The 51,489-nt window shown below is 35.6% G+C and overlaps 2 protein-coding genes across 5 annotated transcripts; one reads left to right on the plus strand and one right to left on the minus strand.

Annotated features, from left to right (window-relative positions):
• The first annotated feature begins 3,428 nt into the window (after positions 1 to 3,428).
• Positions 3,429 to 38,879, plus strand: LOC106051080 (RNA polymerase II elongation factor ELL2-like). Of its 3 annotated transcripts, none has more exons than XM_056036549.1 (13): positions 3,429 to 3,579; positions 12,851 to 13,023; positions 15,535 to 15,573; positions 15,747 to 15,859; positions 21,694 to 21,810; positions 22,215 to 22,589; positions 22,693 to 22,763; positions 23,092 to 23,251; positions 23,535 to 23,619; positions 24,002 to 24,164; positions 31,849 to 31,891; positions 32,053 to 32,224; positions 33,130 to 38,879. In XM_056036549.1, the coding sequence occupies exons 2-13, from the start codon at positions 12,892 to 12,894 to the stop codon at positions 33,301 to 33,303; spliced, it is 1,644 nt and encodes a 547-aa protein (XP_055892524.1). In that variant the 5' UTR covers positions 3,429 to 3,579; positions 12,851 to 12,891; the 3' UTR covers positions 33,304 to 38,879. The 3 variants fall into 3 exon arrangements, with proteins under 3 accessions (XP_055892524.1, XP_055892528.1, XP_055892517.1); XM_056036553.1 differs by having other exon boundaries at positions 3,467 to 3,591; XM_056036542.1 differs by lacking the exon at positions 3,429 to 3,579 and adding an exon at positions 5,567 to 5,809.
• Positions 38,880 to 39,106: 227 nt separating this feature from the next.
• Positions 39,107 to 45,843, minus strand: LOC106051081 (tripartite motif-containing protein 59-like). Of its 2 annotated transcripts, none has more exons than XM_013206215.2 (3): positions 45,636 to 45,843; positions 42,505 to 42,616; positions 39,107 to 41,345 (listed from the first exon to the last, which is right to left on the minus strand). In XM_013206215.2, exons 2-3 carry the CDS (start codon positions 42,578 to 42,580, stop codon positions 40,252 to 40,254), a joined length of 1,170 nt encoding a protein of 389 aa, XP_013061669.1. In that variant the 5' UTR covers positions 42,581 to 42,616; positions 45,636 to 45,843; the 3' UTR covers positions 39,107 to 40,251. The 2 variants fall into 2 exon arrangements, with proteins under 2 accessions (XP_013061669.1, XP_055892547.1); XM_056036572.1 differs by lacking the exon at positions 45,636 to 45,843 and adding an exon at positions 44,962 to 45,084.
• Positions 45,844 to 51,489: the final 5,646 nt, after the last annotated feature.

Consider the following 51,489-nt stretch of genomic DNA (forward strand, 5'->3'; position numbering starts at 1 on the left):
ACAAAATTAAAAAAAAAAAAAACAACTTGAACGGGCATTTCTTTCTTGCTGCTGTCACTGTGTTGTTTTTTTTTTCAAAAAATTGTCTTAATTGAAAAAAAATAAAAATTCTCTGGTCACGACCAAACCGGCCCATTTGGTACCGGGCATTTGCCCGAATTCCCATATAGCCAGTCCGCCCCTGGTGTCAAGATATTAAAACATGTGGCCTGTGGCCTACACATTTTGCCATACTAATGCAATGCAATTATCTGCCAGGTGTCGGTTTAAGTTTCGCCGTCTGCTGCTTGTCTTCTGCTGTAGCTATTTTTTAAGCCTCGCGTGTCCCGTGACCTCTCCTTCGCTGTTCTTCTTTTTGTTTTTTTTTCCAACAAGAGCAAGCTTACGCTTGAGTAAGTCTGGAAAACTTTTTGGTTTGAGGACGGGGCAATTTTTGTTGCATTGTCCTACTATCTAAACTGTTTATTTGTTAAGGTCTGCTATGAGAAAACACCGTGCAGTGTCTAACGGCAATATGGAATTAACTTCTGAAAATACTCGATTCCATTGTAAGTAACAAGAAATATTTGGAATTTACTCTCACTCACTCAAGGGTACACCATATAGAGATATCTTGGCGGTCCCATGCCCGGAAAGAAAGAGGAGAGGTGATCGTAAGGCTAGCAACCTCACTTCACTAAACTATTGCTATAGAAACCGCAAATACATCGAACCAACTAGAACTTGGCAACAAGAATCGTCTCTGGAAAAGTCTATGACGTGTACTGGTGAAAACCTTCAAGAAGTTAGCACGCGCCTTTTGACGACAAAGAAAACAACCAGGATAAAAATTACCTGAATTTGATTGGAATCCGCAAGTTACTTTAAGTTCCTAACAAATCATAATTTACTTACTAGGTCTCGGTCACAGCGATTTTCCTGGCACTGAATCGCATCGTACCGAATGTGAAATTTTCGTCCTTATGTCCGAAAAGCAGCTGATACATAAGCCTAATTAATTAACTTTTCGTGTGTGCATTTAAAAACATATGACACAATTTACTACTTAGGAAATGAAAGGCCTTTTTGAAAAGACAATACTTCCATTGGCCTCTTATATAACAATTGTCTTCGAGTCCGAAGGTTACGGAGAAGTGCAGCATCTCATGGATTCTCACGTTGCATTTCCTCCAGCCTGCGCTCAGTATTTTTAAAGTGGTGTTTGGCTTGCGCAGGTCAAAATCACTCTCCACGGTGAATGTCGTTCACAGTGACACAGAAGTCTGAGACGACCGAGAACAACAGACAGTCGCAGCTCCCACTTGGAAGCTTCCATCTCCTGGACTGGCTGATGATCATGTATATATTACATTGTCATATCACGTAACTAAACATTTGATCACGCAACTAAACATCATAATGAATTGATGTATCAATGTCTAAAATGATTCTCACTGCTACTAGTCAAACGATGATAATATATAAAGCTAATATACTATCTAGAATGCATTATTTGTGCATTGTTATACATGAACAGTCAACTTCTATACATGCTACTTAACATGTTACCTCTAGTTAATAAGCCATCACAATTTTCACCATTCATATCCTCTTGTTGAACATATCTCTCATTAATGATGACAGTGCTACACCTAGAATCTCTCATTAATGATGACAGTGCTACACCTAGAATCTCTCATTAATGATGACAGTGCTACACCTAGAATCTCTCAGACATTTTACGACTTCCCCATTGACGTAAGAAGGAAAAAAAAAAACTAGTTTGCATTCATTCACATACGGTGTGGCTAATACTTCACTTAGGTTGATATTATTACATTGTGGCCTATTTTGATGTACATGTCTACCCTGGTTGTTAAGATTAAGGATCACATACTATAGTATTGGCATAGATTATAGAGCTATAGTTAAATATATGTTACTGATATGAATACTAAGCAGTGTAGTCTATTAAAAGATATGGCTATGACTTTATGCACTATAGTAACAAATAATTGTTTTATAGGTATTGGTTGTTTACAATAATTTGACGAGTAAACGTCAATGTGATACTAGCCTTTATTCTCTATCCTTTGTGAAGTGTGTGTGTGTATGACTGCAAGATTGAGTCGCTGGTTTAATCCTCGAGCAATGAAAACTTCCGTCTGTACTCAATAGTGTTGTTGAGATTTGGCTTTCGTGGTAGGATACTAATATAACAAAAAGTATAATTTCTTGACAGTATAGTTTATAAAGTAAAATCGGCAAAACTGACAATATAGTTTAACCAGCTAAACAAGCAATATAGTCTAACTGGTGACACGGGCACTATAGTTTAAACAGCTTAACAAGCAATATAGTCTAACGGGCAAAATTAACGATATAGTTTAACAAACTCAAAGCAGGCTTTTAGATTATATTTCATTTTTCAAACAAATTTTTATTGTCCCAACATTTTTCAGCAATATAGTTATTGTCCAAGAGGAGGATAAGGAAACGAGAGATGGGTTATCTCCTTTGCATATTCTTAGATGACTATATGTTGTTGCATTGAAGTGTCAGTAATAATAGAGTCAGGATTTAATCTGTAGCCTGGATTTGGTATAAACAGTATGATATCAGACACCATAGTCCTCCTTTCCCGACACATAAAACAAAACTTATACCTACGCTTGGGTAAATTGTCTTCTTTTTCTATGATCAGGGACAGGATTAGTACAGCGATTGGACTCCACGATGAACTGCTAACCATGTCAAAAACGCAAACTAAAACTCTATGGTCACATTACAAGGTCCTAAGGGATCGCCAAGACCTTCCTTCAGGGAACAGTATCAGGAAATAGAGGCAAACAGAGAAAGCGATGGGAAGACAACATAAAAGAATGGACGGGCTAGCCATTGAAAGAGTTTCTATCCAAGGCAAAAGACAGAGAGAAATGGAGAAAGACGGTCAACAGATTTTGTGTGGTGCCTCAACGGTCCAACAGACTAAGGGATAGGTGAAGGAGAAGGTGATTCTTAATCTTCGGACTCGAAGACATTTCCTATATATTTTTTAAGACAAAAAAAAATTTCCAAATCTCAATTATGGTTAAGGTGAAGAGCCTCGCCTCCCCCCCCCCTCCCCCACCGCAAGAATTTCAATAAATACAAATGTCATTTTTCAGTTTCATTTTATTCCAAAAGTCCAAACAGAGAAATGCCTTTAGCTTAACACTCAAGACCCCATTTATTTATTTTTTTACCAGTCAGACATTCCTAGAAAGTCTTGATTTTTTTAAATATAAAAATAGAAAATTTCTAGAAAATTCTTACTGCTGGGTCTATCAACTTGATATGCTTGGATTCGATTCCGGTTCGTCTGTTTCTTTGTGGTGTGCTAACTTTTCAAAATGTTGAAATAGGTTCTACCCAACGAGACAATAAATCGACTGGGTTAACCTTCAGTTTTATGGCTTACTTCCAAAACTATTATTGACCCTGATATAGTTAAAAATAGTTTAGTAAAATAAAAAATCTCTTAATGTTGAAATCTTTGATAAACATAGTCATACTCTTCATTTCTGTCTGCATCTGGAATATAATAAAGGTTTTATTAGGGTAAGATTAATGGTGAGAGTTTGTTGTTGTTTTTTTTAGATAAAATTTTACAAGAACTCTATGAGATTATTTTAAAGTCAATCTGTATCCTAATATACAGCATATTGAAACTTGAAAAGATCTGTTCCTTCTTGTTGCTGTTCTAGAAGTTGAAAGTATCAGTTTTTTTTTAAGAAACTGTTTGTGTATCCTGTATCGTGTAAAGTAGCAATTAAGGTCTATACATAAAACACTGAACCATAATCTTCAAATACAAAAACAAAACTTAGTAAAATACTCAGAAAGACACAAAGATAAAGGCACAATTCTTGTTCCATATGTTAGGACACATTTATACAAATGCTCCTTCTTCCCTGGTTCTATTACAGCATGGAATGGGTTGCCTGAGCCAGCCAGGAAAACCAATGACTTGGCAGAATTTAAGTCATGGGTTAACATGCATGACTAGATTGACATAAGAACACGCGTAGGACGTAATCGTCTTCTTTTTTTGAAGTAACGTCTGTATTTTATAAGATAAGAATAAGTTCCTTGGGTAATAACTTCTTCGTTAGAATGTATTTGGATCTAGAATTAAGTTTGCTGGGCATCTTGGGAATGAAATCTAGAGGGTCAACTAACAATAATTTAATGCATATGAGCATACACTCAACAATACAAAAGAAATAACAAACACTTAACTTACTGTGCTAAGTAGTTACTACCACCCCCGTTCCCCTTTCCTAGAATGAACATAGCGATATAGTGTACACAAATGTTCAGTGCATCGCTGACAGGCTCGCTATTAAATAGCAATGTACGAGTTTAAGTGCTATTGAGCTGTCGAGGGAACACATTGGCAGACGACATTGTTTATTGACTTATCAAATAATAATAATAGGCCTAATAATGCCATGGAAACCAACGACTAAGCAGAATTTGAGGCTCTCATTAACGTGCACGACTTAACACATAGATACGCGTAAGGCGTAATTATCTTCTCTTTTGTAGCAGCGTTTGTAACTTAAAGAATAAAATAGAAATAATGATAATACTAGGAATGAACCATGTAGGCCTTAACTTATAAAAGGTTACTCTCTTGTGAAGCCTGTACGGTTGTTTATTCAGTTAAAGAAAAACCGCAGACCTCTGTTTAGTATTATATATATATATATATATATATATATATATATATATATATTGTTACTATAGAGAAACATTACTAAAAAGATAACACTATCTCATATTTTCACATCATGATATCAAACATGTGTTAATCAATAATCAATGTAGCTGTGGTCTATCTACTTAATCAAGTCAAGAACAGATACTGAGATAGAATACAAAAAGTACGGGAGGGGGGAGAGAAAATCTTCATCTGATTTTATCACCATCAGCCCCGACAAGTAACATGGGAAAATTAGGTTAGCCCCCACTAGATCTAGCCTCGTAAGCGTTTCAACAAATAAATAAAAAAAAAAAAAAGTTGTTTTTAAATTCTTGCTTCCTGTTTACTAGAGATACTAACTGGATCTAGAAGCTAAGTTGTGGAAATAGGAAGAGACGTTCGTCACACACTTGTTGTGCTTACTTCGTGCTGTTTATCACACAAGCCAGCGACTTTCCATATTTTATTTGTATCTAAGAACATCTACCCCGTGCGATTTCTTTTTAATCTACATTTCTTCCCTTCTTTATTTTTTTCATCATTATGTAGCCTACACTGACTTTTTTTTTTTAACTTTAGAAGTCTCGTTTACATTTACAAATGCATTTTTTTTCTTAATTTAACTATTCCCAGCCGGTCCACTGAGAAGCAATCCCAGAACGATCTAGTTCTAAATCCCAGGCTGAGAAACTCTGCAAGTTTATAAAACTATGTCACTATTAATACGCTTGAGTGTAAATTGTAAATAGTATATCGGATATACCCGTTTTATTGTTCACGAAACCTGTTGACGTTAGACTGTAGCATATTTAAGATGTTTCTGGAGTGTCTTGACTGTCGGGGCATTTTGTTGTGTATCGCGTATGCTATTAATAGCAAATGATTCGGTAGTTAATTTTAACGTAGCAGGTTTAAGGGACTATGATTTCCGAAAGAATGATATCAGTTGCTGTGGTTTAGTTGAGAAAGCAATTGTTAAATTCGTAGTGACCTCGTGATTGAATGTAAAGGATATTTTACTGTTGTAGTGTAGAGATCTAGAACTATTTTTTAAACATTAGTGGTGAGGTGCAGCACATGTTTGTGAGTTGTTTTTTTCCTTCTTTTGTTTTTTTAGGTCACACATTGTGTTATTCAAATTGGACATGTTTATATTTATTTATCAATGTAATTACAAATGTCATGTGTGGTAGGGTTAACCTTGTGACCCAATGGAAGGGATTTCAATGTGAAGACGTGTATACATGTATGTGAAGGGAGTAAGGTCAAGACATATAGGGTATATATAGGCCTAAATGTATCTGTTGCCCCCCCACACCCGCTTATTGTTTTTACGCGGGTATCTATCTGTACCTTAATAGAAACAAATTGTGTGTGTGAACATGATCCCTCTCTCAGTCTATTCTATTATTCCTCCCCAACCACCCATCTTTCTTGCTGCCTCACTCTGTCTCTTTCTCTCTCACCCATGATTCTCTCTCTCTCTCCTTCTTTCTTGTTCCATGAATCGCCCTCACCCTTCTCTCTCAGCCCACTCTCTCTCTCTCTCTGTTCTATGATTCTCCTTCCTCTCTCTTCACTGCTCCCTTAATATTCTCTCTCTCTCTCTCTCTCTCTTTCTCTCTCGTTTGGTTCTTCTATCTCGTTTTTGTAATCCCCTAACAGCATTAAATGTGACTTACTTGACTTAGTTAATTTAGCCTTGATATATCGAAATAGTTTGAGCTATTTCAAAGGTTAGATGCCACTATAAAAAAAAAGAAATAATAATTTTGACGCGGTCAGAGTTCGAGCTAAACAATATACCAACAGCACCCGGCAAACTATAATGAATATATTCAGGGAAGCCATTGCAATTGTAACATTCATAATAGCAAACACTCATTGCAGTTGTATTAAACTAAGGAGCGATAAAAATAAAACTTAAGAAAATAAATTGAAACAATATATATAATAATATAAAAATTGGTGCCGGTACTCAGTGATTGCATGTGATTGCCTAACTACTAATAAATTAATAATAAACGTTAAAATACAAGAAAAGTAATTTTTTTTTTTACCCACATTGAAAAAGGTACCGTCACAAAAAAAGCCCTGTATACGTATATATAATATATATATATATATATATAATATATATATATATGTATATATATATATATATATATATATATATATATATATATATATATATATATATATATGAACTTGGAAAAGGTCTATGGGCCCACAAAGTCAGAATTATCCCCTCTGCTAAATGCTGATGGGACATTTGAAAGATTAGGAAGAAACGCTTTGAACAATACTAATAAATTAATAATAAACGTTAAAATACAAGAAAAGTAATATTTTAATTTCTTTTTTTACCCACATTGAAAAAGGTGCCGGTACACCGTACCTGTGCGTACCGTCACAAAAAAGCCCTGTATACGTATATAATATATATATATATATATATATATATATATATATATATATATATATATATATATATATATATATACATGGGCGTAGCCAGGGGGGGGGGTTCAAACTCCCCCCCGAAATGAAATCCGGGGGGGGGGGGGGGGGGGGATCGGAATTCAGTAATTGATTTTTGCTTTCATTTTGTTTATTTTGGGTGACATTTTAATACTATACCATCACTTGCCCCAGCGCAGCCAAGGGGTTTTGAGTTTAAAACCCCCTACCGGGGGGTTTTGAGTTTAAAAAACCCTACTAGGGGGGTTTGAGTACAAAACCCCTATCAGAGGGTTTTGAGTTTAAAACCCCCTACCAGGGTTTTTTGCAGTTAAATCCCTCTCTTCTCGAAACAAAACACAAGAAAAAAGCAAACGACAAACCCCAAATTCCAAGAGCACAGTTAAGGAAGATTTGATTTTATAATCCCCTATTCAATATTTAAAAAAAAGCAAATTACACACTCAAAATTCTATAAGCGTAGCCAAAGGGTTTTGAGTTTAACCTCCACCCCTCTTCATTAGGATTTGAAGCTAAAAAAAAAAACATCTTCAATATAAAAAAAAGTACATTACGCACTTAAAATGTTATGAGCGTAGCTAAATGGGATTTGACTCAGTTTTGAGTTTAAACCCCTTTCAGAGGGTTTTGGAGTTAAAAAATACCTCTTTAATATTAAAAACAAAGCAAATTATACACTCAAAAATCTATGAGTGTAGTCAAAGGGGTTTTGAGTTTAAACCCCACCCCCCAGTGGAGTTTAAAGCTAAAAAAAATAACTCTTCAATATAAAAAAAAAGCAAATTACGCACTCAAAATGCTAGGAGAGTTGCCAAAAGGGGTTTTGAGTTTAAACCCCTTTCAGTGGGTTTGATGCTAAAAAAAATACCTCTTTAATATAAAAAAACAAACAAATTATACACTAAAATTATTTGAGCGTAGCCAAGCCAATTCGGGGTTTTGAGTTTAAACCCCTCTCCTACAGATGGCTTTTCTTAAAAGTTTAAAACCCCTCCAGATGGTTTTGAGTTTAAAATCCCCCTACATAGAGTTTTGATTTGGGAAAACCTCCATCTTCAATATTATTCTAAAGCAAACTACAGGTACCAAATTCTATGACCGTAGCTAAATGGGGTTTTGAATTTAAAAAAAAACAACTCCAGAGATTTTTTTTAGTTTAAAACCCCCAACAGATGATTTTGACGATAAAACTTCCCTTTTCGATATAAAATCTAAAGCAAACTACAGTCACCTAATTCCAAGAGCATATTCAAGAGAGGTTACACATTTCTACCTGTGGCGGGGCTCCAATAATAAAGTGCATTGAATTGTCATCGGCCGAAATTGAAAAACACTAAATGTGGCTCAACAAAGATGTCTAGGACAGATTTTAGAAGTCAGTTAAATCAAGGAATTCCTAGGCCGAATTGGGAGTCGACACCTTAGTAAGGCTGTGACAGAGCGTCGCATGAGGTTTGCGGAACATGTTTTCCGACAAAATGAATTACGCATACTAAGGGTTGCGATGATATCCTAGTACAACTTGGCGCCGGAAAGGCAGTAAGAATGCATTTTAGGTTTTTGAAATAAAACTTTTTATAGCAGGAAAATTTACTGTTGATACCGGTACCTCAGAATATGCATTTTGTTGCCTCTCAATACCAGAAATAATGCTTGGCGGCGGGGCTTTGCCCCGCGCTGGGGGAGCTTCAAGCGCTCCCCAAAACCCTTGCTTGCAATGGCGGGGAGTCTACAATTTTTCCACTAACTCCAGGAAGGTCCTCCGAAAGAATGAAGGGTCAGAATATAATAAAGATCATGTACACACAGACACATACATACTATTAATTTTTTTTCTCGGGGGGGGGCGGGGGGAATCCCTCAAAACCCCCCCCCCCGAAAAAAATCCTGGCTACGCCCATATATATATATATATATATATATACATATATACACATATATATATATATATATATATATATATATATATATATATATATATATATATATATATATATATATATATATATATATATGAACTTGGAAAAGGTCTATGGGCCCACAAAGTCAGGATTATCCCCTCTGCTAAATGCTGATGAGACATTTGAAAGATTAGGAAGAAACGCTTTGAACAATTTCTCAATATACCTTCCATCATAAATGAAGCGGCCATAGACAGGCTACAGCGAGTACCAATAAATGAGAAAATGGATGACCCCCCCCCCCCTACGCTTCGCATGTATCCTACTGAATCGGCTCATGCATCATCTATAACATGGTCTACTACCAGAAATCCAATGCTACTTCAGAAAGGAGCTTGAAACCATTGACATGATCTTTGCGACAAGGACGCTCAAGGAAAAATGCCAAGAACAAAATGCTGACCTCTTCGGAATAGATGTTGACGTAACGCAAACATTCGAAATTCGACACTGTTAGCAGAGAATGACTCTGGAAGATCTTGTCAAAGTATGGATGTCCACAATAATTCATATTCATGGTGAGACTATTTCATGATGGCATGAAGGCTCGTGTTCAGGAGAGTGGAGAAACATCAGAGCCCTTTGAAGTATCAAATGGGGTAAAACAAGGTTGTGTCCTAGCACGAACACTGTTCAGTGTCATATTCTCTGCTATGCTGACAGATGCATTCACAAATAGATAGAATAACGGAATAAATATAACGTATAGATTTGATGGTGGCCTATTCAACCCGAGGCGGCTTAAAGCAAAATAACAAAAATCATCAGTAATCAGGCACTTGCTATTTGCTAACGACTTTGCCCTAAATGCCTGCTTTGGAATGATCTGCAGAGCATGTTCAGACTTCGGCCTTACAATAAACACAAAAAAGGAATGAAGTCTTATATTTGTTGGCTCTAGTTGAAGCCTATTCGGATCCAAGCATTAAGATAAATGGACAGGAAATAAATGCAGTGAACAGATTGAACTCCCTTTGCAGCACACTTTCCGGTAACGGAAACATTGATAATGAAATCGACTTGTGCATCGCTAAGGCCAGTGCATCCTATGGGCATGGCAAACTAATTATGTTCGGAACGGACAAGGTATCACCACAAAAACAAAGCTATGGGTCATCCTCCCTACATTGCACTATGAGTTGGACTGGTTAAGGACCTTACAACCTTAAAGCATGAAAGAACTACCACAATAAAAGAAAAAAAAATAGATTTCTGACTGAGGAAAAAGATGTGATAGTGTGTTTGTATTTGTATTGATTGACTGTGTATGGAAAGACCAGTTGTCTTTATTGTACATGGATGAACGAACAGCTAAGACAGTGTGTAAGTCAGGACCGTGTGGAAATGGGTCAGAAAAACAACAAGATTCTGGAGTGAAGGATAAAAATGTAAAACTAATAGAGTGATGTGCTCATTGAGATTATAGTTGTTTTTTTAGAGTGTCTATTACAATGAGAACATGGACTGGGAACTGTTAAGAGCTATAGGCCTACAGCTTTAAAATCTCTGGAGAGCCTGAATTACTAAAAGTCCCTGTAGTAACCAACGTCGAGGAATTTCGAATTATTCGCACGGAAGTAGCATCAGCGGTGAAAGCTCTGAAAAAGTGAACATCATCTGGAGTGGACAACATTCCTGGTGAACTTCTAAAGACTGGATTAGAAACCATGATAAGCACAACAGAACAAATCCTAAACCTATGGATACTCTGCGAGAAATACCTCCAACATCAACAGAACTTTTTCCACGTCTTCATTGAATTCAAGAAAGCCTTCGACAGAGTATGGCTTAGGGCATTCTGGGCAACAATAGAAAAATACAATATAAATCATAACTTAATAAAAAAAATTACCAAAACCTCTATAAGCAGCCCACTTGTGCAGTGTACTTCAACTACAACATTGGAGACGGTTTAAACCCACAGTTGGAGTGAGACAAGGCTGCCTTCTCTCATCAGCTCTTTTCAATATCTACTTTGAAAGGATAATGGAAGATGCTCTCAAGGGCTTTGAAGGTATTGTAAGCATTGGAGGAAGAAAAATTACTGACTTGCGCTTTGTGGATGACATAGATGGTCTGGCAGGGACAGAAGTAGAATTAGCTGACGTGGTGATGCGCTTAGACAAGATGGTATGCAAATCAATGCTGAAAAAAACAACAAATTATTACCAATGGCTAACAGGGCTTTAAAAGAAACATCAACATTGGTGACGAAAAGCTGACAAGAGTCAGTGGCATTAAATATCTTGAAGCTATTGTCGCAGATGAAGGAACCAAACCTGAACTACTGGTCAGAATTGCACAGCGTACAGCAGCACTTGCAAAACTCAAAATTATCTGGACCAACAAAGGCATAGCCCTCGACACTAAAATTAGACTGATTCGCTCACTGGCTGAGGCCACATTCTTATATGCATGCGAATCTTGGACGCTGAATGCAGATCTCGAGAAGAGGATCCTAGCAATGGAACTAAGATGCTATAGAAAGATCATACGTGTCACTTTCAAAGACCGCATCACGAATGAAGATATTAGAAGCATAATTAATACATCAATTGGACCCCACTCACAAGGACATTCCTTCAGGGAACAATAGGCCTACCAAGAAAAAGAGGAAGACAGAGAAAGCGATGGGGAGGCAACATCAATGAATGAACAGACATGTCAATGAATGAAACTCTATCCACGGCAAAGGACAGAGAGGAATGGAGAAATGCGGTTGAAAGTTCTTGTATAGTGCCCCAACGGGGAAGGTGATCATGTATTGTACATAAAGTTATTGACGCTATATGAATTAACTTATTTGTTTAGATATAGATACAGGAAGGTTTTTAATTCATTGCTTATTTTACGGTCTTAATTTTTTGTTTTTCCAATTCATTTTGGGGCAATACTTTTATATTGTAGATAATTTGATTTAGGTAAAACATTATATTTTTTATCTGTATTATACTCTTATAATTGAATACGTTCTGTATATATATATATTAGCCTATATTACTAAGTGTTGTTTCATGATTGGGAAGGGAGAGGGGGCACCAAAGAGTACTTTTCACAAGGCATCATGTAGCCAAATTTGGATCAATTTGAATAACATTTGTGCACAGTCTGTTGTGCCTTTGCGTGGTAATATTTATCTATATTTAGAGTATATGTGTATTTATTATCCAAAAAGTATTTATAAAATACGTGTTGTATTGAATGGGTATCTTTTTGGTAGGTAAGATACAATTGATAAGTAGAATCTATGTGTGCCGGTTAAACGCAATCTGCATGGTTCAAAATTAAGCTTTTTTTTCTCGTGACGGATGTACGAGTCCCCTTCCATAATAAAGTAAAGAAATGGCTGTGTATAAATAATATATTTACATGATAAATTTTGTATTTAATAGTATAATTAAGATAGTCTAATTTATTTTCCTCTACGTTTCGAAATAACACTTGTTTTTCTCATAGTTAACTTCGGTTGCATTTTAACTTTTGTAAATTGCTAGCAATGTAACAATGTTAAAACTATTTACTTTAACATTAACCTTATTCATAATGTGTAGAGTTCTATTGAAATTAAAAATAATAAAATTTAGATAAATAACTAAAGCAGGGAAATTTACTTTTATTAAAAACCTTTCATTTACAACATTCACCAAATAAGGTCGTAACCGAGAGAAATATTTTTTTTTAGCCCTGGCAATCCCTGGCACCTGTCCCTTGAGCAGGACCAAAATGGCGACTCTGATGGAAGGACGGGAATATGGTCTAGCTTCAAATGCCTTATCAGAAGAAAATAAAACAGTAGTTCATTTTAAGTTAACAGATACAGCATTGAAAACATTGGAGCATTATTCTAGGAATAAGGTAAGCGCTTGAAATATGACACATTTTCCATAAACATTAAACATTTGGTGACTTTTTTTCTTCAATAACTTCAATACATTTTTTTCGTACATAACCGAGGATGATGATCCGATCGCAATGACCCCAAGATATAGAGGAATGATTATGATCCGTTAGATGATCTCCGAATAAAATGATTACTATGATCTAGATCTCTAGATATAAGTTAAATGAACTGTGAAACTTGTAATTCAGTTGAAATAATTTCTATTTCATTAATAATAGAATAGCATTTCTGATTTCATTGTGACTTGATTTAATTAAATTTAATGGAAAAATCAAAGATGTTTGTTTGTTTTAGATCTACATGTTTCGGATGTTCCTTCAGAGTTGAAGATAGTTTACTTCCTAGTCCAAACCTCCCGAAGGATGACGGGGGATGGGAGCGGGCAGGGTTTGAACCGTCGATAAATCCGAACAACAGTCCAGCGCGCAAACTGCATGACCAGGCAGCCATCCAGAGTAAAGTCACAAAGGTCGAACGCATTAAGCCCGCTGGCAGCAATTTTCACGTTCGGATTTTTATAGCACCTTAACGGTTCGACCTATGGAAAAACTGATGGTATCTCTGAATTCCTCGTCCTTTTTCTACTAAAATAAAAGTATAAAAATAAACCTGATTTTTAATGTATAACTAGGCTTAGTTAAAATTAAATATATATGATTTCAAAGAGGTGTAGGTTGCGGTTGGGTATCGCCAAGCGTACTTTTCCTCGATCAAATATTTTTCCCCAGTTAGTAAGCTCGATCGGGTTGATGGAAGGTTCAAACAGATCAAAGAAAATATATCTAAAAACATATTTTAATATTTAATTTTCACTATGAAGTCATTTTCTTTTTACTCCAGTGCAAGAACATCATCCATTGCCACCTTTCCCACGCTCCAAAACTTCAAATAGTCTCTTTGAGCTGATGAGCCATCAGACTTTAAAATAGCCCTAAGTCTGCCTAAGTGGCCTAAGCCCATGACCCATTTCCTTCAGTACCGGGTAGTAAAAAAATAAGAATTCCACACCTCTTGGCTTTGACCGCACCATAAACTTAGCCTTTACAAGTAAAAGGAAATAGTATGTGTCGGAAGTGAAGAAAAAAGGTGCTTGCGTAGTAGCCTGAGTAGCAATATAGTAGTAATTTGGTAAACATTCAAATAAAAAAGTTTAAGCAATAAAAAGTGAACCGTTTGAACCTCTAAACAAATCAGGGCTTTTCGAATTTTGCACTTTACTCTAAGTCTAATATATATAATCTAATTTAAAATGATTCTAGACATATAGATCTAGACTCTATCTAGATCTAGATAGTATTTAGTCTAAGTCTAGGAGTAGGATTTAGGATAGAATCTAGATCTAGCTAGAGTAAAGCGTGTGGTTTGAACAGTTTAATCCTACTGACAGCCATTTGCATTTCTATAGCTCCATAACGGTTTGACCTAGATCTATGAAAAAACTGATATATATATAATAGATCTATATTAACTATATTAATTCCTCATCTTTTTTGTCTATAAAAATTGATATGATTTTTAAATGTATCACTACACTTAGTTAAAATAAAATATGAGGTCCAAGAGGTTTAGGGTGGGTATTTTCATGCATTCTTTTATTTTACAGAATTTCCCCCCCCCCCCCCCCCCCCCCCCCCGGTTAGTAAGCCTTGAGCATTATAGATCTAGCTAAAACATTGAATCTTTAATTTTCATTATGAAGTAATTTTCTTTTTACACCAGGAACACCAGCCATTGTCATCTCTCCCACGCTCCACAACTTCATTCATGGCTTGTAACTGACATCACACCATGGTCGTTCGATACAACAGTGATACCAGTAGCTGGCCGCCCTAGAAATAAAAAACCGCCTCTGTTGCGAGAATAATTTAAAAGGGGAGGGGGTGGAGAAGTGATAGTTGATATCATGCTCTTTCCCACTCAGATTGTCTCCACTCTTCTAGCATGTTCTGTGGATAACGGGAGGCGGATTCATGTGCTCATGCTCATTAAAAAACCCATCAACTGTTAATGAAGCTGCCTACAGATACAGAATCTAGATCTAGACACTATTACAGATCTAGATTTCGATTACCAAATTCTGGAGAGAGTTCTTTTGAAATGAAAATGAAAGTGGGAAAGGCAGAGGTTTTAATAGAAGAAACATAAGTTCAGCTTAATCTCTGTCTGTTTGTCTGTCTGTCTCTCTCTCTCTCTTTCAGCATGATAAAGGCATTAAAGGTATTGTTTCCTGACTTGCATAATGTATCTTCTGTGGCAGATGGAATGCTACTGTTGTAGTGACTAGCTACTAGCTAGGTTCCATTACTTATGAAGGCCTAAATTCAAAGAATGAAATGTTGCATGCTTTAATGGTTTTTAATCTTTCCTCGGTATATTTCTTTATATTTAGGAAAAGACACATTTGCCCCTCAAAATACACATTTCCATTAAATCTCTGATTTAACCCATTTTTTGTTTCATTCTAGAATGGCAGGGCAACAATAAAATTCAATGGAGGCACTGGGGTGAGTATTGGAAAGATCATTTTTATATAATAGGTCAAAACTGAATCAATTTCAGCTGTATGTATTTAAAATGCTTTTCCTGTTAGTAATTTAAGTATTCATACTATTTATTCTAAGAGAACATTGTCTGAAGCTAGTTTTCTAAGGTGTTTGTTTTTACATCTACTCTGTAGATTATAAAAATCCCAAGTTTTGGTAACCAGCCAGAGAGAATATTTCAACTATCATTGTCAGCAATTTCAGGAGACCCCAATGGCAGTTTTGACTGTATTAATCAAAACTCAAAGTAAGTATAACATACACATTTTTCTAGACATGAAAAATAAAAATCTCTTATATTTTGTGTGACTGAAGTAAGTGAAAGCTTGATAATGTATCTCAAATACAGGGGTGGGCAAATGCGGCCCGCCGAAGTGTTTTATGCTGTCTGCCGACACCTACAGAAATCATGTGTTCCAACAGTATATACATATAAAAATGCAAATATTAAAAATAATATCTATATAAATTATTGAAACTGTCTCATTATAAAAAGTTTTAAGTAAACGAAGATTATGCTTATTGGCTATACATCAATACACTCAATTCAAGACACAATCTCTGAGTGTTGGGTACGCTTGGAACAAGATGGCAAGTGTAACAACTGATGGAGCTTGATCTTTGACTGAGAAATTTTTATTTTTTAAATATCCCAACCATAGACATAAACAGGAGAGTTAGCACAAAGTTGCATAAAATTTCAACAATAGTTTGGCCATAACCCATGGATGCAAGATCGCCGGCATGCAGGCAAAATCGAAGTAAAAAAAAAAAGCTTGCCGGCAAACGCCAGTCCGACTGATTGCCGGCTCGGTATCAGACTTTTTTTTTTTTTTCAAATTCACGTTTTCATCTTTCAAACTAAAACTTAATAAGTTGAATTCAAAGAAAGACAGGAAGTTACAATTCTTAAGTTACGGAGCATGCGCTATTTCCAAACTTTCGCTTTGTATTAAAAACGTAAACAAAAGTTAGAAACAAATCCGTATGGCCCCGGCCTGAGACGCCTAATTTATTAAGTAGATCTAATTCTAATAAGTTTGATCTGCCGGCATAAAAATTGAAACCAGACCTAGAGGCTAGATCTAGTCTAGAGTTCTAGATCTATTTCTACATTTTAAATATTAGAAGTTGAACATATTTACCCGAAAATGCGAAATTACCGTACCGTAAATCTAAGTCTAAAAGTAAATGGCGTAATCATCGCCGTATGAGTATGAATTATGAATATAGTCTTGCTTCTTAAAACTGTTTTTTATTACTAGATTTAGAATCTAGGTTTAATTAGATCTAGACTTTACTAGTAGAATATTATATCTGATATTATGATAATAGATTATAATACTAATAGATACGATCTACTTTTGATCTATGCTGCTTCTGCCCAGGGACTAGAAATCTAGACCTAGTCAGGCTAGTCACTAGTGGTATAGTCTAGATCATCTCAGTAGATGATATGATAGATCGATATCAATGAGTATTAACTATTTACTTTTAGATCTAGAATCTAGGTAATTAGAATAATTAGTAAGAATCTTACAGTTACAATCTACCACTAGTCTGACTAGGTCTAGTCAGGACTCTAGTCCCTATGCAGAAGCAGCGTAGATCAAAAGTAGATCGTATCTATTATAATCTTTTATCAGATATAATATTCTACTTGTAAAGTCTAGATCTAATTAAATCTAGATTCTAGATCTAATAATAAAAAACTTATTTTAAAAAAGGCAAGAATCTAGATCTAGTACTCAGTAGTAGCCTAGCTTATTCTAGCTAGGGCTAGACTTCTATCATTTTAGCATTACTAGATTAGTGTCTAGATCTAGATCTAACTTCAAGATCTAGAACTAAATCTAGAGTATATAATTTTGGATTTAGGTCTAGTCTAGACCTAAATCTAGAGAAAATCTAATATACAGTTAACTAGTAGCCCTAGTGACACTCTATTCCTAGACAAGTTAAAGTCTAGACTTAGACTCAGAGACTATTGTATGTCTAGATCTCTAATACTTATAGTTTCTTTATTAGACCTAGATATAGATAGATAGGTGTATATTGATGTATCTACTCTGTTAATATTCTCATAGAATTAAAATGACATCTTGACTAGATCTAAATATTTAGTATAAAAATCAGTCTAAGTACTCTAAGCTACTATTAGTTAGAAATTAAGAAGATCCAGTTAACTAGTGCTATATTTGGTAAGATCTACTTAACTTTAAACATAGGTGCTACAAAGTTTGATTTATACTAATATAGTAGTAATAGGTAGGCCTATCTATGTGCATATTATATATTTAAAAAAATGAAATGTTTAAGTAAACGCTTAGAATTTATAGTTTGTATTTAAAGATATATATAGATAGATAGATAGATAAATATAGCGGTAAATGTTTTATTTATGTCGTGAAGATATAAGAGGCATCATGCTTGCAGGTTTTTTGGGGTTGCCAACCCCCCCTTGCAGGCAAAACAGGGCTCTGTTGCTTGCATCCATGCCATAACCTCATAGTAATCAAAGTTACTAGAGCTAGGGGTGTTCATCACAGGTAGTTCCGATTTTATGAACAAAATAATCCAATGTATCCGCTATCTTAGCATGGGCAAGGCAAATGAGAAGAATATAAAATCTCAAGGAAGAAATTGTTATGTTACTTGAAGAACATTGACTGTGGCTTAGTTACCAATATTTCTAATGAAGAGTAGAAGACAGATTTCATGTTTTTTATAATATCCACTGCAATTGGTTGTTTGCATGTATGAAATGTAAATGCATGTTAAATCTTTTCAAATAAGGCTTTCCCATTTCTACGTGTAAGCAAAAGAAAATAGTTTTTGTCATTTTTCTTTGCTGAAAGGTGAAACTATTAAAAGTGAAACACTTAAGATTCCTTAATTGTGCAATTTATAAAAGCAAATTTTAATACGTCAAGAACCAGTTTTCAATACCATGAGCTCACCATTTAGCACAGAAGCTGATTCAGCTCCAGAGGACATAACTCCAAGCAAACAGAAGTTCTAGACAGTACTTCCACCGGAGTCCCATGGGTGCCAGAAGCTGTATTTCTACACTTTAAAAAATTGCTGCTGTTCACACTATTTGAGTACACATACATCTGTTCTTCTCTGTACATGTTGAAGGGTTCAGATCAGAATCTTATATCTGAGATGAACAGCGCAGTGGTTTCCAGATCAGGCAGTTCTCCGAATAGTCTTTGGAGGGTTTTGGGTCCAGAGTCTTGTTCGGGGTTCTTGATTTAGTATGCACCATTGAAGGACATGGTCAGCATTCTCTGGTGATGCTCCAGAAGGGGAGGTCTCGCTCGTCCTGACATTTAACTTGCGGAACATATATTATCTTATTCAGTGATCGAGCATTTTTTTATATTTTTTTGTGTGGAAACTAAACAAGTATAATCACTGGTAAATGTTGACTGACTGTAATTTGACAGCTGTCACAGGGGTAACAACTAGAAATATAGTTTCACAGTTCAGGAACATTATGCACGAGTGTAAAAAGTAAAATACTGCACATTAAGTACATCTGTATTCTTTTTCTTCTTCATCCTTCTCATTGTTATGTTGGAGTGTTCATATGACTAGACCAATACATGAGATGAACTGCGCAGTGGTTTCCAAATCAGGGAGCTCTCCATATAGTTTTCTTTCTATTGGGGTGATTTGGGGCCAATGTCTTATACAGGCCTCTTCGTAGAGAGAGCAGTTTTGGAGGACGTGGTCGGCATTTTCTGGTGATACTCCACATGGGCAGATTTCACTGGTTCCAATTTTGAGCTTCCGGAACATGTGTTGTCGCATTCTGTTGTGTCCGGTCCTGAGTCGAAAGATTAGACGTTGGTCTTGTCGGGATAGCTTATAGTAAGCATCATCTTTCTTGTGATTTGGATGGGAGCTCGTCCATTTCTCATTTATTTTATCTACATTTCTTCTGGATAGAGTGCAGAGTTTACTTGTGAGTTTGTTCTCCCACTCTTGGCGAGTGTGTCAGCCTTCTCATTTCCTGCTAGTTGTATGTGAGCTGGTATCCATTGAATAACAGTTTTTTTGCTGTTGTGGTGGAGCTTTGTAAGTGCTGTTCTGAGGTTTTTAATATATAGGGAATCAGAGTTTTGCAAGCTTTGGAGGGTTGTTTTTGCGTCTGTTAGAAAGACAATCTGACTGTGAGGGGAACTTGGATGATTTGCTAGCATGGTAGCAGCTAGTGCTAGTGCTTCCCTTTCTGCTCTGTGACTGTCAGAGAGCTCTCCAGTTGCAAAGGATTTTTCTAGTTTTCCTCCATCTGGCCATTCGATAAGTATTCCAGCTCCTCCATTTGTGGTGGCTTTATGGGATGAGCCATCCGTGTAAACTCTGATCCACTGATTGCTAGGGTAATTGGTATGTAGAAAACAGTTCACTATTTCCTTGAGCTCTGTTGGTCTGTAATCAGATTTCTTTTTCTGTTTTCAATATGGTCCCTTATAGTAGGAAGAGGGCTTTCGTCCCAGGGTGGAGATTCATTATAGTGTATCGAGGATTCCTGAGTAATTTTTTCAAGTTGGTGTTTCTTTTTTAGGTTTAGAGATTCCTGTATGAAATTGGTCCTTTTGAGACGGTTTTTTGTGCCAGTTTTGTGGATTTTTGTTCTGAGTGGGTGCCTCTCCAAGGTTTCCAATTTAGTGAATTGGGAAAGGATTTTTATTTCTCTTCTTTCATCCAGAGAGATCAGGGCAGCGGTTTCCTCCATAACTCTTATGGGTGTTGTTTTGATTGCTCCTGTCATTATCCATCTCTATATTTGTGGTGATATTGTGATATAAAAAGACAACAGCAATTTAAAAAAAAAAATCGTAAAATTGATAAAAACAATTGATAACTCTTGTTGTAATTTTTTCAACATGAAGTGTGGGAGAAAAAAAAAGAAAGAAACATGAATATAATACAGTGTAAATATGAACTAAAAGACATTCTACACAGTTAGCTAGAATATCTTTCTAAGTTATAAATATATATATATATATATGTGGCCCGCCATTCCCAATTAGTTTTTTAATGCGGCCCTCGAAACAAAAACGTTGCCCACCACTGTCCAGATATATAGACTAGCATTACCCACTGGCTTTGCCTGCTAATATATTCCAAGGCTATATATTATTTATTTATTTTCTTATTACATCCTGCAAATTCTCACACAATAATTTGGCTGTATCCCCCACTCTTTTTTTTTTCACTTTCAGTAAAAATGTCAGCATTTCAACCACCCTCCTTTGGTCAGTGTATTCCAGTATATGTTACATTAAAATTCTGATTCAACTTTTAAACTATTTAATGGTGCAAAAACACAAATTAAAAAACATACATCGCGATTAGAGATTTGAACTACTGACCTTCTGAGTGACACTCTTCTGACTGAGCTAACCAGTTGTTATTTAAGTCTGTGTAAATTACTCACGAAATCTAAACGAAAATATAACTTTGTAAAAAAAATTATGGCTGAGTAACTTAAAAAGGTTGGGTCAAAGTTGCAAATAACCGTAGTTGTCACGTTTGTGAAAGGTGTTTAGTTGTTATAAGCACACAGAAAGTAGAAACCGGTTAAAATTTCTTATTTTTTCGTCCACTGCAAGTGGGAGAATTAGTGATTTATCAATCAGTACATGAATCAGGGCCCATAGTGTTATACGAAGATAATGTATTTTATAAGCATTTCTTAATGCATGCTTTATATTTGTTATTACTCTAAACACATAAGAAAAACCTTTTTCTGTACAGGTAGGTCTACTGTTGCTTGCTTTTAGCATAATTCAGTATTTATCACTTAAAGATTATATTTAACAACATGCATCTTTCAAAATAGCTTTTTTACAATGGCACTCCTGGTTTGTTGGGATGGTGTGAGTTTATTTCTCATACTTGAGTCTTGAATCTGCTTGTATAGGGATCTAAAATACTACACATTTGACCATTTTACTTGATGTAGGGACCTCATAGCAGGGTTGAAAAGGACTTGTTATGCTGTGAATAATGACTGCATAATCAATATTCTTAGAGATAACTTTGTACTATTTATTTTGATTGTAGAAGCCTGACAAGTCTTGGTACAATGCAACACAGAGTGTCTGTGAATGCTACTGATGATGTCTTTGATCGTACACGTGCCAAAATGACAATGGCAGAGGAGGAAAGTAAAAAAGTTTGGTAGGTTTCTCATTTTATCAATTGAACTCTTTCTCTCTTTTTCCACGTTGTGACAAATTCTTCAAGTTGCTCATTACTATTACACCACTCTGTTAGGATTAAACTTCAAAAACTTTTTCATTTGTTATCAGAAAATGTTTGTTTTTTTGGTATAGAATTAAAGGGGAATGAAGGCTCTTTTTTATAAAAACACAAAGTAAAGTTTATAAAATCAAACATTGATTTAATTTATTGAGGTCGAATCAACAAGTATCGTCAATTAGGAGAGAAAGAGTTAAATTTCATTCCATTATTTGTGGTTAGATGGGTAAATTATGGAAACACATTTTGACACTGTTCTCAATAATAAGATTATAAAATTGTTAGTGAAAAATAAAATATTCTAACAATGTTTGTTTTTTCAGCACTAAAGAAATAAAGCCCAGTGGTCGTCATATTGGCAAAAAAGTGAAGAAAGTTCTGCCCCCAGGGAGTCTTAAAATTCCACCTCCACTTTCCAAATCCAGTTCCAATACAAAATCATCCACTACCAGCAGTGGGGCCAGTCGTCAATCTTTTGGAGGCTCTTCTTCATTGTCCTCATTGTCAACATCATCTCCTATGTCGTCATCTATGGTCAGTCCTTCTTCATCTGCTGTTGGACAAAGTAGACATTCTCCTACACCTAACTCCATTTTGTCAGTTTCCAAAGCTCCTAGTGTCAACAGCACTAACCAATCTAGAGTGTTGACTTCCACTACCACAAAACAGTCTTCGGGTGCTATTAATATGCCATACAGGTTAGATATTCTACTTGAACATTCAACTTTTGTAGATTTGTAAAAATATTTTTTTTCTATTAAAGTTAATAGATGCTTTAGAATATTGTGTTATCTCTTACAGGGACCGCATTATACACTTGCTTGCTCTCAAACCTTATAAAAAGCCAGAATTGATTTTAAGACTTCAAAAAGGTATGCAATGGAGTGCCTGATTGTAAAATGTCACTTACTTGTTCCATTTTTAAGAGGAGGGGAGGAAACTAAAATTTCTATATTAATGTCAAAAACAAAACTACTTGTCAGGTACTCAAGACTTAAAATTACTATCAAATGTTAAAAAAAACAAACTTTTTGCTTGCTTTGAAATTGGTGTTTTTTTTTTTTTTTACATTAAATAAAAGTCTAATTTTTTTCACCTCCCCATAATTATTTTTTTTCAGAATATGGGCAATAGTTTTTTTAATGTACTTTCCACTTTTAAAATGTTTTTTTTTTTAAATGATTCATTATTTTGATTCAGATGGAATACGTGAGAAAGATAAGAACTCTTTAGGAACTGTGCTTCAGCAAGTAGCAACTCTAAGCAGAGATAACAGTTATATTTTGTCTAGAGGAGCTTGGGCTGATGTCAGATTGGACTGGCCATTTTATACAGAGCAGGACAGAGTATTACTGAAAAAGTAGGCTGAGATCTTAAATATTTCATCATTATATAGTCCCTTTTTTGTTAGCAACTTCATTGTTTTTGGATATATTTTACTCATTTCTATTTTGGGATACGGGTTATCTGATTAGGAAAATAATGGACCTAACTTTGTATACAATGATCTAAAAATATTAGTGGGGTATCAGGATTGAATCTTAAAGGAGTTTGATGAAGAGCCAGTGGTTAAAAGCTTATATATCATCAGTAACTGTAGCTTAATTTGTTCCACTAAGAATATTTTAATTTTAATATTGTAGAAACCTCCAACTTGAAAGTAGAGCAGCACCTACTTCGCCTGCTGTCTCACCTGCTAGTAATCCAGAAAGTCCTGGTAACACACAGGTATTGAAATGTTAAAAGCCTCACTTTGGTATATCTTAAAAACTATTTCAGTATTTGAAAAGACAAACAGAATTGTTGAGCACTAAAAAAAATTGTGTACTATAAAGTAATTCTGTGCAGTCAGGGCATGAACCTGATTTCTTCTTACAGTGCATTCAAGTTTTTTTAAACTAATTATTAAGAGCATTTATTGATTCCATCTATTAAAAAAAAATTCATACAAAGAAGTGTGTTCTATTTTTAAGAATATTTATACTCTAGAATGCTTAGGATCTCTAAGTACTTGCTGAGGTGTGCTAGGAATAATAATAATAAACTTAGGTGCTGAAACATTGGTTTGTTTCCTTGCTGAACATAATGGTGCTTGTATTATATATTTTAGAAAAGGCCAGTAGAAGAAGCTGAAGATAGTGCTGCAAATCCTAACAAGAAAAAGCGCATTGCGCACACAGACAGACGACAAGTGGAAGAGCGACCTGTTAGTGTTGTCAAACCTACCTTAAATCAGCAATCTTCACCCACAGCCAATAGGGAAAATCTAGATGGTAAATACGGATGTAGTCTGTCCATTTAAAATGTTAGTTTTCTTACACTTTTATACCTATGCCTTGAAAATGTAAACAAATCAATGCGTATATATTGTTACAAATGAACAGTGATAGGTAGAGGTCAACGTATGACCCCGGCGAGATGACACAGCAGCTAGTGTTCCCTGGAATCTACATGTACAAACAAAGACAGGATGTGACGTGTCCTCACGTGTTGTTCCAGGGGACGAATAGATCTAAGTAGGGGGACAGTTACTAATGAACAGTGACAGATAAAGGTCACTACGTGTGACCCCGACTTGATGACACTGCATCGAGTGTTTTCTGGAATCTACGTGTATAAATAGAGACAGGATGTGACGTTTCCTCACGTGTTATTTCAGAGAATACTAGCCGTGTTTGTGCAACTTTGGACAAGCGATTAGGGACTCTATATAAGCCAGAGAGTTAATGTTAAAGTCAGTCGTATGGAGTCGTATGGAGTCGTGAGTTAGCCGTTACAGTCGATACAGACGATGTAAGACGTGTGCGGCTCTGTGGAAGAGAAATGTGTACGACTCGATGCAAGTTAACTAGGGTAGAGTTAACTGGAGTGGACTACTGTCGTTAAAGTCTATACAGCGAACTACAGTGGACTTGAGCCGTTACAGTCGATACAGTCGATGTAAGACGTGGGCGGCTCTGATGTGGTAGACTGGAGTACGACTTGGTTCAGCTTTGGGAGACCTGGAGCGACACTGGGAAGTGTGTCGTTGGTCTGTTACGACTTGGTTCAGCTTTGGGAGACCTGGAGCGACACTGGGAAGTGTGTCGTTGGTCTGTTCTGTGGAATACGGCTCGATGCAAGTTGAGAAGAGATGAATTGCAACGAAGTGAAGAGATGAATTGCAACGAAGTATAGCTAACTGTAAACTGACAGATATTGTACAGTCTTCTACGCTACATGTTACAGTAACGAATTGTTAGAGTTAATAGTCATTAAAGTTATATGATACTGAAAGTTTAGTCGTCAAGTTCTTTGCTGTGTTTTTATTTGTGTGCCAACTAATACATCTAGCCAGAAGATTCAGAAATACGTAACAATTGGTGTCAGAAGTGGGATCTTTCTGGCTAGAATGTGCTCCATCAAACTTCTTAATGAACTTGACATGAAAGAACTTAGACAAGAGCTTCGAGAAAGAGGTCTACAGCTTAACGGAAATAAGGAAACGCTAACAGCACGTCTCAGACTAGCCCTGTTGGAGGAAGATGAGAATCCAGACACTTGCCAATTTGAAATCAAACCTAATACGATGGAGCTCCTGAGAACTTTGCAATACAAAATGAACTCGGTGAAAGAGAGCATTAAGGAGATAGAATCAGAAATCAACACTAGATTTTCTACATTTAACCAGTTGATTAAAGTCATGAATGAGAATGAACAAATAGCTACCACGCCCAACAAGACAGAAGAACAAACAGATACGATAAAAGATCAAACTAGAATCATGATTAATGAGCTACTGAACACCCAACAGTATCAGATTGAGTCGACAGATGAAAGAGCTACACCATTGATGAACAGCGAACAATTGTCCAACCAAGAATGTGGCGATACAGACAATTACGATAAAGATGCTGGTGATGGCTGTGCTGTCTGTGACTGTGATAGTAAACCAAACGAATGTGGCTCACAAGAAATGAAAAGAGACGGTAGCTGTTACTATTTCAACGAAAAGCAGAATGAGACCGCTGAAGAAACAATAGAAGAGACCTATAGTTTGACCGAAGCTTTAGCTATAGATAAACATGATATGAGTACCTCAACCAGCCAAACAGATCAAGACAACGTTGGGTCTGCGTCCAAGCCTGTTGCTGTGGGCCTTAAAGACTTCTGTCTTCTATCTGCCAGTGTCTACGAGAGGAACTCGAAGCTTGATTATTGCACTCATGCGTTTGACAAGAACTGTACGTACGTAGCTATGCAAGAAGACTGTGAATGCCAAGAAATACACCAACAAGCTCTAGACCTAACAGAAGCTTGTACAGCTATCAAGGTAGGCGCGAGAAGCCCTGGTGATAGTCAAGGAATTACAATAGAAACTGATGCTGAAGTTGATGGACCTTTGCACGTTGAATGTTATCAACCTGCCCCACAGTCGAGTCCTCCAGACTCGGATGAAGGTGATGACGTGTTTGACAACTTGCCTTCAAGTGGACTTGCAGCTCATTCGCAAAGCACCCATCAAAGAATAATGCTGAAGCAACTTGTTAGATCAACAGTCTTGATGACTACAGCTATGAAATACAATGCCTTCCTATGTGCTAAGTCGCTGCCATCAGCATTGATCGACAGGAAAGCAAGACAACGACAACGACATCAACGCAACCAAAGAAATATCAAATTGAGGAGGCGGAGAAAGCGACATATGCAGAGTGCAACGTGGATGGCTCCAACAAGATCTAGATACAAACCCACCCCTTCTCCCACTGATAGACCCCCACCTGCATTTATGAAACTCCATAGCCCATGTTGTTAGAAAACAAGCTCACCACTTCTCCCACTGATAGACCCCCACCTGCACTGATGAAACTCCACAGCCCATGTTTTTAGAAAGATTATGTCCGAAACCATAAACCAAAGAAGAAAGCCTTACGAATCAGTTGAAAGTGTGAAGCCACTAAAGAATAATCTAAAAACATTCCTCATTAGAATAGGTTTGATGAAGTATAACAGAGGTTTTAGAAGAACGATAATCAAGTCAGAAGCAAGAAGGACAGAACTAGTGTAAGATGCCAGAACTGTGAAGTGAGTAACCATCTGAGATAGAACTGTACAAATAAAACTGTACAAGAAGATCAACCCAACATCGTACAAACCCAAGTCAGTTACTGTTGTTTAAAAGAAGAGCATGTGAATATTGCTGTACTATAATGAACCTGGTCATCTCTGAAGAAGCTCTGGAAAAAGATGCTTGAAAATGTAAAACTCAGCCAGTGAAGCACGAACTTGTTAGAATGCTGATGAATTTTCTCGACAAGAGTGCCCAATGTCGTCATCTGAAGGTCGATGTTTCCATACCAAGATTGATGAAAACATTTGTGAGGAACTGCTGAAAAATGAGGATTTGGCTCCCATTCTTCTATGGAAAGAAGATGGACAACTGCCAGATTGAAAGAACATCTCTGAGAAGGGGGCAACCACCAAAGCTTCCTACTTGATCGTCGATCGATTTCATCAGTATCGTGATGAAGTAGAATCTGTTCGGGACGAACAGATCTAAGAAGGGGGCAGTGTTACAAATGAACAGTGATAGGTAGAGGTCAACGTATGACCCCGGCGAGATGACACAGCAGCTAGTGTTCCCTGGAATCTACATGTACAAACAAAGACAGGATGTGACGTGTCCTCACGTGTTGTTCCAGGGGACGAATAGATCTAAGTAGGGGGACAGTTACTAATGAACAGTGACAGATAAAGGTCACTACGTGTGACCCCGACTTGATGACACTGCATCGAGTGTTTTCTGGAATCTACGTGTATAAATAGAGACAGGATGTGACGTTTCCTCACGTGTTATTTCAGAGAATACTAGCCGTGTTTGTGCAACTTTGGACAAGCGATTAGGGACTCTATATAAGCCAGAGAGTTAATGTTAAAGTCAGTCGTATGGAGTCGTATGGAGTCGTGAGTTAGCCGTTACAGTCGATACAGACGATGTAAGACGTGTGCGGCTCTGTGGAAGAGAAATGTGTACGACTCGATGCAAGTTAACTAGGGTAGAGTTAACTGGAGTGGACTACTGTCGTTAAAGTCTATACAGCGAACTACAGTGGACTTGAGCCGTTACAGTCGATACAGTCGATGTAAGACGTGGGCGGCTCTGATGTGGTAGACTGGAGTACGACTTGGTTCAGCTTTGGGAGACCTGGAGCGACACTGGGAAGTGTGTCGTTGGTCTGTTACGACTTGGTTCAGCTTTGGGAGACCTGGAGCGACACTGGGAAGTGTGTCGTTGGTCTGTTCTGTGGAATACGGCTCGATGCAAGTTGAGAAGAGATGAATTGCAACGAAGTGAAGAGATGAATTGCAACGAAGTATAGCTAACTGTAAACTGACAGATATTGTACAGTCTTCTACGCTACATGTTACAGTAACGAATTGTTAGAGTTAATAGTCATTAAAGTTATATGATACTGAAAGTTTAGTCGTCAAGTTCTTTGCTGTGTTTTTATTTGTGTGCCAACTAATACATCTAGCCAGAAGATTCAGAAATACGTAACAATTGGTGTCAGAAGTGGGATCTTTCTGGCTAGAATGTGCTCCATCAAACTTCTTAATGAACTTGACATGAAAGAACTTAGACAAGAGCTTCGAGAAAGAGGTCTACAGCTTAACGGAAATAAGGAAACGCTAACAGCACGTCTCAGACTAGCCCTGTTGGAGGAAGATGAGAATCCAGACACTTGCCAATTTGAAATCAAACCTAATACGATGGAGCTCCTGAGAACTTTGCAATACAAAATGAACTCGGTGAAAGAGAGCATTAAGGAGATAGAATCAGAAATCAACACTAGATTTTCTACATTTAACCAGTTGATTAAAGTCATGAATGAGAATGAACAAATAGCTACCACGCCCAACAAGACAGAAGAACAAACAGATACGATAAAAGATCAAACTAGAATCATGATTAATGAGCTACTGAACACCCAACAGTATCAGATTGAGTCGACAGATGAAAGAGCTACACCATTGATGAACAGCGAACAATTGTCCAACCAAGAATGTGGCGATACAGACAATTACGATAAAGATGCTGGTGATGGCTGTGCTGTCTGTGACTGTGATAGTAAACCAAACGAATGTGGCTCACAAGAAATGAAAAGAGACGGTAGCTGTTACTATTTCAACGAAAAGCAGAATGAGACCGCTGAAGAAACAATAGAAGAGACCTATAGTTTGACCGAAGCTTTAGCTATAGATAAACATGATATGAGTACCTCAACCAGCCAAACAGATCAAGACAACGTTGGGTCTGCGTCCAAGCCTGTTGCTGTGGGCCTTAAAGACTTCTGTCTTCTATCTGCCAGTGTCTACGAGAGGAACTCGAAGCTTGATTATTGCACTCATGCGTTTGACAAGAACTGTACGTACGTAGCTATGCAAGAAGACTGTGAATGCCAAGAAATACACCAACAAGCTCTAGACCTAACAGAAGCTTGTACAGCTATCAAGGTAGGCGCGAGAAGCCCTGGTGATAGTCAAGGAATTACAATAGAAACTGATGCTGAAGTTGATGGACCTTTGCACGTTGAATGTTATCAACCTGCCCCACAGTCGAGTCCTCCAGACTCGGATGAAGGTGATGACGTGTTTGACAACTTGCCTTCAAGTGGACTTGCAGCTCATTCGCAAAGCACCCATCAAAGAATAATGCTGAAGCAACTTGTTAGATCAACAGTCTTGATGACTACAGCTATGAAATACAATGCCTTCCTATGTGCTAAGTCGCTGCCATCAGCATTGATCGACAGGAAAGCAAGACAACGACAACGACATCAACGCAACCAAAGAAATATCAAATTGAGGAGGCGGAGAAAGCGACATATGCAGAGTGCAACGTGGATGGCTCCAACAAGATCTAGATACAAACCCACCCCTTCTCCCACTGATAGACCCCCACCTGCATTTATGAAACTCCATAGCCCATGTTGTTAGAAAACAAGCTCACCACTTCTCCCACTGATAGACCCCCACCTGCACTGATGAAACTCCACAGCCCATGTTTTTAGAAAGATTATGTCCGAAACCATAAACCAAAGAAGAAAGCCTTACGAATCAGTTGAAAGTGTGAAGCCACTAAAGAATAATCTAAAAACATTCCTCATTAGAATAGGTTTGATGAAGTATAACAGAGGTTTTAGAAGAACGATAATCAAGTCAGAAGCAAGAAGGACAGAACTAGTGTAAGATGCCAGAACTGTGAAGTGAGTAACCATCTGAGATAGAACTGTACAAATAAAACTGTACAAGAAGATCAACCCAACATCGTACAAACCCAAGTCAGTTACTGTTGTTTAAAAGAAGAGCATGTGAATATTGCTGTACTATAATGAACCTGGTCATCTCTGAAGAAGCTCTGGAAAAAGATGCTTGAAAATGTAAAACTCAGCCAGTGAAGCACGAACTTGTTAGAATGCTGATGAATTTTCTCGACAAGAGTGCCCAATGTCGTCATCTGAAGGTCGATGTTTCCATACCAAGATTGATGAAAACATTTGTGAGGAACTGCTGAAAAATGAGGATTTGGCTCCCATTCTTCTATGGAAAGAAGATGGACAACTGCCAGATTGAAAGAACATCTCTGAGAAGGGGGCAACCACCAAAGCTTCCTACTTGATCGTCGATCGATTTCATCAGTATCGTGATGAAGTAGAATCTGTTCGGGACGAACAGATCTAAGAAGGGGGCAGTGTTACAAATGAACAGTGATAGGTAGAGGTCAACGTATGACCCCGGCGAGATGACACAGCAGCTAGTGTTCCCTGGAATCTACATGTACAAACAAAGACAGGATGTGACGTGTCCTCACGTGTTGTTCCAGGGGACGAATAGATCTAAGTAGGGGGACAGTTACTAATGAACAGTGACAGATAAAGGTCACTACGTGTGACCCCGACTTGATGACACTGCATCGAGTGTTTTCTGGAATCTACGTGTATAAATAGAGACAGGATGTGACGTTTCCTCACGTGTTATTTCAGAGAATACTAGCCGTGTTTGTGCAACTTTGGACAAGCGATTAGGGACTCTATATAAGCCAGAGAGTTAATGTTAAAGTCAGTCGTATGGAGTCGTATGGAGTCGTGAGTTAGCCGTTACAGTCGATACAGACGATGTAAGACGTGTGCGGCTCTGTGGAAGAGAAATGTGTACGACTCGATGCAAGTTAACTAGGGTAGAGTTAACTGGAGTGGACTACTGTCGTTAAAGTCTATACAGCGAACTACAGTGGACTTGAGCCGTTACAGTCGATACAGTCGATGTAAGACGTGGGCGGCTCTGATGTGGTAGACTGGAGTACGACTTGGTTCAGCTTTGGGAGACCTGGAGCGACACTGGGAAGTGTGTCGTTGGTCTGTTACGACTTGGTTCAGCTTTGGGAGACCTGGAGCGACACTGGGAAGTGTGTCGTTGGTCTGTTCTGTGGAATACGGCTCGATGCAAGTTGAGAAGAGATGAATTGCAACGAAGTGAAGAGATGAATTGCAACGAAGTATAGCTAACTGTAAACTGACAGATATTGTACAGTCTTCTACGCTACATGTTACAGTAACGAATTGTTAGAGTTAATAGTCATTAAAGTTATATGATACTGAAAGTTTAGTCGTCAAGTTCTTTGCTGTGTTTTTATTTGTGTGCCAACTAATACATCTAGCCAGAAGATTCAGAAATACGTAACAATATGTTTACCCTTTAAGAAAACTAGACTTTTGAGTTCCAACTCTACTCTAAACATCAAACAAAAAATGTTCTTGTCTTGGTTATTTTTAGTTTCCACTATTACACTGTTTTGATGCACAGTGACTTAAAATTCTTCCTTTGAAATAGCGAGAGAAAAACATGGAGTGCCTTTTATAAAAATATAAGGGATTTAGCTAACTTGCATTACCTGTGATTTGTATTCTTTCTCTCTAGGAGCTAATGAAGACAATAATACAGAAAACCCAGATTATATCAGGTACATTTTTTAACTAAATTTACCAGATTTTAGGATTTGGTAGAAAAATAAACCAAAAAAATGTAAATGTATTTGGAACATTAAGTCTTAAGTTTTGCTTGGCCAATACCTTTGTGTGTCTGGTATCCTCAAAGAAAAATTTTAATTTGTACACATTTCAGTAAATTTATCAAAATTGAGGACAGTGATCAGCGTCAGCAATATAAGCAAGAATTCAATAGAGAATATGTTGAGTACAGGGAGTTGCATAAAGAAGTGGATGAAGTGGCGCGCAAATTCCAGAAATTACGGTCTCAAATTAATGAAACAGAAGAAGGAACCCGGGATTTTGAAGTAGGTTTTTAAATATTAATGAATATTGTGCCATTGATTTATATATATAGTATATCAAATCCTGATGCATACTCTTCAGCACTATTTTGGTGAATCCTAATTTTGTATAATTCAGTGTTGAAATTACCTAAATTTTTTAAAATTGATCTTTAATTTGCACACAACTGCCCCGTCTTTATATACCCTTTATCAATATACCTGTTGCCACCTTTTTTTTAAGAACCATCCAGTCTGCTTGCATGCGCCTGGAATTTCCTTACCACTTCTTTGCTATTTATAAAGCTGACAGAAATTCTGTAGACAACATACATCTTTGATCTGTGAACTTGCTACATGACAGTTGAAAAATAATGCTATCAGTTCTTTGGTCTGTACGTCAATTGTCTACTGGAGTACTTCACATTTGCACAGTAATTTAGATAAAATTGTTTCATGTGGGCACCTAGTCCGCCGTGTTTTGTAATTTCATTTTAGACACCTTCTTATCAGATACTGTTAAATTTGGCATTAATTCTCTATGAAAAAAAAAGTATTTAGAGGTAAGAATTAATTTTGTTCAATTTTTGTATTTTGGTCTTACACGTTTAAATCTGCTTTTAATTTTAGATGGATGTGCAGTGGCTGAGTGGTATAGTGCTTGGCTTTTGAATTGGAGGTCCCGGGTTTGAAGACTGGGATTTTTAATTTCTGTATTTTATGGCGCCACTGAGTCCACTCAGCTCTAATGGGTACCTGACATTGGTTGGGGGAAAGTAAAGGCGGTTGGTTGTTGTGCTGGCCACATGACTCTCTCGTTAACCATGGGCCACAGAAACAGATGACCATTACATCATCTGTCCTATAGATCCATGGTCTGAAAGGGGAAATTAACTTTTTTTTTTTTTTTTTTTAAACTTTATTTTTAGATGCTAAAGAAGCAAGTGCTGGAGGAATATGAAGCTCAGAAATCGGATCCAAAATTTATGGAAAAGAAACAGCGTATGGATTATTTACACCAGAAACTTGGCCACATTAAACGCCTTATCCATGAATATGATCAGAGGATAGATGCAATAACCAACAGCTACAGATTTGCCTGATTTCAAGTCTCAGTTACCCAGTCAAATCTTTCTTCACATGCCTACAAGTGATCTTTTGTCATGAGCTTTTTTGTTTAGAGGTGCTTCCATTTTTTGATACTTCCAGATTTGTTCATCCTCCCCGCACATTTATTGAAAACTTTCTGCCTTGTGATTTTGTTGTCTGTGTTTGAAGTGATCCTCAATAGTTAAATGTTTTATTTCAGCATAATGATAGCCCAAATTGTTACTTAAGTTGCCTTTTAGGATTGAATAATATTGTTTTCATTGTTGTACTAAAAGTATCATATTTAACTCACAAAACTAGTGGCCATTCTAAAAGTATCATACTTAATTCATTAAACTTGTGGCCATATATTTATCATTAAAATACTAAGTAGGCATTGGGGGTTATCACCATTTTTTAAATTAAAAAAAAAAATATTATCTAATTTAAATAGATACAAAATAGTTGCAATTTATATTAACATACTTTTTGATACCATACCACAACCATCTTTGAGATGGTTGTATAAACATTTAACACTATATTGTGTTTATTTAGGACAGCATTACAAGACAGCAAACACACACTGAGGAGTATGTACAACTAAAATGCATGTTTAAAAAAAAAACAGAAAATGAAAGAAATTATGTTTAAAATTGTATGAGGGCCAGTACTATTTGCAGGCACAGTGCTCAGACTTTATATTTGAATTATTTCTAACATGTGCTAGAAGGGACAGTCTTAAGTTTTGTTAAGGAATGCCCTAATTAAATTGTGAAGCTTAAAATTTACATTAACAGTGTTTTCAAAAAAAAAAAAAAAAGACATCTCCACTATTCATTCTTGTGTCATTCCAAAAGCTGTTAATTAGTAATTCAATTTATAATTACTTTCTCAATATTGAAAATGTAATGTTAGGAAATGGATCCACTAACTCAATAACCAATAATGTTAGTGCCCAAAATGAATTACAGTCTAAGGCAATCAATTTTTATTTTCTTAAAGGCCATTCTAAAGCTGTTTCACATTGGTCGGGTGCCTAGCTATGTTGTCACAATGGTTTTACTAACCCTGGCATCATCCCTTTGCTGATTGACAAGGGTTGGGTGTAAGAATTGAAAGAAATGTCATTTTTTATGAAACAAAACAAATCCTTACTCATTTTTTATTATTTCAATTTCTGTTCACTTAAGCTTATCTTTGTCATTGGCTCAATGTTGCAATTGTAATTTAGACTTGGTCAAAGCACTAATTCAATTGAAAAATTATAGTACCATAATAGTGGGATAGTTATTTCAAGCCAAAATCAATAATTTAATTTAAAAAAAAAAAAGAATTTTAATAAATTTGTATAAAAAATTTCTCTAGCATTTGACTATAGTGACAAAATTACAAAGCCATTGAGGATGAGAAATACTTTTTTCTAGCTATACAAATAAAGCATTGGGTGATGATGAAGAAATTTTATATAGTTCTGTGGGGAAAAAAAGTAACTGTTAGTATTGTGTTGTACAATAGGTTCTTTGTTTCCTGCTGTTGATGTGTTGTTATTAAAACTCTGCTGGTACCTTGAGTTGATTGTACAATTGACAATTACTTTAGCTGATTTAACTGCTCTCCAAAAAAATTTCCATTTTTATGGCATTATTTATTTATTTATTTTTTTCATCTTTGTGTTACTGCATTTTATTATTAATTTAATTTATCAGTCGTTTTTTTTTTTTAAAATATATTTACCGTATCTATTAAATCTAAAGTATTGCGTGTAGGCATGTGAAAAATATTTTGCATAAGTGTTTTATTTTTCTCTCTTTCTCTCTCTTATACTCTTAGTGGAAACAAATTGACAAGTTTCATCATTTGTTAGATAACATTTTGTTGTTGTTGTTTTTTTATTATTATAAAAAAAAAACCAACAAAATTTTACTTGATTTATTGACTTAAATGAATCTAGAAAGATCTGCATGTTCAATACAATAATTCATATCGTTTTAAGTTTTGTTCATTTTTGTATTTTAACAAATGAAAGAACCATTGTCTGAGGACACAATTCTCCAAGAAATGTAACCCATTCTTCTGTGATACTGACAATTTGTCACTTAGTCTTCTTCTTTTGTGTTGGTGTGTGTGAAATGATTTGATGAACTATTGCATGGATAAAATGCTCAAAGTTGTGCTTGACAACAACCCCAAAAAAAAAATACAAGTGTACTCCAGAAATGCAACTGAATTCTGCATTGCTTTTATTTTTCTCATTTCTTTCCAAATATCTATTTATTACATTCCTTTTTCATGTCACACTTTTGAATTTCCTAGCAAGACATTAGTTTGTCTTCATTCCTTTGCAACTAGAAGTGTGTCTTGTATGAAGAGAGAAATCAAGTGAAACCTGATTGTGCTTGAAGACAGCTTCTAAAGCGAGGTCCTTCTTACAATTAAATATCAGAAATTGTTGTGCCATTGTGTAAACACAGCATCCAGTGCTAAACAGTTGTTCCTGTTCATTTTTATTAATCAGTTTGTATTTTAAGAAACCAATCAAATATTTTAATTGTTAATTATTGAGGTAAATAATAACTATCACTTTGTTAATAATGTATATACCTTATATATATATATAATCACAATTGTTGGATTATATGAAAGAACTAATGTACAAATGCAACTGCATGACAAAACATAGAGTACATGTCAATAGTTTATTTTACACATTTTAAGTTTTTTGTTTTGTGTGTAATAATCAGTGGAGATTAAAAGTTGTATCAATTTATTTATATTCTTGGTCAATTTACGGAAATGAAATTCAATATTTATAAAGTGAAAAAGTCCTGTACACATGAAACGAGTTGACTTAGACGGCACAGTAATTACAAATATTCTAGTGAGTACTTTGAAGTGATTATTCTAGTCTTGGGAGATTTTTTCTGGATATTTTTGTCATCTCTCTTTCTGCAATGATTATATTGACATGTCATAGATTTTTTAAAATCATTTTTTGTTTAGAGTAAACACTGCAATTCACATCCTTTTTTTTTGTGACCTTTTTTTTTGTCCCATGTACATTTTATCTCCAATTTATTGATCAAGATTACAACCACTGAACTAAGAACTAATTACAATGAAACTTTCAATGTTTTTTCTGTATGCCTGTGTTACATGAAATGTATTTGTTGCATTGAATGCTGCAAAAAAGTAATTTATGTTAGAGGAAATCAGGGAGGGGGGGAGGCATATTTGTAGATTGAAGACAATTGGTTTCCTAAATTTTGTGTTAAATGTTGGTTATTTCTTCAGCTCATAGTAGGGTCTGTTTTCTTTAATGTTTTAATATAATTTTTAGTTACAACATGATGGCTTCCTTGATTAAATTTGCATTCTTTGGAATTTCTCTTATACAAGTTACTTAAAAATTTTTAGTATTTTATTCACTAAAGCCAGACAGTAATTATGAAAATGTTAGCTATTTTGTCACCATTGCCATTAATTGTGTACAGTTTGTAAATAGGTCAATACTTGAACAGAAACAAACAAATGCCAGAAAGAAAACTATCATTAGTCTTTCATTTTGTTTTCTCAATGACTTATTGTCTGTGTCCTTTGCTGAGTGCCAGAAATATTAGCATGATAAGTGAAGATTGAATGAAAATATTGTGTGATTGTTGTATGTCTCAACCTGTTCACAAATAATTATTGTTTAAAAACAAATTGAAGAGAAATGTGCAGTGCCATTACATTTAATATACTATCATTTCTTGTGTATTTATTTCTCCTCAGTCAATTAGAAATAACACTATTTTCTCAAACCACAACCAGATCACTGGAATTTGTTCTAATCATTAGGCAGAATTCAACAATGGCACTGCACATTTTCATACAGTCATCAGGTTAATGCTTGGTCAAGATTTCTTGACCAATCACTACTTGGCACTGTTAAAAAAAAAATTGTAAAAAGAAAGAAAAAACATTTTTGGCTTTAAAGCTGAAAATAAAAAAAAATGAAAAATAAAAAATGACTTCATATAATGTATATGTTTTATTTTAAATATATATATTTAATAAAAAAAAAAAAAGTAACTTATCATGGGTGTTTGTCATCATACCAGTTCATAATAATGACTTAGAATACATGATTGTATTTTATTTCCTAGCCCACTTTGTCATATTTTGTTTTCTTGAGATGCCCTGTTAAATCATTTGGCTCTTCATTTCATCCACTAAAGGTAACACAGAAAGCCTCAACTATTGTTTTAGTCTGTCTTCAGAAGCTGAAAGCTGCTGATTTATAATTATTCTTTTTTTATGTTCTTTGTAAATTTTTTAAACTATTGTTTTAAAATCCAGGGTCATGCTTTTTTTTTTTTATAATTAAAATTGATCCACATTTTCCTAAAATTTTGCTTGTAGTTTCATTTGATGATTTATGAAGTTGTTGGATTGAATGTTATTATTTTGAAATGAAGACAAAAGTCCAAGAACTAGATATCTATGACTGACTTGATCACTATAAGGACTTAAACAGTTTTTGTATCATCTGAACAAAACTGACAGCCATCACGGTTGTGATCTTAAAATGTGAGCTGTCCACATACCTAGCAAACATTTTAAATCTAGTTAAAATCTCTACTGAAGTAAACCACACCTTCAGTGGACATTGGTAAGAGTGTATTTCTCATTCACACTGATTGGACTTAATCTTCTTTTTTTTTTTCTGTTCAATCTGTACACTAAAGTGCATGATGGATATCTCTTTAAAGTAAACGCCTTGAACTCGTTGACGACTTTTTTTTTTCAATGGACAAATAATGTAATGGGCTGCTATCCTGCAGTTGTATTTCCATGGCATTATAATATGCAAAAAAACAACAAAACAACTTTTGCTGTGTTAATATGAGATGGCTCCAGCTCCTAGCTTTGTGCATCACTGGAGTAGTGATACCAATGGATGCCTAGCTAATGGGTGGAGTAGTGATACCAATGGATGCCTAGCTAATGGGTGGAGCACTGAGCTGACAGATTATATATACACTATTGAATAATTAAAAAACTGCAATTTTATTGCAAAGGTAACAAGCTTATGTAAGTGGGAATTGTGTATGCTTGACTGGGCTAACATAATGTAAATGATATTAAGAATAAATCAGTTGTCATTTCACTTGACACAGTGTTACCAGTCAATTTTTTTGGAAAATTTATTATTAACTTTTGTTTGTCAATTGTCCATAATTGACATTCAGTACATTATGGAATGCGATTGACTTAGACGTGACACTACTATTCATATTCTATAACTATAAAAAATCATTTTCATAGATTTTTTTTTCTATTTGAAGACGCTTGAATATGTATTTGGGGGGGGGGGGGGGGGGGGGGGAATCCTGGTCCAGGATTTCTAGTTTGACTTGAAACAATCTGTTGTGCCACTACTTCTCCATGTGATCATTTGTGTTTGGGGAAGATTACACAGCAGTTTAAAATGATAAAAAAGACTAATGTATGGTATCAGAGCTTTGGTCTACATTCAATTTGTATTCATTAGAATGCTGTGAAGCTTGTTAGAGAAAGATAATAAACCAAAATATTGTTGCAGTTATTGTTGCTCTTGTCTTTTATTTTCCTGGGAAGATTGATGTCTATTTCTAACTTATAGGTTATCAATCTTAAATGGTGTGAATAGAAATGTATAGGCACACACATTTCCTTACTAACAGACAAAACTTACTCATATTTGATTCAGCTTGTTTCAAGAATAAATACAAAATTTTGAAGATGATTAATGTCATACAAGAATAAACCATAGAAAAAACAACAGAAATAACAAATATTGCACAAATTTAATTTACAATTGATTTATAATACATCAACGGGGAGAAAAGATCTACAGAAAGTCACGAGTTGAAAATTTACCATACAAGTATCAGTATTTCAAAAGTGATGAGAGGAAGCTTTGCAAACAATACATACATTGTGCTATTTTTTTTAAATACTCAAGATATTGCTATATACAGATGACTTAATTACTGTCTCTAAATGCCTACATTTAAATGTATCAGAGTACTCCATGTTATTACATAAAGCCGTATATAAAAATGTTTCACAGTATTTTCAATTCTTGACTAATGTACACACTTCAGAGGTAGAACAATATCACTAAATTAGTAAAATATGACTTGACTGCATTACACTACTAATTATGTCTGTGCTATGTTCAAGAGGGGATAGTGTCTCCTTGCTTTTATAGCCGGCTCAGTGAACTCTCATTGGACCTGTAGACTAAGGGGTGAGGTTGTTTCATTACTGCATTAGTTTGACATTTTTAAAACACAACTCAGATCTAACAAAAATCAAGAATTATATGCTCCTCACTTTGGGGACCAAACAATAAAGGTCACTTAGCAACACTTAGATACAAGCAAATAAAAAAAAAAGTTATAATACAAACTATACACTAATCTAAATAAATAATACATTTTATATGGAACATTGTTTTTTAACAAGCTATTTCAGGAATCATTATGTGACTCTTTAGATAAATCTTATATAGGTCATAATAAGTGTAAATAAGATATCAGATATTGAATTTTGCAGCTACCTCATTAAGACATTTTCCTGTCCAAACTATACTTTTTTTTCCATTAAAATTAACTATGACATGAAATATACATAATAAAAATAAGCTTGTCTTTGAGTCAGACACCAATGAGTGGTGCAGTATTTCTGCAAAGTCCCAGCTATGACCTACATATTTTGCCAAATACAGCATAGACATATACCTTGTCTGCATCATCAGTTAAAATTCTCTTTTTGCCATCTAAAAATGCCCTTCACAATTTTTTTTCTAAAATTTGAAACATTGAAATGTGGTTATACTAAATTTATAAAATGTATTTATATTTTTAAATAAACATTTACAATAATTATTTATGTGTTGAAATTTTCTTAACTAACCATATAAATATATATATTTATTTATAGGAGGTGGATCTGTAGATACTTGCTCTGGTGGAAGTTTTACCTCTTAATGATGTTGCTTCTGCTTTGGTAGTCACGTCTCCAAAGCTGCTAATTCGAGATGCTAGCATTGATTCTTCTCTGGTATTTAGAGAAAATGCCGTCATTAAGCCATCATCCACCTCTCGAACTCTTATCGGTGCACCTGAACGGTACAGTTTTACTTCTTGGTGAATCTGAAACATTTCTTCCACATTATGGTTCTCCTTTGCCTGCTTTAATTGGTTTGCTTTTTCAACCAAAACACGTCGACGATTTTCAAGCATTTCTGACTTCTCCCGTAGCTTTCTACACTCATTTTCTGTCTCTTCTTCCACTTTGCATTTGAGTTTTTTCTCACGATCATCTAATAGGTCTCTCATCCTGGCCATGCATGCTTTGACCTCATCAAGCAGTTCAATCTTCATCTTCTCAACATTCTGGGTTAAAGAATCTAACACATTCAGTTTTTCTTCAAGTAGTGAGCTTTCTGCTTCCATTTCAGTCACTGTAGTGTCCAACAGGGGGGTATATTTGGCCAAAGCCTTCTCTAGGTCCATAAAGTCGTGTCCCTCTGATTCTTTATGATCCATAACAGTGCATGTTCTGCAAATGGGCTTCACGCACAGCTCACAGAAGAAATTCAAAGGTTGTGTGCCATGCTGGGAGCAGAAGGTTATCGTGTAGTGTTCTGTATGATGGACAAAGTCCATAAGTTGAACTGTCCGATGGTCAGTGGGTAGCTTCTTTACTTGCTCCTCTGTGATCCACAAATGTGCGTTACATAGAGGGCAACAAATATTAACAGATGTTGGAGGAACGTTCATAGGCATTCTGTATGTTGAATGAAACATATTCTTTTGGTCTGACGCTTGGTCAAACAGTTGCTGTATACAGCTGAAACAGAAGGAATGGTGACAAGGCAGCATACGTGGAAGTAGAACATTACTGAAACGCTGCTTGCACTGACTGCACCTAAGAAATCTTTTCTCGAATCCATCCTCATCAAATACCATACTGCGCTTGTTCAGAGCCAAGTTAGATCCTGACAGCTCTGAACAAAGTGATACTGGAAGAGAAGAAATAAAAAAATAAATGAGATAGTGTAAGATTGTGGGCCTAACATCTAAATTAATTTCATACCTTCACCTGTTTCCCATTAGCTATAATCTTAATTTTTATCTTTCAAGAAATATGTTGGCGTCATTGTTTCTCTCTTTAATGAGCCTTTTTTTAAACAAGCATTTTGTATAACATGTCTTACTTTTTTTTTCTTATTTTAAGAGAACTAGGCCTATATAAATAAAGCCTAAATATTTAAAGAAGTTTTACATTTGTTTTGTGTTTTGGATATTATTTTCTTATCTTATAAATTGCAGACATTATGTCCTATTTATATGTGTCAATCTAGTCATGTATGTTAATTAGAGACTTAAACTCTGCTAATTCAGGCTACCCGTTCCATAGTCTTATGGATTTAGAGAAGAAAGAGCACTTGTATGAATTTCAGAACAGAAGATTATTACATCCGAGCCTAAACCTTCCTTAGCATGTTGGGAAATGGTGGCAAGCAAAGTTCGAACCAGAGCACATACCACATGGTCAGGCAGCCATCCTGGTTAAGTAAAATATTAAATATGTAGCTTGTGCAAACATGAATGCTATTAATGAAGGACATTTTTTGCAGATAAAAATTATAAAGGGTGTCCACAATGTGACTACAAGTACAATAAAGTGCTTTCCATTGTATTCAATATTAGATGCACAAAATCAGTTGTTTCAGATTTATTCAATATTATATGACATTACAAAATAAATCAAATAAAAAAAAAAAAGAACTAGCATTGTGAAACTAGCCTCTATCTTAACCACAAACATTTACATGGCAATTCATCTGCAAAAGCAGATGAGTTTTAGTTTAAAATGCTAAGGATGAAAATAGGAGTTTGAAACTTCTTGTCAATTTTTATCTTCCATATTATATGCTTGTAAGGAATACTCACTGTATTTAGTGACCACTTAATAACATTTTACTTTTTAGAAAATAATTGAAACAATGTAATTGAAAAAAAAAATTTAAAAAAATTAAATTTTAAAGAAAAGACATTTTACATAAACATTGAAATTCAAGAAAATGTCTACTTTTCCCCCACTAATGTCTAACTATCCCCCCTTTTATATAGATGTTAAATAAATGAACATGGTTATAGACATTCAGAACAACTTACAGTGGGCCATGGATGGTGCCATATCTGGTTTTTGACCAGTAAAAGCATCAGAATCAAATTGAGCAGCTTTGGCCATGCTGTCTGTAGATGATTTACTTCACAGTGAGATGTTCTGTCAAAAAAAAAACAACATTGAATACAAACCAGGAAAAATCTTGACTATATAGGCCTGTCTGTATCATTACTATTACAATGATCTACAACCAAGCCTAAACAAATTATTATAATAATCTTCTTAAAACCTTTATTTTTTTATGTAGGCTGAAAAAGAAAATGCTGAAATAATAATGTATAAAAGATGTATTTTAATAAATGTCATAAATACTCAAATAAAACAAATCTAAAGACTGGATATTTGTTAAAAGCATAAAAGTAAATAAACTGTTTAACACTGTCATCCCAATGGATTATTTCTACTCAGATTTCTCTTAAGATTTTCATCTGCACTAAAAGCATTTGAAAATCTTTCTATAGGCCTATATTATCACTTGGTTTTCACCAGCACACTATTATAGCTCCACTATTCTCTGTCATTCTTTCATTGTGACCACTGCCCAGTGTAGCCTGCTCTTTTCAACTTCTGCTCAATAGATGGATTCTCGATAGGTAGCATAGCTCAAGGCTGGTGAGTGTTCGCTATCTAGTGTGGTTAAATATAGCAACATATTTTCTTAAGAGCTTTCTTTACCTAAGTATACTCTCAGGTTTATGTTAATATCAGTTTTCCAGGTCCCCTTTGCATTCATGACTACTAGTCTTATGAAAGTTTTGTATACAATTTTCTTTCCTTTCTTTGAGATTGTTTTTTTCTAAATAAGATTGGCAGCTGCTATTATTTCTTTTACTTCTGGGATTAAGTCATTTTTCATAATTTATTACTGATTACTGAGCATAGATATTTAAAGTTTCCACTGTTTTAAAAAGCTCATTAATTGTGATAACATTTTCACCTCAAGACCTGCTTATTGAAAAACATCTACTAGTAATGTAAAAGATCTCATAGAGTTACAGTTATATTTATCTACTGAGAAGTGAGGTATTGTAGTAGTTAATTATTTTATAAAATTTATATATTATTTCTGATGGTTATAGACTTGTGTTTTCTTTCATAGTCTTTCTTCAGAATTGATACTTAGGTTACATTCAGTAGAACTCTCCCTAATGGTGTGTTGAAAAGCATACATGATAGTGAGTTTCTTAGTAGCAACACCTAATCTACTATTTAGTTCTAGTGAGTGTTCTCCCTTTTACTTTTGTTTAAATTCATGTGCAAAAACTTTTGACTTTTTAATGTTTTTAGAAATGTCATATTTCAAATATGTATTAGAATACTTCACATAGGTATTAGAATACTTCACATAGGAATTAGAATTCTTCACATAGGAATCAGAATACTTCACATAGGAATCAGAATACTTCACATAGGAATCAGAATACTTCACATAGGAATCAGAATACTTCACATAGGAATCAGAATACTTCACATGGAATTAGAATACTTCACATAGGAATTAGAATACTTCACATAGGAATTAGAATACTTCACATAGGAATTAGAATACTTCACATAGGAATTAGAATACTTCACATAGGTATTGGAATACTTCACATAAGTATTAGAATACTTCACAGCTTTAAGATGCTATCAATAAGACAGTCATGTGCTATTTTATAGGGTATATATGGTTGATGGACAACTGTAACCAACTGTAATGGGTATCTGACATAAAATGGAAAAGTAAACATGGTTGGTCATTTTGCTGGCCACATGACACCCTCACAAATGTATTAGAATTCTTCACATAATTATTAAGATGCTATCTATAAGACAGTCATGTGCTATTTTATAGGGTATATATGGTTGATGGACAACTGTACCCAACTGTAATGGGTATCTGACATAAAATGGAAAAGTAAACATGGTTGGTCATTGTGCTGACCACAAGTCACCCTCAACCGTCAGCCTTCCAAAAAAATGTTTACACCATCTGCATACATTGATCAATGTCTGAAAGTGGTACCTTTTTTTTGTGTAAATTACGCTGTAAAAGATAATTTTGAACAATGTTTTCTTTTTTATTTTTATTTTAACCAAATATGAGAGAGAATATTAAATATAAATTTAGAAAAACCAAAGTAACTATTAATATTTAAAAAAATCACAAGTTTAGTTTCGGGCTATATTACAGCTACACCCATCAGGGAATAATATTGACCTAGTCCACTACAAATGCACTAACATTACAGGTAGATCTTATATAATTTTGTCAATATGTCACTCAATGTTGTCCTTGAAGTACAAGTTAATAGATCACAGGAGAGTCAATGTTTTGAACCAAACAGCTGACAGTAATCATTTATGAGATATGTCAATGTCTAGCAGATCTACACCCTTAGGTTTCAAAACATTCATCTGTCAATATCTGTCTCAAGGTTGGCCTAAAACCAGCTATCTACCTGAGCAATAGTACTCAAGTTCTGCAAATGATGTCATTACTTAAACATTCTAATTAGTTTAAGTACACTCATTTGTTAAATACTTCCATATATTCTTGATGTTTGCATTGGCCTCATCAATTACACTATAAGAAATATATTTTCTATAACCTGTTTTAAGAAGAGTATAAATGGGAGATAATTTGCTATAAAATGTCAACAAATAATAAATCTGACAGCAGAGCTTTTAGTGTGAGTGATACACTGGGGAAAGAAGACAAAATACAATTGAATGTTGTTCTGGCTTCATTAAATTCATTAAAGATTTTGTTTATATCAGCTTGCCATATCTAGTATTTATCTAGCGTTTGGACCTAGTCATATTTTTTTAAAATTTAAAATCTATTTAATAAAGTTTATAATCTTCTATGTCCATTATGATTATTCTATTATAAATGTTCATTTGAATAAAAAAAAAAAAGGGTACAAATGTAAATCCATACTTTCAAAATAAATTGATTATTCAATTTATTGTCATACAGTAACATATCAGCGTATCTGATTGACTCACATTCGTGACATGAAGTCACATATACTGATATAGATCTATAGATTAATATAAATTATAATAATGTCATTAAATGAAATTGTAATGAATGATTAATTAAAGAATTCTGTCTATAAAATCTACGTACCTCAGTACTGCATTAGAGAAGTAAAAAATGCCAGCAGAGTGACCAACTATCTACACTTGTGAGAATTCTACAAGACTAGTTCCTAAATCTAAGGAGAAACAAGATCCACACATAATTCCCTGTACATAAGGAAAGTGTTTGTTAAGCTAGGAGATACACAATTTTAGCCAAACAATCCAAACACTGAATAGTTTCAAATATTACTGGAATCGATTTCTCACAGAGAACATGCAGTGTTCGTGCCCGATACTTGCAATCTGTGACAACGAAATTAGGCCTATACAGGAGTGGCTTAAATAACGATCAGTAATATAGTACCACTTTATCTATGAATATATCGTGAAGAGTTCCATATTCTTACAGCCTTATGTAATAACCAAAATTGCTTTGTTTTTCCAAAGTTTTGTAATACTGATTAGCTCTTGTATCATATACTGTTATTTCTTTATTGCAATGTAATACTTGACGATTTCAATTAAAAAAAATAAGAAATCTTGTCTCTTACCTTATTCTTAAATTCTTCGTTAAATAATAATAATAATAATCTTTATTGTCCGTATGGAACTTTGTCTTAAAATTTGTGCATCACACCAAACAAAAAATATTTTAACTATAAGAACCCAAAGTGAACATTCACACCAGACTCACTCATACTTTACATGTGACAAAGTTTATATCAAATTGTTTCTATTTAATGATTTGATTGCCAGGGGAACAAAAGAGTGTTTGTCTCTGTTTGTCTTTGCTATCCGTGTCTTGTATCTCTTCTGTGATGGTAAAATCACAAAATCCTGACACAAAGGGTGTATATTTCGAGGATCTTGTTAGCTTTTTTTATATATGTTTGTCTCAAACAACTGCCCAAATTGGGTTGTTGTTTTATGCCAATGATTTTACCAGCAGAATTCTATAAAGTTTATTTTTTTTATTTTTAAGATAGTCTTATTTAAATAGACGTATCATTCTTTTGTCAATCATCTTACTTAGGGTTTTGTTCAAGTCGAGACAGCAATGTATAAGATAGTCTTATTGAAATTGGCCGCCCTCAGTCGTGCTCATCGTTTAGACATCGACTTGCTCGGGTAACCGCTATCAACGTTTATGTTACTGAACTAGTCTGACGAAGGTCACTCTAAGCATACGACTCGTTGAACGTTTGATCAGGCAGGCGGCTGGTTGTTGTAGTAACGGTTAGTTAAACTCACAAGTGAAATCACTCCGCGATAATGCTACTTTGAGCCGTTACAATGATGGCGTTCCTTCTATCTTCGAACGTAGTTACAGTATTGTACGACCCGATGCTTGAACGAGAGGTTGGGGTCGTCACGGTGATAAGGCCTTGGTCTAGTAGTTTTATGATGGCTGTCTGGCTTCGACAGATTTACTCAGAAGATGTTTAGATGCGTTTAAAACTACTAAAGAACAAGGCCTATAACAATAATAAGATGAAGGACTTAAGTCCACACCGTTAGATACTTGAATGAAGTTTGATGCAGAAAGGCCTCAGTCGATGTTGTCACCTTGAAGTCCTAACTGAATAATACTAACATTAACAATCTAAACCCCACTAGCCGTCACTAAATGTCACGTTCATAGTCCGTGTACTGTGGTACGTCTCTATACTAACTAAGTGCCTAACACTTTCCACAGCACCAACTAGAGCTTGTAGGCTAAATAAATGTTTTGCCTGCAATCTCACAAATAACATCATTCTGCTTTGGACTTCGGCTCACCGCATTCCAGAGAACTTGCATTTTTACTATATCTCTATCAAACATTCTTCGATATGTTTTGAATTCTCTTGTCCTGGCAACATCAGTGTTGCCAACAAGGTTTTATGAGAAAGTGTTTTCGGCACCGTTTATGCGGAGGCAAAAACAATCCCTTTGAATTTTCAGTCTTGCCATCCACAGTAAAAGAAATGAGTTGATAGTATCAAGACTGTCCCAAATGTTTATCATACCTAAGTTTAAATGATTCCTCCAATACTGATGCTGAGACATCATCTGCAACTTGTAAATGTTGATATAAACTGAAAGTCTTCACAAAGTTAGTAGCGTTATCAATACGTTTTGTACCTTAGAAAAGATGTTCAATTCTTTAAAAAAATAAAGGCTAGTTCTTAGATATTTTTTTGTTCTGGTATGTTTGTCTTGAAATCTTCTGCGTGCCAAAGCTGAAAACGCCATCTAGATCAATATCGTGTAGGCACTGTAGTGTAACACATATGAATGCCCTTTTTATCGGCACTCCAAATATCAGCAGTTGATGAAACCCATCGGAATGCTACCAGAAATGTTTTTCGTTTTTTCTCTTCAATACATAATTCAGGATATTGCAGAGCAGCTTTACTATGGCTGTATGGCCTTTGGCACAATGTTTTTCTCTCTTGCTCGCTCTCTATCTTCTCTCTTGCTCTCTCTCTCTTATTAATGTTGAATATATGTTCATGGACGCAACTGCTAATTTATGCGCTATGGTCTCCAAGATCGTGCAATTTTGTTTAGAAAACATCAATGCATATGATACACACATATAGGCCTATATAAACATTTCTAAAAGCAATTTTTAATATGCATTTCATGCCAATTTTTAGCTTGCTTGCCATTTATATGTTTGTGTTAAACGTAATTTTTAAGTACGGATGATCCACATGGGCCACCCACGAGTTTGTAACACGAATGGCCTTTTCTTTTCTATTTTTTTAGTGACTAAATTTCAACTTCTCTGTCTACAAAACTGCAAGTTATAATGAAAAGTAGCGCTCATATTTTTTTTTAATCCTGTATCTCCCATCATGCATCACGTACGAAGAGAAAAACGTCTGCTGCATTCTTCACAGAGAAGTATATTATACCAATTAGGCCTAGTAGTTATTGGACTTCATCTAGCTAAACAGATCGAGGGGGTAGAGTCGGCCTATCTCTGACGGTTGTATGTATGTGAGATCTCGTTGAGAAGACTAAAGAAAACTACACTACCATTGGATTTTAACATTTTAGATGACAACCTTTTTTCCTTGACCTACAGGGCCGGATCTAGACCTTAAAAACAAAACAATATTTGGGCTGCACGTGGCAAGTGGGTGCCCTAAGGTATAGTTTATGTTGCCTACATGTAAATTAAGCATTGAGTGCCTAGCCTATATTGTATTTTCTAGGCTACATTAATTACATTAGATCCTAAATAAAAAGCCCCAATACTAATTAAGCATTACTAATGCTTACTTTTCACTAACAAAAAAAAAAATACTACGATAAACTCAATTCGTCTTCGTAAATTACCCCCCCCCCCCTTTTTTTTCCCCTTTAAAAGATGAATATAAAATTGTTAGTAAATATTGCAAGTCAAGAGTACTCGATCTTGCAAAAAATATAATATCGATATCGATACTTGAAAAAAATCATATTTTCCAACGCATGCGCGATATTTTGAAGGTGGGTTTACACGGGACACACGGCCCACAGCCAAACATCCTGTCACTGGGCTCAGAGAAGTGGGGGATAAAATATCACGCTTTCTTTCTTGCAAATTTACGACTTCAATATTGATCGTTCGCGCGTTGATCACGTGATGCAAATCCCCGACGTGCAGGGGCATAACAGTCCTGAATAGATGCACTGACACGAAACATTGAATTGTATCTTGAAATATTCAGCGTGAATTTCTTCACATTATCACTCTAAGAATTGTCACAGTCTACATCGGTCCGCAACCATCTACATATATTTGGCAAAGAAAGGGACTATATTATGTGCCTTATTCCAGTGGCATCTCTAGGATCGGTGACATAAGGTGCGGCCCAAACCCCCTCGCCTAATCTACATTGGTGCGGTGGGATAAGAATAATGGGGAGAGGGGTAGATGGTGAATGAAGCGCATGCCCTTGAAATGACTTATAAGTCCCTTCCGACTTTCCGACCCCATGTTACTGACGAGTGACTTATTTACAATTTTTAAATGCTATCTAGAAAGCAATAAAGGCTTACTTCAATAACGACATCTAATAACGAGAACAAAACAAACTTGGTACAAATTATTTTGAATGAATGTAATCCTTTTATACCCCATATCAAAGTCATTTATACCTAATTCATTGACTTCTCTTGTTTACACCTATTTGGGTCTGTATTTCATTAACACCTTTAACTAACTGTAAGATGATTACAATAGCAGTCAGCGAGTTTTCCTTAAATGGCAGGTCATGCAAAATAAAAAGTTCCCCTTTCAGACCTTGCAGTCCACGAAGCAGACGGTTTTTAAGCTCATCTGTTAATGACCACCCGTCTTAACGTTCTTCAAGTAGTAGTCATGAGTTCGAAACTCATTCTTGAGACGGTTAAGAAACCGCGTTTGCTTGATTACTTTAATATGGTAACCTTCAATGAAGTCCAGTAGGGAATCGGCGCCTGCAGGGGCGCCGTGATCCCGTTGCTTGTTAGAAAGGCTTTTATCCAACAACCAGGCCTGGACATGGGATTCCTCATCCCGTGTCCTGTTTGAGGGCTCCCAGTAGTAGCGGCCATAGTGGTGACTGGGCGGAAACCAGACCGTACCACGTACACGGCGCATCCCTCCCCCCGAACGGGCTCACTCGCTATAAGTGACCGAGAGCAGCACTTACCATGGGGAGGTTGTCTCATATTCCTTTAATGTTACCGCCACTGTTCCGTGCGGGAACCGCCACTCCAGCTAATCCGGTCATTGATGACGACCCCCTTTGTGGAACGATGTAGCGGACTTTTTGGACTGGGATGCGGGCTATTTGTTCCATTCCTACCCCGAGTGAGAGAAAAAAAAATCTCACCCAGGGAATCCAGCAAGGGCCTGGTTCACTACTCGTACTTCGCCTATCTAGTTCCACTACTAGACGTTTCCAAGGAGGCGCCACGCTGAGGTGACGGGTCGCTGGAATCCTCCGCTAATATTGCAACAGATTTAGCTATAGGCTCAGCGTATACGCTGTTTACTACAGCCTACCATCGAAAAGATTTATAGATTCAACTGATAAGAAGTTTACGACCTTTTCCCCTTTTCTATGTTTGAATGTTAAAAGTTGTTCAATTGTAGGGGAAGGTTTTAAATAGAAAAAAAATCTGAAAAGAAAAGTTTTATGGGTTTCTGTTTTTTTTGGAACAGTTGCAATATTTGACATGCATCTAGTTTCGTCTGTTTGCTTACATGTGCAGTGATGATGGTGGTCAGTTAAAGTCAATAACGTAGAATGTAATTATCTTCTTTTTTTTTTTGAAGGAACGTCTGCAATTAAATAAAAACAAAGCTTTGACGCTAGACCAGTGATTCCCAAAGTGGTCTATATAGACCCCCAGGGGTCTACGAAGACTTTCAAGGGGTCTACGAAAGTGAAAAAACAAATTGGGGGTCCATGAGATGTCTAAAGGGGTCTATGATAATAGATTTCATATAAGCAGGTCGTGACTTTAATTTTTACATCCCATTAATGTAATTCTTCACACTATATATAATTTGTAACTTAGTTAATCATTTAAATATTTATCCTGCTATTCAAACGAAAAATTGTTGTATTTAATTTCAATACTTATTAAAATAACTTAATTTTGTCTTCATGAAAATAATGTTTAACAAAAAGAAATGTAGACTGTCTAGCGTTGATTATATAATATTGTTCATTCTTTCCCTATGACGATATGAAACTAAGCGTGGTCGAGAGGCTAAGTGCGCTTGGCTTGTCTTGGCTACCTAGAAGGAGGCTCGAGGTTCGACACCCGACTCGGGCAGAGTTGTGTTTACTGAGCGCCTAAAGGCAGCACGGAAAACCAACTCCTAGATACCCCCTCCCCCCCCCCCACCCCCACCGGTCCACAAATGAGAT

This window comes from Biomphalaria glabrata, chromosome 1 (genome assembly GCF_947242115.1).
Source record: "Biomphalaria glabrata chromosome 1, xgBioGlab47.1, whole genome shotgun sequence".
In the NCBI taxonomy this organism is placed as follows: Eukaryota; Metazoa; Mollusca; class Gastropoda; family Planorbidae; genus Biomphalaria; species Biomphalaria glabrata.

Excerpts from the sequence above, each read along its gene's own strand:
- LOC106051081 (XM_013206215.2), bottom strand. The coding sequence starts at position 42,580 with ATGGCCAAAGCTGCTCAATTTGATTCTGATGCTTTTACTGGTCAAAAA. Across the intron at positions 41,346-42,504 it reads GGCACCATCCATGGCCCACT|TATCACTTTGTTCAGAGCTG; the intron begins GTAAGTTGTTCT and ends CTTCTCTTCCAG.
- LOC106051080 (XM_056036549.1), top strand. The coding sequence starts at position 12,892 with ATGGCGACTCTGATGGAAGGACGGGAATATGGTCTAGCTTCAAATGCC. Across the intron at positions 22,590-22,692 it reads GCTATTAATATGCCATACAG|GGACCGCATTATACACTTGC; the intron begins GTTAGATATTCT and ends TATCTCTTACAG. Across the intron at positions 32,225-33,129 it reads AAGGAACCCGGGATTTTGAA|ATGCTAAAGAAGCAAGTGCT; the intron begins GTAGGTTTTTAA and ends CTTTATTTTTAG.